Source organism: Rhinolophus sinicus, chromosome X (assembly GCF_036562045.2).
Source record: "Rhinolophus sinicus isolate RSC01 chromosome X, ASM3656204v1, whole genome shotgun sequence".
NCBI classification, from domain to species: domain Eukaryota; kingdom Metazoa; phylum Chordata; class Mammalia; order Chiroptera; family Rhinolophidae; genus Rhinolophus; species Rhinolophus sinicus.
The window spans coordinates 63141838-63213926 of record NC_133768.1 but is presented as its reverse complement, the minus strand read 5'-3'; positions in this window follow the sequence as shown (position 1 = coordinate 63213926).

Sequence of the window (72089 nt, the reverse complement as noted above, 5' to 3'; positions counted from 1 at the left end):
CCAATCCATAGCCACAGTGTATCTCAGTTTATTTAAATGTTTAAGCTATTTTTCTAAAATTTTATTATTATCTCCATAAAATTTTTGCAATTTACTTGGCAATTTATTTGTTTATTCCTGATACTGTTGTTTAAGGTATTTATTCTTACATCTTCTAACAATTTGTTACTGGAATTGTGGGGACAGAGCCAGGAGTGCATTTTCCAGGCTCTCAGCCTCACATGGAAAGGTGTTCACTGGGGTAGTAAATGGCCATCAACTGTGATTGGATGGCCATCAGCTGTGGCTAGTTGGCCGTCAGCTCTAACCAGTGACCCATTGGCCACTAATATAACTGCCGTGGCTACACTAGCAGAAAATTGGGTCTAGCAAGAAGATGGTGGCTGAGCTAGCAAGCGTGGATTGCAGAGAGGCATGGAGTGGTATGACTCCCCTATCTATGGCTCCATGGGTGTTCCTTTTTGGCCTCACCATATTCTGCATTATGTGGGGAGCGGGAGCTGAGATCCCGCGTGACACCATGCATGACAGGGATATAGAAATACAATTGGTATGGGGATTTGATTTTATATTGAGTAGTCTTGCTAAATTGCCTTATTCTAAATACAGACAGTATCAAAAAAATGTATACACATTTTAAGAAAGGAAAACTGTACTAAAATTGTAGTACTCAATATATACCAGTAACAAAAGATGAATACAACCCACGTTTGACTTCTGCAATTACAAGAAGTGTTCAGAGTGGTTACCATCAGTGTCCAGACACTTGTGATTATGGCGAACTACTGCTTGAGTAACGTTGACCAAAGTGTCCACTTGTATACATTTTTTTGGCACCCCTGGTACTTAGCTGTAGATTACATTGGATTTCTGTAAATATAATCTCATCACTTGAAATAAAGATAATATTTTCTTATTTCTATTTTTTTTTACCTTTTTTTTTAAATTAAATTTATTGGGGTGACAATTGTTAGCAAAATTACATAGATTTCAGGTGTACAATTCTGCATTACATCATCTATAAATCCCATTGTGTGTTCACCACCCAGAGTCAGTTCTCCTTCCATCACCATATATTTGATCCCCTTTACCCTCATCTCCCACCCCCCTCCCCCATTATCCTCTGGTAACCACTAAACTATTGTCTGTGTCTATGAGTTTTTGTTTCTCATTTGTTTGTCTTGTTCTTTTGTTGTTTTTGGTTTATATACCTCATATCAGTGAAATCATATGGTTCTCTGCTTTTTCTGTCTGACTTATTTTGCTTAGCATCATATTCTCAAGATCCATCCATGTTGTCACAAATGTTCCTATATCATCTTTTCTTACTGCCGAATAGTATTCCATTGTGTATATATACCACAACTTCTTTATCCATTCATCTATCGAAGGATATTTTGGTTGTTTCCATGTCTTGGCCACCATAAACAAAGCTGCAATGAACATTGGAGCACACGTGTCTTTATGTATAAATGTTTTCAGATTTTTTGGGTAGATACCCAGGAGAGGGATTGCTGGATCATATGGTAATTCTATTCGTAATTTTTTGAGGAACCTCCACACTGCCTTCCATAACGGCTGCACCAGTCTGCATTCCCACCAACAGTGTATGAGGGTTCCTTTTTCTCCACAGCCTCTCCAACACTTGTTACTATTTGTCTTGTTGATGATAGCCATTCTGACTGGGGTGAGGTGATATCTCATTGTGGTTTTGATTTGCATTTCTCTGATGATTAGTGATGTTGAGCAATTTTTCATATGTCTATTTGCCATTTGTATGTCCTCTTTGGAGAAATGTCTCTTCAGGTCCTCTGCCCATTTTTCAATTGGGTTGTTTGTTTTTTGTTGTTGAGTTGCATGAGTTCCTTGTATATTTTGGATATTAGCCCCTTATCGGAGGCACTGTTTGCAAAAATCTTCTCCCATTCAGTTGGTTGCCTCTTTATTTTGTCGATGGTTTCTTTTGCTGTGCAGAAGCTTTTAAGTTTCATATAGTCCCATTCGTTTATTTTAGCTTTTACTTCCATTGCCTTTGGAGTCAAATTCATAAAATGCTCTTTGAACCCAAGGTCCATAAGTTTAGTACCTATGTTTTCTTCTATGCAGTTTATTGTGTCAGGTCTTATGCTTAAGTCTTTGATCCATTTTGAATTAACTTTGGTACATGGTGACAAATAGCAGTCCAGTTTCATTCTTTTGCATGTGGCTATCCAATTCTCCCAGCACCATTTATTGAAGAGGCTGTCTTTCCTCCATTGTATGTTTTTAGCTTCTTTGTCAAAAATTATCTGTCCATATTTATGTGGTTTTATTTCTGGGTTCTCAATTCTATTCCATTGGTCTATGTGTCTGTTTTTCTGCCAATACCATGCTGTTTTGATTATTGTAGCCCTGTAGTACAAGCTAAAGTCAGGGAGTGTGATACCTCCAGTATTGTTCTTTTTCTTAAGATTGCTTTGGCTATTCGGGGTCTTTTGTGGTTCCAAACAAATCTGATGATTTTTTGTTCTATTTCTTTAAAAAATGCCATTGGGATTTTGATGGGGATTGCATTAAATCTGTATATTGCTTTGGGTAATATGACCACTTTAACGATGTTGATTCTTCCAATCCATGAGCACAGAATGTCTTTCCATTTCTTTGTGTCTTCTTCAACTTCTTTCAAAGATGTCTTATAGTTTTCAGCATATAGGTCCTTCACATCCTTGGTTAAGTTTATTCCTAGGTATTTTATTCTTTTTGCTGCAATTGCAAAAGGAATTGCTTTTTGTATTTCTTTTTCTGAGATTTCATTGTAAGGATATAGGAATGGAATGGACCTTTGTACGTTGATTTTGTAGCCAACAACTTTAGTGTATTTGTTGATTGTTTCTAATTGCTTTTTGGTGGAGTCTTTAGGGTTTTCTATATATAGTGTCATGTCATCTGCAAAGAGTGATAATTTAACTTCTTCATTCCCGATTTGGATGCCTTTTATTTCTTTCTCTTCCCTGATTGCTCTGGCAAGGACTTCCAACACTATGTTGAAAAGCAGAGGTGATAGGGGACAGCCCTGTCGTGTTCCTGAACGTAGAGCAAAGGGCTTCAGTTTTTCACTGTTAATTATGACATTGGCTGAGGGTTTGTCATTTATGGCCTTTATTATCTTAAGGTATTTTCCTTCTGTACCTATTTTATTAAGTGTTTTAATCATAAACAGATGTTGTATCTTGTCAAATGCTTTCTCTGCATCAATTGATATAATCATGTGATTTTTGTCCTTTATTTGTTTGTTTCTGTGATGTATCACATTGATGGATTTGCAGATGTTGAACCATCCTTGTGCCCTGGGGATGAACCTGACTTGGTCGTGATGAATAATCTTTTTAATGCATTGTTGTATTCGATTTGCTAGAATTTTGTTTAGGATTTTTGCATCTGTATTCATCAGAGATATTGGTCTGTAGTTTTCTTTTTTTGTGTTGTCCTTACCAGGTTTTGGTATCAGGGTAATGTTGGCCTCAAAAAATGAGTTAGGGAGTACTTTCTCTTCTTCAATTTTTTGCAAGAGTTTGAGCAGGACAGGTATTAGATCCTTTTTGAAGGTTTTGTAGAATTCACTAGTGAAGCCATCTGGTCCCGGACTTTTGCTTTTGGGAAGGTTTTGAATGACCGATTCAATTTCATTACTGGTGATCGGTCTGTTTAGATTTTCAAGTTTTTCATGGTTCAGCCTTGGAAGGCTATATGTTTCTAAGAACTTGTCCATTTCTTCTAGGTTATTGATCCTTTGTATTTCGTTGGTGTCTGTGATAACTTCCCCTTTTTTATTTCTGATTTTGTTAATTAGTGTCTTCTCTCTGTTTATCTTAGTGAGTCTAGCCAACGGTTTGTCAATTTGTTAACCTTTCCAAAGAACCAGCTCTTTGTCACATTAATTTTTTCTATTGTCTTTTTGTTTTCTATTTCATTTAGTTCTGCTCTGATTTTTGTTATTTCCTTTCTTTGGCTGACCTTGGGTTTCACTCGTTCTTCTTTTACTAATTCTTTAAGGTGTAACATGAGATTGCTTATTTGGGATTTTTCTTTTTTCTTGAGATAGGCCTGTAATGATATAAATTTCCCTCTTAAAACTGCTTTCGCTGCATCCCAAAAATTTTGGTAGGATGTATTTTCATTGTCATTTGTTCCTATGTATTTTTTTATCTCTCCTCTAATTTCTTCTTTGACCTATCCGTTCCCCTCTGTTTCTTCTTTTATTACAGTATACATTTCAGTTCTGGATATTTTTGAGTGGTTACCCTTAAGTTTATATAAAAGAAAGTTTGATATTTAGAGAATTCTATTTTCTTCAGCACACTTACTTTCTCCATTCCCATATTCTGGTTCAGGCCTTTACTGTCCCGCTTTTTATGTTTGGGTTGCCCTAAATTGTCCCTGTTAATGGTGGTCTATAGCCTCCTTTAGTATTTCTTGTAGTGCAGGTCGTGTATTAGAAAATTCCCTCAGCTTCTGTATGTCTGGAAAGGTCCTTATTCCTCCTTCATATCTAAAGGATATCTTTGCTGGATGTATTATTCTTGGCTCATAATTTCTGTTTCAATAGTTTGAATATTTGGTTCCACTCCCTCCTGGCTTGTAGAGTTTCTGCTGAAAAATCTGGTGATAATCTAATGGGCTTTCCTTTGTAGGCTACTGTCTTCTTTTCCCTGGCTGCCTTGAGGATTCTTTCTTTGTCGTAGATTTTTGACAGCTTCAATACAATGTGCCTTGGAGAAGGCCTGTTGGGATTGATGTAATTAGGTGTTCTATTTGCTTATTGGATTCGAGGATCCACAAGTTTGGTAAGTTCTCATCAACAGTTTGTTTGAATATATTTTCTGTTCCCTTCTCTCTTTCTTCTCCTACTGGTATGCCCATTATTCTTATATTGCTCTTTCTGATGGAGTCAGAAAGTTCTTGTAGAGTTCTTTCATTTCTTTTAAGTCTCAGGTCTCTTTCTTCTTCCATCTGTGTAATTTCCAGGTTTCTATCTTCGATGTCACTGATTCTTTCCTCCATCTGGTCAACTCTACTACCTAAGCTGGCTATTTCATTCTTAATTTCTTCTATTGAGTTCTTAATCTCCAGAAATTCTATTTGGTTCTTTTTCAAAATTTCAATCTCTTTGGTAAAATGCTCATGTTGTTCTTTGATTGTGTTTCTGAGTTCATTCAACTGCCTTTCTGTGTTTCCTTGCATCTCGTTGAGTTTTTTCAGAACTGCAGTCATGAATTCTCTATAATTTAAGTCACATATTTCCATATCTTTAAGTTCCTTTCCTGGTGACTTTTCACTTTCTTTCTGAGCTGTCTTGTTGCAATGGTTATTCATGGCAATTACTGATTTATTGTTTCTCTTCCTAGACATCTACAGGAGTGGGTTCTGCAACAAGTTGATAGGAAGAGGACTTTCTTTTGTTTTCCAGTACTTGTTGGTAGAATGTTTTATTTTCTCTCCTACTACAGCCTTTTTTTTCTCTCTCACATGGTAGTGTTATGTTTTCTCTACACTATTTCAGCTTCTCTCGCAATGGGGTGATTCCCTGGGAGATGGCCTTCTCCTCTGTTAATAGTTTGCCTGGGTCACCAGGCGCAGTATCCGTGTGGGTATGTGGAGAGCTTTTGAAGTTCCAAAGCTCTTCCTTCACCAGATTCAGAGCACATATGTTTCAGCAGTTCTGTTTACTCCTGCTGGGATCTGCCCAGATAGGTGGGGCCAGGGGCGGGGTGAGTTGTGAGAGGTGGCCCAGAGCAATCGTGGCAAACACCACAGCCCGTCCTGCTTCCACAGCTCCCTCCCCTTTGCCAGAACTAGTTGGACTGCGAATCTATGTCTGTGGTCCACAGTTCTCAGAAGAGCAAATATTCTGTTCTTTTGATCTGACACTGCCACTGTTCTGCTTCTAGCACTGGGCAGGTGGGGGCGGGGCAAGCTCTGGGAGGGTAGGGAGGGGGCGGCTAGTCTCAGTGCCTAAGGCTTCCGTTCTCTGCTCAGCAGTGAGGGCTTAAACCACCGTTTTCATTCTTCTTCCCTCAGTCTTTTCTCTGAGGTCTGTGCTGTGAGCCTTGGGTTCAGCCGTGTTATATGCTGCCCCCTCAGCCCTGTGGGCCATAAGCGGAGCCCTAGCAGTCCGAGTTCTTCCCTCTCCCGCAGCTGCGGTAGTTCCGGGAAGCAGCGAGCTCTGAGCACTGAGCTGGGTCTGAGTCCTGTGCCCGCGCAGCTCCATCTACTCACTTCTCCTTTCCCTCCTGCCCCACTCACGCGATTCGCCCACCTTTAGGTAATTCAGTAGTGGGCATCTTTGTCTTGCCTGTCTGCTGTGCAGGCAATCCTTTGTGGAGTTATTGTTGTTCGATTAGTTGTAAATTCCAGGGGAGTTTTACAGAGGCTCACCTCACGCCGCCATTTTGATTTTATTTCTAATTTTTTTCCCAACCACTTCTTTTTGCTTGCCTTATGTGCTGGCAATGACTTCCTGTAAAATGTTGGATAGAATGCCTTGTTCCTGGTTTTAAAAGGAATAATTTTAATATCATTGAGTACCATATTTGTACAAGGAGTTCTTTTGAATAACCTTTATTAGGTTAAGGAGGTTTCCTTCTGTTTTAGATTGCTGAGTTTTATCTTGAATGGATATTGAATTGTATCACACTTTTTTTTTTTTTGTCTGCAGCTCTAGAGATGATTTTTTTCCCTTTAAATTGTTAATTTGTTGAATTATCATATCAGATGTCACTTGGTCACACCTTTGTATCTTTCACTTTTACTCTACTTGTGGTGACTTGTGCAGCAACCAGCTTTGTGCAGTGTCACCTGACAGCAGGTACCTTGACTGTACTTCTTATAGCTTACCCTCTGACCCAAGGACTTCTGTGATGCTAGTGTTTAGAAAGCCCTGGGTACCTGCTTGGAGGTTATGGATAGACTGGAAATGAGAAAGAGTTAATGCCCCTCAGGGCAACTCAAGCCATTAAAAAAATATGTTAATCTTTTGTGCTTGGAATGGATAATTCTGAGGTGTTTTCGTAGATGACTTCACAGTGGTTGAAGCCAAGTTGCCCACAATTGAGAATGCAACGTTATACTGGATTTCCTTCTTTTTCAGAAAGTTTCACTTTCCCCAAATAATTACCGGCATGCAAACCCTTACAGATGGGTAGAGGACGGGGTAGAGGGAAGGACTCAGTTAAGACAATTATGCTGTGTATCAAGTGTCATGAACTTTATATTGCAGGTAAGTCCAGCTTGGTCATGGTGCCTAGATTTTGTACACTGGATTTGACTTACTGATAATTTGTTTATTATTTCGCATCAATTTCATGAGACATATTCGCTTAAAAACTCCCTTTTCCTTGTAAGGATCTCACATCATGGTTGTGCTAGTCTCAGGGAAACAAGCCTGGAGTGTTCCCTCTTTTTCTACACTCTGGAATGGTTCCTGTAAAATTGAAATTATTTATTTCTTGATTGCTTGATAGATCTCACTAATACAACCATCTGGTCCTGAAATTTTCATTGTTAGAATATTTTAAACTACTCACTGTATTTCTTTAATATTTGGATGTTATCTTTATTCCTGAGACTCTTTTATTAATTCCTTTTATCTCAATTTTTGAATTTATGTGGATAATGTTATTTCTCATATCCTATTTCTATCTTTTTCATTCCAAATATTATTTGTGTCGTTTCTTTTTGGACTGCCTCCTTTTTTCCCCTCTTTTGCCATTTTAGTTTTTATTTTTATTTATTTTTTTATCAATTTTATTATCTCTTCAAAAGAACATTTTGCCTTATTTTTCTTCCTTATTCTGAATTTGCTTTCTAGTTCATTTCTGCTCTTATATATATATTTTTTCAGGTTTATTTTTTCTATTCTTTTTCATTTCTTAAACTGGATGCTCAGACCATTCGTGTTCAGACTTTATTCATTTCCAATGTAATCATTGAGGAGAATAAATTTCCTTCGAAGTAGTGCTTTTGATGTTCTCTCTCTTTCTCTCTCTGTCTCCCCTTCTTCCTCTCCCTCTCTCTTGCTCCCTCCCTATTTCTCCACACTGTCTTTCAAACTGCCTTCTGCTGGGGCCTTCACAATGTAAAGTAGCATTAGGGTACTTGGACTTCTTACATGGCTGCTCTGGGGTTCAACATACTGGAGCAGTGCTGGTGAAATTTAGGCCTGGAACTGACAGCTTCACTCCTACACTGTTGGCCAAAGCAATTTCAGTCCATCTCGGATTCTAAAGGAGGAGAAAACATGGGCAAATAGACCCCATATCTCAATGGGAGGAGTGTCAAAGAATTTGAAACCAACTTTAATGTGATAAAAGTGGTATCCCTGAAATTTTAATAAATAGTGTTTTGTTATTGTTTAACTTAACACATTTTCTGACTTTAACTGTGATTTCTTTGACCTAAGAGGTACTTAGAAGTATGTTTCTTACTTTCTTAATAAATATATGGGTATTTCCTCGTATATCTTCATGTCACTGATATGTGCTTTAACTGTGTTATTGTCAGTAAGTTTGCTCTATATAATGCTGATATATGTTTATTGAGACTTAGATTTTTACTTAGAATGTAAATTTTTTTCCTAGATCTGTTTTAAATGATGGTTAATCTAAGGTGTTCTATATGTATCCATTAAATCAGATTTGCTAATTAGATTGTTCAAATATTCTGAATTCTTTGTCTTTTTACTTTTCCAAACAATGAGAAAGAGATTAGTTAAAAATCTCCAACTATAATTGTGGATTTTAAAATTTCTCTTGTAAGGCTGTCAGTTTTAGCTTTATATAACTTGAGACTATGTTATTGGTACATACATATTTAAAATTGCTATAACTTTTGGTGAAATGACCTTTTGTCATTATGTATTTGCCCTCTTATTACTTTACCATAAAGTATATTTTGATATCAATAAAGATAAACTAGTTTTATTTAAAATAGTAGTTGTTATACTGTTTTCTTATGATTTTACTTCACTATTTTTTACCCCTATGTTTCAGTTGTATTTCTTATGAACAGCTCATAGTTATATGGGGGGAAAAGTCTGATTATCTTTCAAGAGGAATATTTAATCCATTTACATTTATTATAAACACTGGTACATTTGGATAGTTCTCTGCCATCTTGTTTTATGCCTTCTATTTGGCTCAACTTTTTTATGTGTGTTTTAATGTTCTTTCTTGACTGTTTTTTTTTTCTCCACCATTTTAGAATGTGTATAACTGTGCCTATTTGTTAAATGAGAACCACAAGAAATTTAACATGATTACTTAATTTATAAATGCCTAAATTAATCAATTTGAAAATCTTAGAGTATATTAACTACAGTCTTCCCTTCCCACTCATATGTTGTTGTGTATTTTATTTCTGTATAACTCCATGAAATATTTTTTATGTTCCTAGAATCAATATTTACCACTATCTTTTATATTCTTTCTTTCCAGTATCTCAGACCTTTTATCGGGGATAATTTTTTTTCTGCTTGAAGTACTTTCTCTGGAATTTGTTTTAATGATGGTCTGGTAGTATAATCCTCGATTTTTTGGTTAGCCCTTAAAGTGTCCTTAGTTCATCCTCGTTCTTAAAATGTATTTCTCCTGGGAATAGATTTCTAGGTTGACATCTCTTTTTTCTCAGAACAAAGAAGATACGACTCCACTATCTTCTGGTTTCTACTGTTGTTTTTGAATAGTCATCCCTCAGTATAACTATTTTTTTTGTATGTGATTTATCTTGTCTTTTCTTTTCCAGCTGCTTTTAAAGTTTTGTCTTTATAGTATTCTTTACTTTCACTATGATGTGTATAAAAGTGGGTTTCTTTTTATGTAAACTCTTTGAGATGTATTGTGCTTCTTAAACTTGTGGATTATTGTCTCTTTTATGTTTTGGAAAATCTTAGCCATTAAATCTTCAAATAGAACCTCTGCCCCTTTCTCTCCCTCATCTCCTTTTGGGACTCCAATTATATGGGTGGCAAAACTTTACTCCATATTCCATATCACTTAAATCCTTTTTGAGTAGTGTATATCTCAGTGTCTCTCCATGAGGTATGCCAGTGATTTCTTTAGGTCTGTCTTCTAGTTGTCTATGTTAGCTGCATTTAATGATTTCCCCCATAATTAAAATTTTAAAAATTATTAAATTATAAATTAAATACCATGAAATTCTATTTTTTATTTTTTACATATACTTTCCATTACTTATATTTTCAAACCTCACCTTTATTTTTTGAGACATTCAACATAATTATTTAATATGTGTCTTATAGTTCCAGTTCCTGAAGTCTTGATGAGTTAATAATCTGTTGTCTGTTTCTTTTGGTTCTTAGTCATGGTAATTTGTTTTCTGTTTTGTTTTTGTTTGTTTTTTTAATGGTCATAGTACCTGGATGGTCATACTGGTAGAAATGGACATCCTGTAAAGTCTTTTGATATTTTACAGGCATTTATTAGCATGTGAAGAGAATAGGACTCATTAATAAATAATGAATACCTGCCTATATAAAAATGTACCTCTAGTCAATGATATGATTTGTTATTCTCCTGGGATTTATTGATTAAGGGATGATAAGCAGAATTATTCAATAACATTAGCAATAATAATACTCAATTGATTTTTAAATCTCTTAGAAATTGGTACACCATATATGAAATTGGAATGTTCATTAGGTTTAAAATTTGGGTGTTAAAAAAAAAAAAAACCCTAAAATTTTGAGGAGCAAATTAGGTTTCCAGCTTTTGATTTTTCCCCGAAAGTATACTGTTTAAAACACATGCTATATCATATACTATTATCATCATTTCATGTATAATAGGACATGTTAACATCAAAACAAAAATAGAAAAGATAAAGAGTAATCCTTCTCAAAATGGGACAGTGAGTGTTTAAACTGACTATACAAAATTGTGGTTTTTGTAGAGTCACATAGACCAGTAAAATCAGAAACCTTAACCAGTACCATGATCCATGGATTAACATTTAGGAATCATTATGTTAGAAGTGAAACCTGGAAATTTCCAATTTAGGAATACAGTCTCCATAGAAATCAGTTACCTTTCTCTGTGCAAATAACATAGACTCTGTCCTTAACTTTATCTACCTGTCTCCAAATGCATGTTACTGGTTGCAAGATTACTGGCTGCGAGACAAAATGTGACTAGATCAGGGATAATCTATTCCTTCTAATTAAAAAAAATAAGAACAATCACTTAAAATTCACACCTTAATACATACAGATCATCAGTATCCTTTCCTCTCTGAAAAGAAGCCTCTTATTTAGTGAGTATCATCAATTTTCTTTTTACTTTTTGTTTTGGGTACTCAAAAGTCTGAGATTGCTGATTATAACGTAAATGTATTGTCTTTATTGCATAATGCAAGCTCTGGGAAAAAGGGCCTTCTAACATTTCCTCACCATCCCTTGTAAAAACAGAATATCTGAAATCTAAAACAGAATATCTAAAATCCTTTCTGTAGTTGTGCCAATTGGAGCCTTAAAGTGGAAAAACATCATTCCTTTCTTTCTTTCACCGTCTTTCCTTCCTTCTGCACCAACAGATAGTTGAAACCCTTTATCACTGCTTTATCTTGTCTCTCTTTCAAACACCTCTCTCCTGAGATGCTGGAACTGCTCAGCTTTCTTATTTGTGGGATGGAAAATAGGCCAATTGCTCATTTTTTGTCTCTTATTTTCCAATAGTCTGAGAAAGAGTTTGCTAAGTGTTATAATAGTGATTGTCTCCTTATTCTCACTACCCATAGCCCTCTGGCCCTGCCACCCTCACCTCCACTCATCCTCACTCCAGGCAGTTCGAAGGAAATTTATTATGTCCTAGACTTTGAAGGGAACCTTCGCTTCATTACTTTTGCCTTTGTAATAAGATAAAAAGTACCCTTCTACTTCCTGGTGAGTAAAGACCTCATTAACTGTATTCTAATTTTGCAAGTTTACTTCACATACACTGACATGAATGGAAACAAGAGCAGATCCAGCTAGCCTGCAAATCTTATTTGAGACCACAGTTTTATTACTCAAACTCTTCTAAAAGTTAATCAAACTTTTCTAGGTGTGAATTTAAAAAATTATCTCAACACAATAGGAAAGTAAAAAGGGATAATATTTATATGTTAGAGACAAAAGTTTGAAATTATAAGGAAAAACTGAGTCATGTTGTTTCACCCTCCTTTCACCGTCCTATTTAACCAAGTTAACTAATTAACTGAGCCATCTCGCTTAGTTTTTGCATTAGGTAACTTAATCATTACGTACTTCATTGCATTAATACAATTAGAATATGTTTGCCTAATGTAACCTCTGCCTCCTTTTGTGATTGCTTCTTTTTAAGCATAGAAAATCTAACTTAATCTATCCTTTGATCAGTCTGATAAGTTCAAAGACTCTGAAAGTAATTAAAATAATGTTTTTATATACATTAAGCATATTAGTTGGAGTATCTAATAGTCTTTCTTTTCTCCTCAATTACAACACTGACATGAGGGGTTTAGCAGTTCTTCAGTTGTTTTAGATATTCCACCAACCAGATTTGCAAATCTTATTTGGTTTCATTCTTTTTAAACCTCTGGTACTGTTTTCCTTTTCAGACTATATTAGCCTGGATCAGAATTTCTGAAAGGTGCTCTGTAGAACATTAGTTCCTTAAGGTATTAATATGTACTACATGAAGGCAGGATACCATAATCAAACAATTTTGGGAATACTTGGTTAAGCACATGTAAACAGGATCATTTATTCATTTGCTTATTCATTCATTCATCAAATATTTGTGCTGTTGGTACTGTTTAATTGGTATTCATGAAGGCAGAACAGGGCCTTGTCATCATGGCATTTAGACTTTAGGGAAGGACATAGATGAACAGCAAAAATATAACATGAATATCAGATAGATAACACCGCTGGGAAGGGTATATTCAAGTAGGATAGATGATGAAGACTGCTAGGGGTGGAGTTCATTTTAGATAGGAGGTAAAGGAAGGCCTCTCAGAGCAGGTGTTATATGAGCAGAAACGTGAATGAATTGAGGGAACCAACCATGCTATGGTGGGGGAGGGGGATAGAGTTTTAAAACAAGAAAGAGCAAATTGAAAGGCCCTGATGTGGGAATAAGCTTGATGTATTTGAGGACCAGCATGCAGGCTGGAGTGTGATAGTGAAGTGAACAGTAGTGGAGAACTGAGGTCCAAGATGCAGTGAAGGTCTAGATTATGTAGAGATGTTAAGCCATCGTAAGGAGTTTAGGTTTCATTACTAGGAGACTTCTCAGGATTTTGGAGGCTTTAATATGCTGTTGTACACTGTGAAGCAAGAGTAGGTTATTATATACACAACCCCAAAGTTATGTGATCATGGATCCCTTTTTTAATGGAATGTCTCTCAGGATCAGGTAGTCAGTGTGATCTTTGAAACACACCTTGAGAACTATTGGACTAGATGCCTCTGAATCACTGGTTTTAGGCAGCATATGTGAATCAGTATGATTGACTAAAGTGTAAAGTACAAGGAACTCAATTCCCATTTATATTTATATTCTATATTCTCACATTCCAGCATTAGTATGGGTTCCATTTCAGTCCACTTTTCAAACTTAATTCACTTTAAATTTCCTTTGAAACAAATGAGCCAATTCATCTTAATGAGTTTTTGGAGGAAGAGAAACTTTGGGAAGGCAGTCTATTTAAATATTGAAAAACTTTCTATTTGTATTGAAATGCCTTTTGCCTTGCTCTTTCCACAGGCATTTTACATTCATAAATCATGTAACATCTTGTTATTTTTATATTAAGAATTCTTTTGGTGCTCTTAGAACAACAACTTCTTCTTCCTCCTTTCCTCCTCCTCCTCCTCCTCCTCCTCCTCCTCCTCCTCCTCCTCCTCCTCCTCCTCCTCCTCCTCCTCATTCCTGGTTCTTGTAAAACTTTTATCCATGGCATGAATGAGATTTACACATTCAAATAACTGTCTCTCTTATTCTTCCATGTCTCTTATCCACCTGTGCCTAAAGTCGTGATTTGATGTATTTATTCAGTACTTTCACGTATATGGTGCTGTATAAGATATTATAGAGTACAGCTCAATAAGTCATAGGTCCTTTTATCTATGAGTTTCTTCTTGAAGATAGGCTATACTGGATGTGATCATACAACATTTATTATATACTTAGTATGTGAAAGGTAGTCTCTTAGAAGTGTACAGTTATAGGGAACAGATACCAACAGAAGTAAAGCGATTTGGATGCCTATGTATTTTATTTTTGATCAAAGATGTTAACCTCCTCCCTATTTGTGAGAAAGTAGTAAATTACTATCTAGCTGGTTGGGAAAAGCTAGTAGGAAGGAGAAGGGATCAATTCGTCTCACTTAAATCCACGTCCACAGGAGCCTCTAGAAACCAGGAATTCAGGGGCTAAAGTCTATTTGCAGATTTTGTAGAAGTTTGGTAGTTTAATTTCAGCCATGTAAAGTCTGGTCACTGTGGGAAAAGCTGTAGTGTTTGAGTTCTGGCTTGAGGCAGCCACAACTTCTGCATAGTATAAATAAAAACTGGTCTCCCTGCTAGAAAAGGAGGTGAAAGACTTCATCCAGGTAGTGATCTTGGCCTCTTCTCTGAGCTGCACATGCACGTATTGAGTTATTTACTCAACATTGCTACTTGAATGGCTCAAAGATACTACCATAAACTCAACATGCCCAAAATAGAATACACAGGACTCTCCAACGTGTCCCAAATATGGTCCTCTTCGCATGTTTCCCTAGTTTTCTCTATGACACCACCATGCCTATAGTTGCATAAGCCATAAAGATGGAGTTACCCTTGATTCCTCCATCACCTTTACCTGTACATCCAATCTATTACCAAATCCCATTTATTTTATCTCTTACTTAAATATCCCTTGAAACCACCCATTTGCTTCTATCTCCAATTAAACCATTCTAGCTATCATAAATTTTCCCTTGTACTGCATAAATTAATAACCTTCTAAAAGGATACACTTTAGTTGAGTCTCACTTTCTTTTTCATTCATTCTTAATATTCAATCATCAGTAGAATGGATAAAATGATACGCACAATAATATATGTGAGACATAACACAAGTACGTTATGCTGAGTGAAAGAAGCTAACTTGAAAATTGCATATTACATGATTCCACTTATATGAAGTGCCAGAGTAAGCAAAAGTAGCTTTAGCTAATAGAAATCAGATCAGTAGTTGCTTCTGGAAGTTAAGGATTTACTGCGAAGGGACACAAAGGAATTTTCTGGCATGATGGAAATGTTCTGTGACTTCATTCATCAGAACGCTTAAGATTTGAGCATTTCATTGTTTGTAAATTATACTTCAATAAAAATAATGCCGCCTATATGATCATTTACCACCCTGCCCCTTATTCCCAAATTTAACAGTTTCTTTTGTTATTAAAATATAACTAAAATCTTCAACATAGTCTGTAGTCTTTGGCGCTTGCTTTCCTCTCCAACCTCAACTCCCACATACTTCTTATTTTCCAGACATTCTAATTGTTTTTTTCAGTTTCTCAAAATGTGCCAGTGCTTCCGGGCTCCAGGTCCTCGTGTAGTCTTTTCTTTCTGCTTAGAATTCCCTCCTCCCCCTGTGCTTTGCTTAGTTCACTGATACTCATTCATCATATTTCAGCTCCAATATCACTTCTACAGAGAAGCCTTCCCTGACCTCCCTAACTAGGAAAACTCCTTCTATTAAATGCTACTCAATGCTCCCCTCCTCTATACCCTTAACATTCTTGCTGTTTTTTTTGCTTAAATATTAACATTTTAACAGTCTGTCTTGATCACTGTATTATGATCTTCATTCTGACAAAGTCCATGTCTGGTTTTGTTTACCACGTTGTCCCCAGAGCCCAACACAGTGTTTGGCACGTGATAGGTACTCCATCTTTTTTGAATGAATGGGTGGATTGATGAGCTTAAAAATGAGTTCCTGATCTCACGTATATTTGATAGGATGAAGTAGCCTTGTAGTGAATGAAATAAACATCATCATGAAATGCATGGGGAAAATCATCCTAACAAGGTAGGGAGCTGAAATTGGTATCAGGATGCTGTAGTGAGTTTGGTGTGACTCAAAGGAGAAAATGGAGCAGAAGTTCAGCAGCACAGGGCTTATGCCACACATCTGTGATTCTTCCTTTTGATGAAGCAACAGAATTCCTCATGACAGGAACAATAACCAAAAAAAAGAAAAATTTAGGAAACACAAGCTACCAGTTAGAAAAGTAAGACTATGTAGAAGTCATGGAGGATATGTTTTGTCACACTAGCTGGAAGAACTTTTCCATCATTAAACGTTTCTATCCATTCTGTAGGCTGTCTCATAAGGCAGGGAACTCTCTCACAGAAACGATTTAAGAATTGTCTGGATTTCTATCTGTGAGTGATACTACAGAACATTTCCTGCATTAGATGAGAAATAGTACAAGATGAGTTCTCTTTTATATCAAAATCCCACGTTTTTAAGACACAATGTTTTATTCTTCAGGTACTAATTATCTAGTGAGAAGAACAAATGAAAATACAAAGAAATGTATGGTGAATGACCAAAAGGGATAAATGAAATACTACCGGACTTGTAAAGAACAAAGATCTCTTCTGGCTGGGGAGACGAAACATTTTTATTGGAGAAGGCAGCATTTGAGCAGGGCCTTGAGAGTGGATGGAGTATTCAGTAGCCTGGGAAAGAGAGGAATTCCTGGTTAATTGTATAGTCATGACAATGATATGGTGGTGGGAATGCTTACATTCAAGGAATAGTAATTGTTTAGAATGGTTGAAGTATAGAGTACACGCTATAAGGTTCCTAATACATAAGCTTGGAAAATAGAACCACAGTGATACACATTTAAAATTTCGAAGGATCCCTTAGAAATCTTCTAATGCGAAACCCCTCGTTTTATGTAAACAAATTGAGATCCCAAAACATTAATTGACTTGGCCAACACTACCTCGCTATTGTGTGGCTGAGCATAGCCTCGAAACCCAGCCTGTTTGATTCTTAAACCATTGTTTTTTCATTCTATATTCTCTCTACACTATACCTCACTGTTAGACTTGGAATGGCTGTAAGAGTCAGACGAAGGCATTTGGCTTTTTCCTTGACACGGATGGGGAGTTACAGAACGATTTTAAGCAAGGAGTAAGTAATATGATTAAACGTGTGTTTTAGAAAGTTTATGGTTGTAGAAGAAAATAAGGAATACCAAAGGATCAACATAGATTTGTAGGGGAAGCTATGTTCAACATGACTTTCTATAAAAAATACATTATTGTTCAACTTACATAGCAGGCAAAATGAAATAAAGATCAGGACAGTTGTTAGGTCTGGAGACAGGGATCTGGGAGTCATTCAAATAGAAGTGATAGAAAGTTTAAGGCATGGAGTAAATGGCCTTTAACAAGAAAAGTATGATCAACAAAAAGTAGAAAAGCCAAAGGATACAAACTTAAGTAGTAGTCACATTTCTGTATGGGAAAGGGAAAAGAAACCAGTGATGGAGATAGAGAAAGTAGGGTAAAGAGAGAGGAAAGAAGAGGAGTATAACTTGTCACACAAAGCCAAGTTTTAAGAAAGATGGACTTGTAGAACAGTATTCTACAGTGCAAAGAGATGGAGGAAGATTATGTTAAGTAAAGGCTGTTGATGAGATATTCACAAACACTTCTGACAGTGCTTCTGTGTTATTCACATAGTAATACTCTGACCCAGGCAAAGGGAGAAAGCCTTTCCTTCTTCCTACTTCAATGGGACTTGTGCGTTTTTATGTAGAGAATTGCTCAGCTATCATTAGGAGCAACCAGCTAATATAAGATTCTAAGTATCTCCAAAAGCTGCTTAGGGAACTGTCGTATCTGAAGCTTAGTGGCAGCTGCTGCATGTTTCACAAGGGAAAGTGTATGTTTCATTTTATTGCATTGACTGTTCCAGTCCCTATGTAAAGGGCAATTGAATGATATGCTACTGTGAGGCACTCTGGCTTTCTGGATTGGATTTCTCTGACAGCTATCCTACTCTTTATTCAATTGTATGAATTGTCTGGGCATAGAATTCAAAATCTTCAAAGGCCCCGTTTGCTATTTTCCTCTTTCTTGCCCGTTCTGCCATTTCTTTAATTTTTTAATAAAACGATGAAGGCAGTACTGTCATTTACACTGTAACTCACTGTACGATTATGAGAAGACTTAATGTGATTATGATTAATCCTTTCATTTTATTTTATTTGGTTAGCATTAAGCTTCTTCCCACCCCTCTGAATTGTTATATTTTATATACCCCTTATGAAAACTTGACATTTATTAAAGATACATAATTATTATAATGGAAATAAAGTACCTTTCTTCCACTCTAGTGGCCCCACTCTTGAACTGATCCTTTAACTCTCTTATCTGGGTGAATCAAAATGCAACTTCTGTAAGTCATGCACCTTGAAATTGTTTTCAAGTGGGATTTGTATGTGTATAGATTTCCACCAAATCATTTATGTGACGGTATTTGTAAAATAGCTATCTAGATGAAGAGTATGGCTGAAAGAGAACAGAACAGAGTTGTGTGGTTTGGAATTACCATTTCTTTTTAGGATTAGGAGTTAATTTTCTAGTTTTAAAAACCCCCACTTAATTTCATTAACTACACTCTTTCAAGATAATTTTGCAGTCATTAAATCATATGCATACATAGGTATTTGATTGAGTCCTGAATTTGGAGAAATCAGGGTCTGGGCCCACACATCCAGTTGGCTAATTAATCAATGGCACTTATGACGTGGCAGTCTCTCCCCCTGTATTAGTTTAAGCCAGTGGTTAAATCATAGGGGGTTTTGCCCTGCAGGGAGCATTCGGTAATGCCTGGAGACAATTTTGGTTGTCACAACTGGAACATGAGTGGGTGCTACTACTGGCATCTAGTGGGTAGAGACTAGAGATGCTGCCAGACATCCTCCATAACAAAGAATTATCCGGCCCAAAATGTCAATAATGCCAAGGGTGAGAAACCTTGGCTAAAGCCCTGCTTTTTAGACAGAACACTATAGCCAATCTTTTCATGAATATATGATCTAAATTACTAGGAGGCCTGAAGATGTCAGTGCAAATATCTCCTTGTAAGTCTTTCCCACTAGAGGAAGTAGTGAGGGTTTGGGAAGGCAATGTTAGAAAAGGTGACACTTCTGTTGAGCTCCCGCTCTACACCAGACGCACTCTATTGGGTGCTTTGCACATATTATTTAACTTAATCTTCATGCAGAAGCCTTATGAGGCAGGCCATTTTTACAGATGGATATTCTAAGTGAGGCTCAGAGAAGTAAGGATAACTTTCCAAGGGGTCATATGGTGTATCAGTAGAATTGCAATTGGCTACACCACAGTGAATATTCTTTCACTAAACTGGAAAGACCGTGCATAGAACTTAAGATAGATAGTGCAGCACTGGCTTGAGCTTCCTGTATGAAGGCCCTCTCATTACTATTCAGTAAAAGTACTGAAACACTGAAAAAATTTCACTGGCAAAAACTGATTCAAGAACATATCAAATTCTGTTCCATCTTTGACAAAAAATAAAGAGAGGCTGACAATCTTGCTGTTATAACAGAAAATTCATTGTTGAGTGAAAGTGAAGGTCTTTTGAAAGCACCATTTGTTTCATCTTATTAGATGTGAACAAATCAGATGATCTCCGTGGATCTTTTCTAGTCTTAAGAGGATATGATCACCCAAACTTTCTTTATTTCCCCAGTTTCTGTTACTTATATCCTAAACTGATATTTCATAAGCAAGCAAATATTCAGGAGTAGGCACTAAAATTGAGACAGAGGGAGAGACACAGATGGAAGGAGAAAGCATACGTGTGTCTAAGAGTGTGTTTTTATCATACCTCAGTACCAAGGTATGGCTGTATCGGACATGTTATAGTGAAAATTAATTTACTGCAATGTTTTTTAAATAATGTTCAGAGCCAATCCACATGATAAGGCTAGCTGAATTAAAATTCCTCTGTCCTACTATCTTGGAGACTGATAACAAGAACAACAATAAAAAACTAGTGGTTGAAAAGAAACAGTTTGTGCTGTAATATGTCCAGGTATCCAGTGTTTAACAAGTATGCACATGACAATATGAATATGTCTCCATGTTTAATACAAAGACTTTCGTCTGAAAATGTATATGTACTGTTCTTATGACAAAAAACATCATTAAATCAATTTGCCAAGTATTGTATGGGAGAAGGGACTTGTTCACAACTAGGGTTTCCAGCTGGGAATTCCCACCTGTTCTCAGGAGTATTTTTCACTTTTCAGTTCCCGAATCACAAGAAAAGTTGGTTGGGAAATTGGGAAAATCGACTCCTTGAACCCAGGTGGTTGGTAGTATCGGCCATCACTTTGTGGAAATGATTCATCATGGAGAACAGAAAACAGTTTATATCTCGGGATTCGGGAACGGGAAAGCAAAAAAAATTCCTGAGAATGGACAGGAATTCCCACCTGGAAACCCTATTCACAACCCTGCCCTGACCTTACATAGGAAGGGGCTACTTCCCTCCCTCCCTCAAGGACTCGGCTCATATTTCTAAGATTAGTGACTAATGACAGTTTTTGACAAACAGATATTCTACCACATCCATAATTTTATGACCTATACCCTGGCCTTAATTTTGTAAACAAATTGTATACCTCATACTGTTACCGTGCAAAAGGTCCAGCTGTTTGCCGGACGAAAGCCAAAACACAAGAGGCGAGGTTGGTGGAAAGAAAAGAAGTTTTATTCCAAAATGCCAGCAGTAAGGGAAGACAGTGGACTCCCTGTCTCTAAGACTGCCTTCTTTCCCTTAATATTGCCAAAAGCTTTTATAGACACACAAGGAGGGGCAGGACAAAGGAAGAAGTTGGCCAGGCAGTTTCAGGAAAAGGAGCTTCCTAGAGGCTGATCTGCCCCAGGGTCAGGAGTGAATTCCATACAGATGCAAAAAACCCATCCAGAATTACCTGGCCAGGAGTGCACACTGGTCCAAAGTAAACAGAACCATTGAAACTGGTATGCATAGTAAATGTATGGCAAACAGAGTTATTAAGGTTTGGCTGGAGGGGAAGGAAGCAAGGAAAAACATTTTCAAGAAGTCCCAAGCCTGTCAAATTGAATCACATCAGAGGTTTCAATTTCAAAAATAAAAGATATAGGGTCACTGTTACAATACATCATAATTAGAAAATGCTTAAATTGGAAGGCTCTCAGACTGAAAAGTGGAGTGATTGAAATGAGGGCAATGTATGCAGTAGAACATTATTTCCTCTATTGTTCCAGAGGACAAAACAGAGATGTATGGGGTGGTTTTTCTCTATTGTTTTATAGGGGAACATTTGCAAAGAAGATTTTGGGGGGAGGTACTTTTGGCAGCATGTTCTTACACCAGATATTTTAAGTCCACCAGGGCTTCGAAACTGAGAAGTTTTAATCCATAGACTGCTTTTAACCAGAATGTCCTAGGAAACAAAGCACCCTTGGATGCAGAATGCTAGTGAGGCCGAAGAAAGGAACATTCAAGCAATGCTGGCATTTTGGTTCTTGAAATGACTTTTTCATCTAGCTCTAACTTCATGCCATGATAAAGGAAAAATAAAAACAGTATTGAAATTGGAATTGAAGAGATTGCATGGAGACTGCTGTTTATATTTTAGAGTTAATCTAATCGAGAGTCAGGGAGAGGAAAAGCAACTCTTTATCACTGCAATACCCTAAAGTCAAACAAAAAAAATCAAATATTTGAGTTCAATTTTAAACACAGGAACAAAAAATATATAGATTCAAGAAATGTGGTATTTCACTGTCCTGGGTAGCACTGCACTGAACACATACAGCCATAAGGTCGGTTAGTTAAAGGTGCAAATGCAGAGCCCATTAGGATCTTATTTAAGTCCTTTATAGTCTCTCATTCCATTTGCATCTAGTTTTACAGTTTTAAATTTGCCGTATAGATTGGTGACTTGAATTTGAAATGCAGTAGAAGTATTTTAAATTTTATTGGAATGAGATTTTATTAAAGGTAGGCATCAGAAGGTTTGTATTCTTCATATTGACCTCTAAAATCTAGGTAAGTTATAGTGAGGGAAAGATGGAAAGAAATGACTCATTCCAAATATTTACAAGATGAAAAAAGATAATCATGAAATTCACTGATGCAAAATGCAGAAACGTCTTTGCATTTTGTATTAATGTCATCTCCTCCTCCTTTCCAGTGTGTCTCTATTGCTCTCAAGAGACCCATCTTTAAGTAAGGCTACACTGTGTCTGCAGAGGAATCTACAGCAGGCTGACAGCCTGTTGAGGAAATCCTGCGCAATGAATATTTATAACACCTCTGATTATTTAAAAATGTATTGACTTTTAACTTTTATTGTGATCCATGGAATGCAGGCTATGTATGTGCATATGAATGGTTGGACATATATATGTCCTTGTATATCATGTCACTTGTCTTAGAGATAGAAACAGAAAGTTCCATCTTTATTAAGAACACTGTAGTAGATTATTTCTTGAAGCTCACCAGCAGTGTTTTTGTGAAATGGAAATTATCATCCAAATGACTAAAACTCCCACAGAGATGATGTAAGATATTTGTTATGCATTTGACAGGTTAATTATAAAGATGAGGATGATAGTGACTCAATTTGTCAATTGAAAATACAGGTATTAAACAAATAGAGAGCTTATAATTAAAATTTGAAAAAATAGGCAATTAATGACCACTAATGGTAATCAAAACAGGTAGGACGTTAAGTGCTACATGCTACAAAATTAGACCTGTCGATTGATTTTTGAATATTCTTTCTGATACTCAGTGTTCAAGAAGCTGCTCAAGTGAAAACAGGCACAAACAGAATTCGTAAGGTTGAAATGCATAATATGCATGCAGAATGCTTGGCTAATAAAGAAAATTGACTGCACAAAGGACTTGAACATAAGGATTCAAATGGTCCTTTAAAAAGTAGCCTAGTACATAATCATATGTGACTATGAGGACAACTTGAGTTGCTCATGTTACCATAAAAATATTACCATACAGGCATTTGAAAGTGTTCTTTTTTCCAGATGAGACAATTCTCAAAAGTCTGAATTCCCACCGATCAAATTCACATCAAAGGAAATAGAGGTGTTTAAAGAAGCAGGTCTGCGGTCCCTCCGGCAGCATAATCCTGTGACAGAGAGTGCAGCAATTCCGGCAGCATCCAGACAGCTGCACAGAGGCCCAATCTGCCTAATGGTCTGTCAGCTCCCAGTGCTGCAAAGCTCTTACACGTTTTGGCACACAGCTTTAGCAAGGCCTGTCCAGGCTGCATGATCACCAGGCCCAGTCTGTGCTTTCGGAGCTAAGAGAAATGGAATCTAAAACCGCAGGGAAGAATATGTGCCTTATGTAAAAAGAAGTATTTTACACTACTTCTGCTTTTGACTAATTTGACAACTTATTACATGATTGCCTTTGAGGCACAGAGTACTTCAGCATTCTAGTAAGGAGGCTGAATATTAAGGTATTCAGTGCTTTTCTCTTTATGGCTCTAAGTGCACTGAGGCATAATCCTCTACGGTCTGACACAGATGTGTATTTTGTAATGATAATGGTCAATCTTTGCTGAGATAGAGGATGCTGTCTGAAATACTGATGAACCATTTTAATTGATTCTCTGGTAGATTGTGGAATAGGTTGTGGAGTACAAATGGGGGACAAAAGAGACCAAATAGTATGAACCTAGATACTGAAAATGAAATCTGCCTTTAAAAAAAAATGTCAAGTGTTTGGTTACTATTAGAATATCAAGAAAATCTTAATGCTGAAGGTGCTTTGCTAAAATAGGTAAAATTGACAGAAATGTTTTTTCAATAGATTTTTTTGGTTTAGAGTATGTTCTATCCACAGTACTCAGGAGATGGGCATAAGTGTGCCTATTTCAATAATCTATATCTTTCCTAAATTCAGGCAAACACTAGAATATGTAAAGCCTAAATCAATGCTACTAAGCCCCTCAAAAACTACAAGTGAGCTATTCTAATAATTTAGACCCCTGATCTGCTTTCATCTGAATTATCTATAAATCAACCTCGTTCTCCAAATCCTTGACGGAGAAACCTGCAATAGGGATTATGCATAAGTATATTTTGTCATAATGTGCTATCTATTTAATTTTATATATACAAGTATGAGTGTGTGTGTGTGTGTGTGTGTATAGTTTTCTAATTTGACATTCTTCTTACTTGCATTTTGATCTTGTCCCTATTATTAGATTACATGTATTTACATGTAAATATATGCATACATGCCTGCTTTAAAGGACCAGCACTTGAAGCTCACCTTAGAGGGTTTGGAGATCTCTCCACTTCTAGATGAGACTGTCAAATAAAAATACTATGCCCTGCAGTTGGGTAGGGGCCTCTTAGGATTATAGCTATAATTTTTCATTCCCTTTTCCCTTTTCTGGTTGTAAGCTCACTTCTTGTTTTAGATACTGAGTATGTTCTCAAGTATTTTACATCCATGCCTCATTGACGATGTCAATTTAGAGGATAAGTGCTTGGAGCATGGGAACTATGTTTTACCCTTCTTTGAGCATTTGTATGACTTTGTGCTGTACAATAATGAGTGCTTAATATTTGTAGAGTGGTCAACATGTATTGAATATTAATGCGCCCCCACTAAGAACCAGATACTATGCTAGAAACTGGGACTAGATTGGTAAATAGATAAGATCCCAGCTTTAATGTGTTCTGTATTACAGAGTGATTGGCAGACAGTAAACTAGTAACACTTTGTGATAAGTGAAATGAAGATGGCAAAGTAGGGCAATGTGATCAAGAATGGCTGCGCCAGAAGGAGGGGCGAGTAATTTTAGAAAGGTCTCTCTGTGTAGGTAATGTTTAAACTAAAACCAATTTTTCTCGTTTGTCACATTCTTCTTACTTGCATTTTGAGCTTGTCCTTATAACTTGATTTCTAAGTAAAACATATTTGCTTCTTTTTTCTAACTGTAACATTAATTGTGGTCTATAATTTTGCTTTAGGTCAACTAGGAAATAAGCAAATCTGGTCTTTCTGGAGAGTTGGGGAAATTGCAAAAAATACGAAAAAGAAAAATGATCATGTCGTAAAGGTAAGCAAACTTATATGAACTACATTTTTTTAAAAAATGCCTGGATCCAGGCTTGGATGAAGGTTCATGGCAGGTCTTATTTTATTTGAACGAGTTTGTCACCTTTAATCACATTCCTACAATACCCTATGCATACCAATAAAGTATATTTGATGATCTTTCTGAATGTTCCATATCTAGACAGTACTATATATCTCTTTCTGGATCTCTGGAAAACTTTTTGACTGAATGTGCAGCCAGCTTGGATTTTTTTCAGGAAGATGTTACATTTTACATTAAAATTATATCTCTCAATAAACTTGAAAATTCTCTTAAGTCCTAAAATGATATCACTTTCCTGATTAAAATCTACCAATGAATCCTCACTGTCATTAGAATTAAATCTTAAATCCTTCCTGTGGTTTACAAGTTTCTACAAGTCCTGGCACCGTCCTGCCTGTCTGGCCTCATGTCGTCCACCCCCCTCACTCATTCCCTTTGATAGAGTCACCCTGGCCTGCTTTGTCCTTGAACAGGCTAAACATTTCCTGCTTCAGTGTATTTGCATGTGGTACCTTTCGGTCTCAGTACAAATGTCACCCATCTTCTCTCTGTAAAGCTGTATACCCACAGTCACCCTTGATCATATTGTGATGTTTTAATTTCCTATTATTAATGCTTACCAATGTGTGGCATTATATCATAGATCTTTGTATATTGTTTGTCTTCTCCTTCTAGAGGTCAGTACCATGGGGTAGGAACCTTGTCTTTCTTACTGATGTGGTACCTTTTGTACCCAGAACAGTATCTTTTGTATAATACACACTCAACAAATGTTTCTTGATTGAATGCAAGGATGTACAGGCTTGCTTGTTGCTTTGGATCAGTGTATTGTTACACCACCAAATTTCATCTGTCTCTGTCCTCAAGACGACAAGCCTTCATAGTTTTTTCACTTTCAATTTCATGAAAATCTGCCATGAGAAATCAACTCCAGGTAGACCGTAGGTAAACTTCCTTTATAATACAAGAATTATATTGTGAAAAGTGTTTTAATATAGATTGTTCATTGCCCTACTATCAAAGTGTCTTCATGAACATATCTATTCAGGTGGTCTTTTGACTGATTTCCTGTGAAAATGGCATTTTCAACATTGCATTTGCTTATTCGGTTGCCTCAGTGGCATTAATTCAGCAAGCATTTATATGTCGAATATCTTCTTAGATCTGTGATTCAAACATGAATAAGAAATGCTCTTTACTCTTGAAGATCTCACAGTCGAGTGTAACTGAGATTAGTATAAAACAACATTTCAATATTACTGTATGATAGCTTTTCTGGCACTTTCCTCACAAAAATCCTCAAATAACTTGAATTATTTTCAGCACTGGTATGAAATTAGCACTGTATTGTCTCTGGAGAAGGACTGCCTGATATTTCAAATATACCTCTGCCCGTTGCTAGCTGTGACCTCAGGCAAGTTGCTAAACTTCCATATGTTGTATTTTCCTCATCTGTAAAATTGGGGCTAATAATAGTGCCTACCTCATAGGATTTTTGTGAAGTAATTTAATGAGATAATACATGTGAAACACTTAAATTCGCACAGTGCCTAACACATAATATGTTCTTAATAAGTGATCACTATTATTATTATTACTATTTTAAAGTTCTGTTACGCAGATGGTCTGATTCATTTGAATGGAAAAAAAGGTTCAGGAATTAGGTTAAAAGTCTTCAGTATGTCAGTTCAGCTTGTAACACTATTGAACAGCCTTAGAAACACAGTTAAGTTTAATTCCAGAAACACAGTTAAGTTTAATTCCATCAAGACAAACAACTTGGAAACAGAAAATAAGAAAAGTAATTTCAAAAAGCTAATAAACAAACATCACTTCAATGTCCCTTTCTTCTTGATGAAACACGATACTGGAGATGCTGAGGAAAACAGAACAAGCAAAATCCTGCTGATTGTGATCAGTACAAGCTGTATCATGTGTTTAGATGAAGGCATAGCCTTTAGTTTGCCTGTGCTTGTCAGCTGTGTAGTTTGCAAAAGCTCCGTGAGGCAGAGATCTGGAACATTTAACAATACTGAGTTTTCACTGTGTTTGTTTCTGTTTGCTTTAATATGATCCAATATATATTTTTAAATAGTAAGAAAAGGGGGATATCAGAGTTTGATATAGAATTTTATAAAACATTTTAAGGATTTGTGAATATAGTTACTCATAAAATTCTTTCCTTTTATTCAGCTTAGGGTGGGAGGTTGGGGGCAGAAATCTAAAATACAGAAAAAAGAAGGAAGTGAGTGGAAGGAATTATTTATAACTCTACTCTACTGGGGGGATAGTGAGGGCATTTGGTACTTTCTGATATAAGATCATTTTGCCATTTTGCAATAGTCATAAATAATTAAATGACCCTTACTTGACCAAATGTCACATTTTCTCAAGCACTGGGATCAACAAATGTTTCAATTTGTATCAATTTCAACACCAATATTTTATATTTTTAATATTATATACTTAGTATATTTTAGTATTTTTATATGCTATATATTTTAATATTATGTATTTAGTTTTGAATTAACTGAAAATGTTTTGATGCAGTGGTGTTGTGTGTATGTGTGTTAAGCTTTATTAAAAGCAAAAGGATAATACTCGAAGTTTGAAGAGTGGATAACCAAGATTACATATAGATAGATAATTTTTTTTCACAAAAATATACCAAGAAAGTCAGTTTTCTCATCTTCAAGACTATTGACTATTGGCTATAATCAGGGAGGAAAAAAATACTAGATGTAGGGGAGAATCAGCTGAGAACACCTCGAAATCATCTATTGAAAGTGTTTACTTATTCTGGAAATAAGCCACAAAAAGAGAATTGCCATCTTGTCTAAGGAACAAAAAATAATAATAATTCATGTCTATGTTTGCCCTAAGCAAAGAAGACAATTACAAGTGGTGTAGAGACTCCCTTTGGAAGCGAGTGATAGAGATTTCTCTATGACAAAGTGATGCACAAGTGGCTTATTATTTTTCAAAAATACAAATTTATGAACCTCACCAGAATCAAGGATATTGATCGACTGTTTAACATTCTTAAATGGTCGGCTAATCTCTGTGTATCTCATACTTGGAACCGTAGCTCTGTTCCTTCTGACACATCACTCAATCAATGTAATTTATAGGACAAGAGCAGCAACCAGCTGCTGCTATAGTTGGAGAAGTGGATATTTCAGATGGAAATCCTTAAGTACAGGTGACTTTTAAAATTTTATCTCGAATTTGATTTGGATTGAAAATTGCAAATCTCATTAAACAAAATAAAAAACGGTTAAGTCTTTTACTTAACTGCAGAGCGTTTTGAATACCATGCTGAATTCCTCCCCATTCACTTCCTAGCTAGATGCATTTTTTATTTTCTTCCTAATGGAAAATAGAGCCCTCCGTTGTTACTTTTGTATTTTAACTTTTTGTTAATTCACAAATATATATAAGGAAGACCATTTTTATATCAACATACCTCTCCTCTAGCAATCTTTTCATTATTGGAGAGAACTCTGTGTTGTTTCTAATCACATTTTCCAGAAACAAAACTGCATTAGGAAATGTGAATTTCCAGAATTTCGTTAGGGAAACAATGTTACTTAGTTTTCTAAGACATTTTTTGATGTACAAGATAGTATTTTATTGATACCAATAAAAATTTTACGCTGATCTTGCTGCTAACAGAACATATTGCATTAATAAAATTCCATGGACTGTCATTTTTAATGAGAGTTATTAGGGCAGAACTATTCTGTAGTATCTGATTATTATATAATTCATTATTTAGAAAGTGAGTGTAATAATTTTGATTATATATTTCAGATTTGTTAATGACTATTTTTATTGAAAGGATATTACATTAAATTCAATGTCAAGTATTTTAAATACACATATAATACTAACATAAAATGATACTTTTCATTGTGCATTTTACAATTATATATTTTCTACACAGCTGTAGTTATACTAACTATAGCATTGCTCATTTGCCTCTTGTAATACTGTATCATGAATAGTATTCAGCGTTTCTACAGATTTTAAAAACGCTTATAATTTTAATGCATACTTAGTAGCTTATAGTGATGACATGCCATAATTTATTAAGCTGTTTTCCTAAATTTGGTCATGTATGTTGCATCATAATTTTTACTGATTTAAATAACACTAGAGAGGATTTTGGTGCCTCTTGTTTTTTGCTTTTAAGAATTTTGTCTCTCTTTAAGAAGAAACAACAGTGACTCTATAATTCTTTCATCTGTAAGAAATTATGTTTAAATACATTGAAAAACTATAAAACATCTGATTGGCAAAATTACAGACAATACCACTTAAGAGTTTTAATTTTATAACCTGTATCTCACTTTGTGCTTTTACTAGCACTCTTCCTTTTACCCTTCCTTGGAAGTAGCTAAAGTTATAGATTATACCATCTTATACAAATACCTTCTATTTGGAATATTCAAAATTTATTTTTTGTTTCTTAAAGCAGAGTTCATGTATAAACATGGTACATAGTATAGTCTTCTATGGCAGCTGTTGGTCTGGCAGTTTAACTTTCCCCACAGGATTTATCTGCAGGGCTAATGCCTCACAAATCTACTCTCTTTGCATTCTGTAACAAGTGAACTTGATTCCTTTTTGTTACCTCCTGTCTCTGCTTCCAAGTCCTGTTCTGCTTCTTGTAGTTCATGTTCATATTCAGGTGTGTGAACCTCAAAAAAGTGCACCATCATCCAGATCGCCTTCACTCATCCTACCCAATAGGAGATTCTCGGGGGAGATGCCATCATCCATGAGGGGTTGTGCTTTCTTCTTTCTCTTTTTCATTTGTGTCATGAACTCAGTCCACTACCCATGCTCTTGTTTTGGATACACTGCGCTCAAAGTTCTTTCTCTTTCTTCTTTTTTTGTATTTCATTATTTGCTTGTTGATTGCCTCCTGACTGATTCTATACAGATTTGAGAGCAAGGCAGATACCATGGCATCAGGCCATGATGGACTATCCAGTCTTAAGTTTCATGAAATAATTTTGTATAAAGTACCTTTTCTAATCAGGGGATCTAAAAGCAGCAATTGCCATAACTGATCAATCACTGCTAGACCTACATTTTATTTGCCTTGAACAAATATTATAGGTGCTACATCCCAAGTTTATTGCAGCATTATTCGCAATAGCCAAGACATGGAAACAACCCAAATGCCTATAACAGATGAATGGATAAAAAAGATGTGGTTCATATACATAAGGGTATATTATTCAGCCATGATAGAGGAGGATATCGTTTTACTTGCAACAACATGACTGGACCTTGAGCACATTGTGTTAAGTGAACTAAGTCAGATAAAGACAAGTACTGTATGATATTATTTACCTGTGGAGTCTGAAAAAAGCTATAAAAAGCAGTAACATGGTGGCTGCCCGGGAATGATGCTGGGGGGATAAGATTGATGGTGTTTAAGGGTACAAACTTGTAATGAGTAGTAAATAAGCCGTAGGAATGTAATGCACAGTATAGTGAATATACACAATAATGTTGTACTGTAATTCTATGTGACAAATAACACTATCAGCAACTATATTACACTATATAAGTGTATTAAAGTAATGCACTGTGTACCTTAAACATATACAATGTTACATGTCAAATTTATTCAATTAAAAATAGATGCCTCATGTGTAGTGTATTCCTATAAAATGGCTTCTGTGTGCTCCTTCTGTTCAGCAGAAAGAGTTGACTTTTAGTATACTCAGCATACTGAGAATTCTTGAAAAGCTCCATGTTCAGGTCCTAGATCTTAGTTCGCTTCAGAGGTGTACAGCAAATCTGTTGGTGCTTTATAAGGAGGCCATTCAGTGCACTTCGGTGTACATGATTTTCCTTCTTGGTTTTCATTGAGGCATTCTTCATTAGAAGTTCCAATTCAGGTGGTTTATAAGTAAAGTGTGATCCCAAGAAAGTATCTTCATACCAATTTTCTTTTCCTCGAGGGAAATTTCTTGAGCAGGTTCTTGTGGCAGCCTCCCGGCAGCGCCCACAGCCCTGCTCAGGGGCCCGATAGCAGTGCGGGTAGGTGCCCACACGGCCACCTAGCATGCCACTTCCTCACTGCTATCTCCATGCTGCTTGAGCTAGGGCCAGGATGCTGGGGCATCGGTAGGAATGTGGGTTAGGATGTGGGTGAGACATACAGGGGATGTGGAGTGGATGAAGCATAGGTAGAATAATTTCTTGAGAATAAAGTCCTAGAAGTAGAATTACTAAGTCAATTTTAATATAATTATGGCACTTCCCAGAAAGGTTTTACCAATTAAATTAGGCAACAGAAATAAATTGCTATCAGCTTCATTTCATTCTTGTCAAAATTGGGTATTGTTACTTTTCTAGTTGTTGCTACTTTAGTTTTGTAGTTCACTCAATATAAATTTACTGTGCTTCTTTTATATGCCAGTCACTGTGCTAAGTGGTGGGACTAGAAATCTGAATAAGACTGTATGTCTTTCCTGAAATAAGTTATGGCTTTCGGAAAAAGACAGTTATGAAAACAGATTTACAAAATTTACTCTTATGGGAGTATGAAGAAAATGCTATGTGACCACCATAGATAAAGCAATTAACTTCACTTACAGTAGGTAGGGAAGATTTCACATTAAGAAACACTATTTGATTTGGGTCTTGAAGGCAGAATGATGCCAGCAAAGAATGGGAACTTCATTAATAACTATCAGAGAAATATTAAATCAAAGGCATAGAGTTAACAAGAAATTATACAATAGGTATGTAGGGTACATATGGGAGAGTATCAGTACATTATTGAGCGATTGTTTGAAGACACATGGTGAAAGGCTGTGATAAGTTAAAGAGATTTATTTCAATCTGTGGAAAATGGAAGAACCACAAAGGTTTTAATCAAGGATGCAAAGATAATATTATTTAATTATAAAGATGTAGTGTTCTCAATATGAAGGGTGAGCTAGAGTGGAGAAAGACTGGTTTAAGGAACATGATAAGTGCCCCCAAATGAGTAATCACTGATGATTGAGAGCAAATACCGGAGTGGAGATTTTGGTCATGTAGATTTTGTGATCAATTGTATTTGGGAGTGGAAGCAGATTTTACTCCATTTTCTGGCTTGGAAGCCTGAGCAAATAGGGATTCCATTTACTGAGACCAATAAAAGGGTAGACAGGGGGCTTATCATTCCAAATATCATGGAGTAGCTTGTAGCAGTCTAATATTCCTGCTCTGAAAAAATGGAAAACTGGATACAATACAAAATCATCTGTTTGAAAGCATCAGAGAGCTGCTGAGGGAACTTGGGGTGAGAAAAGGAATATCAGAGAGGTAAGCAAGCATTTTGTGAGATACTTTTTGCTCAGGGCAGTTTTCAGATCTTGCTATAAAGAAAGATACAGCTACGAGGTAGAGAAGCTAAAAAAAGTTTCAGGCAATCTTACAGGGCTGGAAGAGAAAAATTAGAGTCCAAGGATGCCAAGTCAGCCAGAACTTTAGAGGGGCCCAGAATGCTGAGAGAAGGCTAACAACAGAAATGCGAGCTGGGTGGTGAACACACAATATGATATATAGGTGATGTATTACAGAATTGTATACCTGAAACCTATGTAACTTTACTAACCACTGTCATCCCAATAAACTAATTAGCAAAAGAGAAAGAAAGAAAAAAAGAAAGAGTAAAAAAAGAAAGAATTGTGAATCTGACACTCTCCGATTTCTCTTTGAGGTATTTGTGAATTCTTAAGATATGCAAGGTCAGAGGCTAAGAAACTAAACTGAAAACCTCTGAAAAACAGGATGATTTTTTTGGTATTCTTAGAGAACTGAAATAGCCAAAAATCGTTCAGGACTTGCCAAGGAGGAAGGATCCTAGTGAACACTGAAGACTTGGGACCCCTGGAGGACCATTTCCTAGGGATGGAAATAAAACAGAGCTAGTCTCAACTTTATAAAAACAGCCACCCAATTTCAAGCCAGCTCAGTCCCTAATTTGATCAACATGATTTACCCCCACTTTATTTGCCTATTATATAATGTGAATTTTCTCTAGAAAAATAAACAGGATCCAGAGCCTCTGTAATTCCTCATTCACACTATCTGGCATTTGACCAAAAATTGCTAGGTATGCCAAGAAACAGGATAAAGAGAAAAAAATAATTCATGAGTGTCCCCATTTTTGGAGTTGTCAGACATGGACATGAAAATAATGATAGTTAATATATATAAGAATATAGATTACAAGATAGAGACTTTTACCAGAAAGAAGGAATCATAAAAATAATAAAATGGTATTTATAGAACTGAATACCACGTTTCCCCGAAAATAAGACCTAGCCGGACCATCAGCTCTAATGTGTCTTTTGGAGCAAAAATTAATATAAGACCCACTATGTTATGTTATGTTATGTTATGTTATGTTATGTTATGTTATGTTATGTTATGTTATGTAATGTTATGTTATGTTATGTTATATTAAAGACTCGGTCTTACAGTAAAATAAGACTGGGTCTTATGTTAATTTTTGCTCCAAAAGACGCATTAGGGCTGATTGTCCATCTAGGTCTTATTTTCTGGGAAACACGGTAATGCAATTATTAAAGTAAATAACTAAATAGATAGGTTTAATAGGAGATTAGAGTCAATAGAATATAGAATTAATGAAATAGAAAATAGATTCTTAAGAAATTTACAGACTGAAACAGCAAAAGAGATAAAACATAGAAATTAGCATAAGAGATGTATGTGACATGGTGAAAAAAACACTTGCAATTGAAATCCTGGAAGGGAAAGAGAACAGATCAGAAGTAATATCTGAAGAAATAATGGCTAAGAATTTTCCAAAATTAACAGAAGATAACAAGGCACAGATTTAATAAGCTCTACAACCCCTAACAAGATGAATTAGAAAGAAAACCACACTTAGATACCACAGTGAAATCGTTAAAAATAAGAGCAAAGAGCAAAACATCAAAACATCCAGGAAAAAATTCTCCTCAAATGAGAAACCATAATACTGACAACTGACTTAAAAGAAATAATGAAAGCAAGAATACAGTAAAGTGACATAATTAAAGTATTAAAATAAAATAATGGCCAAGCTAGTATCCTATATTCAGCAAATATATCCTTAAAATATGAGATCAAACTGCATTTTTAGACAAAAAAGAAGTCAGATCATTCATTGTCAAATGACTTTCACTGAAAGAAATAGCAGAGACTTTTTCAGGTAAAATGAAAATGATCCCAGATAAAAATAGGGAATGCAGTTTTTTAAAAAAAGAGTAACAAAAAGTATAAGTAGGTGGGTAAATATAAATGAATATTGATGATAGAGAAAATAATGTTTTGTAAAAAAATAATAAGAATTATGCACATTGGCAGGGAACTGAAAAACACCACTCAGAGATAAGCAGGAACTCTGCTTGGTGCATTCAATAAAGAAGAGTTGTTTGCGAGCCTAGTAAAGAGGAGAACTTGTGAATAGGTCGCTGGAGGCCCTCAGTATTCCCTAGATGTCAAGGCAGTACGGTGATATTGGTCACTCGTTTTGGGCCTTATGCTATAACGAATCTGTTGATGTCTTCATATCAATTTAAACTTTGGTGATGAATAAGAATTTGCAGAGTAGGATAAGTGCCTCACTAGGAAGTTAAGTAGGCAATCAACAAGGGGGGAAGGGCCACATGTAAAGTGGTCACAAAAAAAATGAACTTTATGGTCAATAAAAACATTGAGGGCGAGGTTTGGCATTGATATAGGCAGTGCATGTCCCATCCCAGGGGATGTAAAATTATCTATCTATCTATCTATTTATTTATCTTTTTCTTTTTTCTTTTAATTAAAATTTATTGGGCTGACAATGGTTAGTAAAGTTACATAGGTTTCAAGTGTACAATTCTGTAGTACATCAGCTATATATCACATTGTGTGTTCACCACCCAGAGTCAGTTCCATCACCATATATTTGATCCCCTTTTCCCTGATCTACCACCTCCTCCCCCTTTACCCTCTGGTAACCACTAAACTATTGCCTGTGTCTATGAGTTTTTGTTTCTTTATTTGTCTTGTTCTTTTGTTGCTTTCAGTTTTATATGCCACATACCAGTGAAATCATATGGTTCTTGACTTTTCCTGACTTATTTCACTTAGCATAATAATCTCAAGATCCATCGAGGTTGTCACAAATGGCAGTATTTCATCTTTTTATGGCAGAGTAGTATTCCATTGTGTATATATACCACATCTTCTTTATCTAGTCATCTATCTAAGGATACTTCGGTTCTTTCCATGTCTTGGCCATTGTAAATAAAGCTGCAGTGAACATCAGAGCACATATATATTTACGAATAAATGTTTTCAGATTTTTGGGTAGATTCCCAGGAGAAGGATTGCTGGGTCATATGATAATTCTATTCTTAATTTTTTGAGGAACCTCCACACTGCCTTCCATAACGGCTGCACCAGTCTGCATTCCCACCAACAGTGTATGAGGGTTCCTTTTTCTCCACAGCCTCTCCAACACTTGTTACTATTTGTCTTGATGGTAGCCATTCTGACTGGTGTGAGGTGATATCTCATTGTGGTTTTTATTTGTATTTCTCTGATGATTAGTGATGTAAATTTAGAGGAATCAATGCTTCTGGCAATAATGACACCCAGCTAAGGGTCCATTTGCAACTTTGTAACTTAAATAGAAGTCCTTGGAGGAGCTGATTATGCCTCTCAATTAAACCAGCTGCTATGGTAGGTGGAAGTTCCATTGAATGCCTTCTTCAAGAGCACAGCATTGTGTGCTCTGAGAATTGAAATGAGTGCCTTGGTCATTATGAGTAATTGCTGGAACTTTGTTGGAAATAAGGAGTATTCTGGTGGATCTTGTATTATGGCCTTAGTGTTTGTTACCTTAGGCAGAAAGAAGAGGGCCCTGGTGGAGAGGAAGGGAAGGGGGAAGTGCAGGGAAGAAGGAAATGAGATAATTCTTAAGAAAAAGTGCAGCTACAGATAATTATAATGGATTATAATACTATTAGCATTGGGAGCAGGGAAAAATCTCCACCCCCTGTGTCGCCATGACAGTTCCAACAAGGGACAAATAAAAACAAGAGAAGTGGTCAGTGAGGACAGCAAGGACCACCTGGGCACCCCTATAATGCCACCCCTAAAACTTGAATATGTCATGCTCTCATTCTAATAAACTCCTATGCTTCTTTGTTCTTTGGCACAGTTGCCCTCCTCGTGGCCTGCCCACTCCCATTATTTTGGGAGTGTGTTCTTTTCCTTTATTTTAATAAATCCACTGCTTGTTTGGCTTTGTTCGTATGACTTATTTGGTATGTTCTTGAATTCCTCCCTGTGACGAAACCAAGAACCCTTTTCTTCTGGCATCATTGATATTTGTAGAGACATCTTACCTTGATTTATATTTTGAATATCTGTAGGGCAAGAAATTTCCAGAGTTCTTTAGCCCAAACAGGCTGTGTTAATTTCCTAGGGGTGCCATAACAAAGTATCACAAGCTTGATGGCTTAAAAATCAAATTTGTTTCTACACAGATCTGGAGGTTAGAAGTCTGAAATTGAGGTGTCAGCTGGCTGTGCTCTTTCAGAAGCCTTCAGGGGAGGATCCTTCCTGGCCTTTTTCAACTCTGGTGGCCCCAGGTGTTCCTTGGCTTGTGGTGGCATAATTCCAGTTTCTGCCTCTATCTTCACATGGCATTCTCTCTGCATTTCTGTGTCTTTACCTGGCTGTATTCTTGTAAGGACACAGTCATATTGGATTAGAAGCCCACCCTACTCCACTAGGACCTCATCTTAACTAATTACATCGACATAGATTCTATTTCTAAATGAAGTCACATTCTGAAGTGCTGTAGTCCTATGGTTTGTGTGCTTGCCACATCAAGGATCTGCTATTCAATAGATCAGAATTTGTAATAAGGAAAGGTTTATTTATCGAGATGTCACTGAAATGAAGAGATAGGAGCTTTCTAATTTTCTCAAATCCATTTTACATGTGCCTTCAAGTTCGAGCATCTTTTATCACAAGGAAAGGGAGAAGGGGCAGGGAAAGAGGTGGAATCCAAGGATGAGCTGGAAATCGCCAAATCTCTGTTCCCAGTAGGGTCAGACCCCAATTCCTATAAATCTTTGAAAACAAGTCATTGCTTTGCATACATTTCCCCACGTCTTCAACAAAGGCGATGTCTTACAAGGGGCTGTTTTTGAGGAATAGTTAAGTCTCAGACTTAACCCCTCTAGTCAATTAACATATCTATAGCAGAAGCGATCAGCCTAAATGTCATGGGAGAAATGCAGGCTGGAGTTAAGATAAATTCAGAGAGAGAAGCATTTCACCCTGTTACAGAAGTACTAAGGGTTAGGATTTCAGCATAGCTTTTCTAAGGGACACAATTCAACCCATAGCAGAGCACAGCTCATTGGCAATGGCCAAGAGGTTTGTAAGAATGTACAGATGGGTCCAGTTGTTGGCAAGGGCATCCAGTGATAAGATGACTGCCTGAAATTCAATCAAGTGTGCTAACCTTTGGCTCCTATCTTTTATCAGCAACCTACTGGTTGAAAAATGAAAACTAACAATTCTCCACTGAGCTCCATCATGTATAATGATGGCCATGCCATCTGTAAAGTGTATTACCATTCACTCAGTTGATCGCAAGTGGCTTCTCAGGTAGCCAAGTAGTATGGAAGAGGGGTTAACTCCTATAGCACCATGGCAAGGGACTGAAGACGGGGGTGTGGCGGGGGGCCCACACCTCCTGCAGTTGGGCTATTCCAGAGGGCCCATGTTTGGCTTTATCCTATAGCAAAGAGGCCTCTGTAGCCATGCCAAACTTGCAGGTTGCTGCTTCCATGACCCAAAGCATAATGGACTACTAAACATGGAGAGTCACAGGGTCAGCGTCTATGATGTCCTCTATTTCTAGGAGAGCCAAGTTTGTGACGGGTAATTGCTACTGTAATGGTATGCAGTGCAGGGCTGAGGAGAACAGTTTCTGGCACCAGAAGCCCAGGAGCAACTCTTGAGGCACAACGGGAGGTTGCTGAAACCTCCACAGTGAGCCTCTGCAGTGCCTTCTGAGGGCACTAAAGGGAATGGCTATTATATTGCAGTTTGGGCAGATTCTAAAGCCTTTTGTTGGAGGAGGCACCATTTCAGCTGGGATGATTTGCAAGTAACATTAAAATGGGCTTAAGTAAAATTTGCAAATGGGGAATATGTTGTCTTCAGAGCCCCAAAAGACCTAAAAGATACTCACCTCGTATTAATATTGTGGGTGCTACAACGGTCTTAGGTTGTTTCTTGATGGTGGCAGGGATGGAGCAGCCCTTGGTTTATGAAATAATTTTTGGGAATTTAATGGATGGAGTCAGTAATTTCTCTAACATTGTATATGGAGGGCTTTAATAGATGTGACTATAGAATTAAGTTGCACAAAACAGAAACAGACTCATAGATAGAGCAAACTGATACTTGCCAGAGGGGACAGGGTGTGGGAAACTGGGTGAAAAAGGTGAAGGGATTAAGAAATATGAATTGGTAGTTATAAAATAACTACCAATGTAAAGGGATGTAAAGTATAGCATAGAGAATATAGTCAGTAATGTTGCAACAACTATGTATAGTGCTAGGTGGGTACTAGATTAATCAGGGGGGAAATCACTGTATAAATTATGTAAATGTCTAACCACTGTGCTGTACACCTGAAACTAATATAAAATAATATTGAATGTCAACTGTAACTGAACACAAAAAAGAAATATAAAAAAGAATTAGAAAACAATGAATTAAGTTGCGCAATCCACTGTGCAGTGCTGTTCAATCTTTCCAGATTTGTGAACCTTGAGGCTTCCTTGGTTTCTCAGTCTGTATCCCTCGCTGAGGCTACCTGACTCACTCCCTGTCTTCAGCTTTGTACTTCTCTTCAGCAGGACCTTTCTCCGGAGCTCTAGACCCATACTTTTCAAATGAACGTTGAGCGTCTCCAGTTGGAAGTTCAGACATCTCAAATTGAGAGAGTTCAAACCAGAATTCATGTCCTTCCCCTCCCAAAACTGGTTTTTCATGTTTTAAAAAACAGAAGGGGAGGAGAAATGTTAATACCCTTCCTTTTTTCTCTTGAATCCCAGATTGCATTCTATCCCCTACACTAACTACACTCCCTTCAGGGCCAGTCAGTTCACCTGGAATAGAAATGGGGGTGATTGGTAGGGATGATGAAGCAGAGGGAGGACTACTTTTTTCATTAACCTTGTAGGACTATTTGACTTTAGAAGTGTGTACTGCTATACCTTGATTAACATAATATATGGTTTCCTTTTTAAAGAATGAAATGAAATACAATGTGAAGAGTATTAGAGTTTCCTTTGAAGATGTAATCGGGACTTACTTAGCTCATGGAGGGTATTGCATAATATATTGAGTTGTGAAATTTATCCTGAAGCTCATAATGGAGTAAATTTAAGCTTTTAGGCTCAGGGTGATGATAGGGGAAGGTTGGTGATGCAGTCAGATTTACATCTTAGAAACATTACTCTGGTGACTTGGCAGGATTGTGCAAAGTGTCAGGCAAGACTAAAATCCTTAGCCTTGGGGGTTCCTGCAAAGTAGAGGGGAGAGATGTCGAGGGCCGGAACTGGAACAGAAGTAGTTGGGTTGAAGCAGAGGTGGAGTGCAGAATCTTTTCTTAAAAGTTTGAATTGGAATCAATAGAATTTGGAGATTGTTAGGATTGAAAGCAATTATTAATTTAAGGTTTGCCCTGTGTCTGTTACTCTTTGTATTCTTTTCCTGTGAATTGCCAGCCTATATTCATTTCCCTTTTAACTATTAGGAACTGAAAGTTTCTCTTATAATTATGGATTATCGTATTTTATATAATATTTTATATAATGTGAATATATTTAATGTATTTTGCATTACTGCTATGTTACATTTGGTGTAAATATTTCTCCACCTGGCTGTCCATTGATTTTTGTTTTGATTTTATGTTAATACAGACTTCTACATTTTAAGATTTAGATGATCAATTCTCATTTATTTTTATCTCCTATTATTTCAAACCAGAAAACTCAAATATCCACAGAGGTAATAAGCATTCTGTTCTAATTTTGCTAGTTTTCCTGCATTTGGACTTTTCCATATTTTAATTCTGTAATACATCCAGAATTTATTTTGTTGTGTAAGGATTAGTCTAATCCTTTTTTATTTCCTTCAGATTTCACATCTTTATTAGGGGCCACTGGGAGGGGTCCTCCTCCCTGTCAGTGTTGCTGCTCATGGTTTCTTCATCCACTCCAAGCTTGGGCCCTGGGGGTCCTGGGAATGGCTGAGCATGTCAGGCATGTTCCCATCATCTTGGACAGGCACTGGGTAGTTGTAGGGTGTGACCTGATTGATCGTGGTGGAGTACTTGGGGGGGCAGAATTATAGTGAGGCCCCCGGATGGTGAAGGATGTGACCGGCACTGGCTCCTTGGCCCAGGCATTCTTGAAGAAGGGAGTCTCCCGGACATCTTGGTCTTGGCAGCAGTGGCCCATTTGCTTTTTAAATTCATTATTCATTTATCTCAGCACCATGAATTAAGCAATCCTTAAACATACCTTATTTTCTAAAGCTTACTTTAGCATGTGATATTGTGATCTATAATAACAAATATATATTTGATCTTTGTCCCTGTTTCTGGCACAGAGCTCCTAAAACCCTTGGAATTTCCTAAATGATGAGAGCCCCCCCAAAAGATGTCATTTGTTATGTTAATGAGATGACTTTTGGAAAGTACCTGAGGGTGGCAGCTGGTTGTTAGGAGAACCAACTGTGTGATTAGAGGGTTGGAACTTTCAGTCCCACCTCCCTGACCTCCTGGAAGGAGATTGAGTCCAATCACCAGGGGCCAATGGTTTACTCAATCATGACTATGTAATGAAGTCTTGCATAGAACATATAAAATGCATTATGTGTGTTGGATTGAGGTATGCAAAACAAGTTGTTTACTAGTAGGGATAGGACTATGGCTGCACATGTGTGAGACTGACAAAAGTAAAGTGAAAGTAAAATGTTTATGTTTAGAGCATATACATGAAAGTAAACATATTTATGTTTTTGTGTGAAACTGAGCATAACAAAATTGAGTGATAAACATATTTACCAAGCAACTTCTGGTTATCACCTAAGAGGTAAAAAACTTCTAGAAAACCACTTCCGGTTATCATGTAAGAAGTAAACAAGTCCAAGGAAAAGAGGATAAAAGCAGAACTCCAGAGCAACTGCTGGGAGCAGTCTGACTGGGCGCTCAGCTAAGACCCTCCACGAGGCTCTGATCCCGACACTATCTGACGGAGTCATCTGCGAGTGGCAAGCCACGATACTCCGGAACTCTCCGAAGTTCTTCCTTGTAAGGCCAGCTTGCCTCAGACCCTTTGTGGGCCTAGTCACCTCTTCTGGACCAGGGACCTTCACCACCTCGATTGACTCTGGGACTTGGTTCATTATTAAATTCTATTCTATTCTGTATAACCTTCTGTGCTTACCAGAGCACTGGCCTCTGGAGGAACATTGGCTCCCAAATAAAGCAGTGTTACTCTATCTGAACCTGTGTGCTGGGACTTTGTTCCCCACTCATGTCAAGAGTACCATGCAGGGACATAGGGCCCTGCCGAGGGCTTAATGTCCCCTTGAGTTTCAGGAATAGACTGAAGTGTGACGACTGCCTTACAGGCGCTCTCAACAAGTCTCCATAGAAATCCAAAAGGATGGAGTTTCAGAGAGCCTCGGGATTGGTGAACAAGTCCAGATGTAGGGAGAGTGGTGCACTCAGAGGGGGGCCACAGAAGCTCCACACCCTTTCTCCATACTTTGCCCTATGCATCTCTTCCATGTGACTGTTCCTTAGTTACATCCTTTTATAATAAATTGGTAATCTGGTAAGTAAAATGTTTCTCTGAGTTCAGTGAGCCACTCTAGCAAGTTAATTAAGGGAACAAGTCTTGCAACCTGTACTTGTGACTGGAATATGAAGTGTATGTGGGGTGGGGACAGTGTTGTAGGACTGAGCCCTTAACTTGTGGTTATCTCCAGGTGGATAGTGTCAAAATTGAGTTGAACTTTAGCACACCCAGCTGGTGTGGGAAAATTGCTTGGAATTGGGCACAAAAACTTTAATCATATATTGCTTTTATATATATGATTATATCTATTTATAGGCTTTCAATTCTGTTCTACAGATCTGTATCTCTGTTGCTACCATAGGATGAATTCTGTTTCTCAATATTTTATAAATATGTAAACAATATTTTAAAATACAAAAGGGCTATAATTCCAATCCTTACTTCAACCACATTGCTTTTTATTTTCAATGTCTTTGTATATTCTTATCGCGTATTTTTCCAAATAAGTTTGGAAATCATTTCATAGAGTCATCTTCTCCCTGGATCTGACCCTGCTCTGATGTTTATGGTAATTATATTAAACATGGAAATTAATTTGGAGTATATATATATATATATATATATATATATATATATATATATATATATCTTCATCTTCTTGCTCAAAACTCTGTTTATGAAGTATAAAGTTTTATATTAAACATTTGAGGTTGCATTTTATAAATGTTCAATGCATATCTCTTTAAATTTATTCCTAAGAATTTTTGTCATTATTAATAAAGTCTCATGGTTCATTACACTTTTTTTTAATTAAAGTTTATTGGGGTGACAGTTGTTAGTGAAGTTACATAGATTTCAGGTGTACAATTCTGTAGTACATTTTATCTATCTATCTATCTATCGATCGATCGATCGATCGATCGATCGATTGATCTATCACGTTGTGTGTTCACCACCCAGAGTCGTTACACTTTTTAACTAGGTACTGCTGGTAGACGAGAATGCTCTGGACTTTTCAATATTTATTCCATGTGCAACCACATTTTTTTTTTAAAGACTATTTTTAAGAGCACTTTTAGATTTAGAATAAAATTGAGAAGAAAGAACAGAGATTTCCCATATATTCTCTGTCCCCACATATTCAAAGCCACCCCCATTATCAATATCACTCAACATCAATCAACATTCTTTTACTAAGGATTGATAATAATCACCTAAAGTCCATAGTTTACCTTAGGGTTCACTCTTGATGTTGTACTTTCTATGGGTTTTGACAAATGTGTAATGACATATAGCCATCATTATAATATCATACAGAATATTTTCATTGCCCTAAAAATCTTCTGTGTTCTATTTATTTATCCCCCACCCACCACTGGCAACCATTTATCTTTTTATTGTCTCCATGGTTTTGCTTTTTTTCAGAACGTCATAAGTTTGGATTCATGGAGTATGTAGTTTCTTCGGATTGGCTTCTTTCACTTAGTAATATGCATTTAAGATTTCTCCATGTCTTTTCATGGCTTGATAACTCATTTCCTTTTAGTGCTGCATAATATTCCATTGTCTGGATGTACTGTAGTTCATTTATCCATTTACCTACTGAAGAAACATCCTTGGGTAAGTTTTTCTTGTAGACATATGTTTTCAACTTCTTTGGGTAAATGCCAAGGAGCACAATTACTGAATCTATGGTAACAGTATATTTAGTTTTATAAGAAATTGCCAAGCTGTCCAAAATGGAGGCTGTATCATTGGGCATTTCCAGCAGCAATGAATGAGAGTTTCTGTTGCTCCACATCCTCACCAGCATTTGGTGTTGTCAGTGTTCTGGAGTTTTGCCATTCTAATAGGTATGTAGTGGTATCACATTGTTATTTTAATTTATATTTCCTTGATGACATATGATGTGACATCTTTTCATATGCTTAGTTGCCATCTGTATATCTTCTTCAATGACATGTCTCTTAAGGTCTTTGGCCCATTTTTTAATCAGGTTGTTTGTTTTCTTATTGTTTGTTTTTAAATGTTCTTTGTATATTTTGAGCAACAATATCTCATCAGATGTGTCTTTTGCAAGTATTTTCTCCCAATCTATGGCTTGCCTTCTAATTCTCTTGACATTGTTTTTTGCAGAGCAGAACTTTTTAATTTTAATTAAGTCCACCTTATCAATTATTCTTTTCATGAATCATGTCTTTGGTGTTGTATCTAAAAAGGCATTACTATACTTAAGGTCATTTAGGTTTTCTCTTATGTTATCTTCTAGGGTTTTATAGTTTTGCATTTTACATTTAGGTATATGATTAATTTTGAGTTCATTTTTGTAAAGGGTACATGTGCAGTTGTTGCAGTACCATTTATTGAAGAGACTATCTTTGCTCTATTGTATTACCTTTGCTTCTTTGTCAAAGATTAGTTGACTCTATTTATGGAGTCTAGTTCTGGTCCTTTTCTGTTCCATTGATTTGTCTATTCTTTCACCATACCACACAGCCTTGATTACTACAGATTTGTAGTAAGTCTTGAAGTTATATAGCATCAGTACTCTAACTTTGTTCTTCTCATTCAATATTGTGTTGGCTATTCTGAGCCTTTTGCCTCTCCATATAAACTTTAGAATCACTTTGTCATATCCTTAAAATAACTTGCTGGGATTTTAATTAGGATGGCATTGAATCTATAGATTAAGTGGGGAAGAGCTGACGTCTTGATAATATTGAGTCTTCCTATACATGAACATGGAACATCTCTCCATTTATTTAGTTATTCTTTGATTCTGTTCATTAGGGTTTTGTGGTTTTCCTCATATAGACTTTTTATCTATATTTGTTAGGTTTAATCCTAAGTATTTCTCTTTTTTGGGTGCTAATATAAATGTTACTATATTTTAATTTCAAACTTTACTTGTTCATTGTTGGTATACAGGAAGACAGTTGACTTTTCCATATTGGTCTTGCATCTTGCAACCTTGCCATAATTAATTAGTTCCAGGAGTTTTGGTCAATTTCCCACATAGATGATCATGTGATTAATGAACACAGACAGTTTTATGGCTTCCTTCCCATTCTATATACCTTTTGTTTCCTTTTCTTCCTTAATTGCATTAGCAAGCAAGGCCATTACAATGTTGAAAAGGAGTGGTGAGAGGGGACAGACAGTCTTGCCTTCTTTCTGATCTTAGTGGGGAAGCATTAAGTTTCTCATCATTACATATGATGTTAGCTGTAGAGTTTTGTAGTCTTTTATGAAATTGAGAAAGCTCCCCTCTATTCCTAATTTGCTGAGAGTTTTCATCACGAATATTTACTAGATTTTGTCTAATACTTTTTCTGCATCTATCATGTGGTTTCTCTTTTTTTGTCTGATGTTGTGATAGATTACATCAGTTAATTTTCAAATGTTGAACCAGCCTTCCATACCTGGGATAAATCCCACTTAGTCATGGTGCATAATTCCTCTTTTCTTTGGAGGGGGGGGGATTTGATTTGCTAATATTTTGTTGAGGATATTTGCATCTGTGTTTATGAGATATTGGTCTGTAATCCTCTTTTCTTGTAATGCCTTTGTCTAGTTTTGATAGTAGGGTAATACTGGCTATGTAGAATGAGTTAGGAATTATTCCCTCTGCTTTTATCCTCTGAAAGCAATTGTAGAGAACTGGTGTAATTCCTTCCTTAAATATTTGGTAGAATTCCTAATGAACCCATCTGGGTCTGGTACTTTCTCTCTTGGAAGGTTATTATTTATTGATTCAAGTTTATTAGTAGATATAGGCCTATTCAGATCATCTCTTCTTGTGTGAATTTTGGCAGATTGTTATTCAGAGACTTACTAAATTTTATCTAGGTTATCAAAGTTGTAGTCATACAATTGTTTGAACTATTCTTTTATTATCCTTTAATGTTCATGGGGTCTGTAGTGATGCCCTCTGTTTCATTTCTGATATTGGTAATTGGTGTCTTTTTATTTTTTTTTAAAGTTTTTTTATTGGGGAAGGGGAACAGGACTTTATTGGGGTACAGTATGTACTTCCAGGACTTTTTTTTCCAAGTCAAGTTGTTGTCCTTTCAATCTTATGTGGAGGGTGCTGTTCAGCTTCAAGTTGTTGTCCTTTCAGTCTTAGTTTTGAAGGGCACAGCTCAGCTCCAGGTCCAGTTGCCGTTGCTAGTTGTAGGGGACGCAGCCCACCATCCCTTGCGGGAGTCGAACTGGCAACCTTGTGGTTGAGAGGACGCGCTCCAACCAACTGAGCCATCTGGGAGGCAGCTCAGCTCAAGGTGCCATGTTCAATCATAATTGCAGGGGGTGCTGCCCACCATCCGTTGCGGGACTCGAGGAATGAAACTGGCAACCTTGTGGTTGAGAGCCCGCACTCCAACCAACGGAGCCATCTGGGAGGCAGCTCAGCTCAAGGTGCCGTGTTCAATCTTAGTTGCAGGGGGTGGAGCCCAACATCCCTTGTGGTTCTCCAGGAGTTGAACTGGCAATGAACTGGCAACCTTGTGGTTGAGAGCCCACTGGCCCATGTGGGAATCGAACCGGCAGCCTTCGGAGTTAGGAGCACGGAGCTCCATCTGCCTGAGCCACCTGGCCGGCCTGGTAATTGGTATCTTATCTCTTATTTTCTTAGTTATCCTGGCTAGAGGCTTATTGATTTATTGATCTTTTCAAATAACAGTTTTTGGTTTCGTTGGTTTTTCTCTATTGTTTTTCTGTTTTCAATTTCATTGATTTCTGCTGTAATTCTTAGTATTTCTTTTGTTCTGCTTGCTTTGATTTAATTTACTTATCTTCTAGTTGTTTCCTAAGGTGGAAACTTAGATTTTGATTTTAGATCTTTCTTCTTTTATAATGTATGCATTCAATGCTATCAACTTCCCTCTAAGCACTGCTTCCACTGCATCCCACAAACTTTCATAAGTTGTGTTTTCATTTTCATTTAGTTCAAAATATTTTTAAATTTCCATGTGTTATTTCTTCTTTGACCCATGTGTTATTTCAAACTGTATTATTTCATCTCAACAAATTTGAGGATTTTCAGTTATCTTTTTGTTAATGATTTCTGGTTCAATTCCATTGTGGTGTGAGGGCAAACATCATATGATTTCTTTCAAATTTGTTAAGGTGTGTTTTATGATGTGGAATGTGGTCTATCCTGATGAATATCCCATATAAGCTTGAGAAAAATGTATACTCTGCTGTTGTTAGATGAAGTAGACTGTAGATGTCGATTATATCCAGTTGGTTGATGGTGTTGTTGAGTTCCACTATATACTTATTGATTTTCTGCCTGCTGAATCTGTCCATTTTTGAGAGGGGTGATGAATTGCCAACTATGATAGTGGTCTCATGTATTTCTCCTTGCCATTCTATCAGTTTTTATCTCATGTACGGTGTTTCCCCCAAAATAAGACCTAGTCAGACCATCAGCTCTAATATGTCTTTTGGAGCACATATTATATTATGTTACATAAGACCCGGTCTTATTTTAACATAAGACCGGGTCTTATGTAACATAATATAATATAATGTAATGTAATACAATGGTATAATATAATACCAGGTATAATATAATACCAGGTATAATATAATATAATGTAATATAATATAATATAATACCAGGTCTTATATATTAATTTTTGCTTCAAAAGATGCCTTAGAGCTGATGGTTCGGCTAGGTCTTATTTTCGGGGAAACATGGTAGTTTGATGCTCTGTTGTAAGGCACATACACATTAAGAATCATTATGTCTTATTAGAGAATTGACCCCTTTATGATTATGTAATGACCTTCATTATTCCTGATAACTTTCCTTGCATTGAAATCTGCTCTGTCTGAAATTAATATAGCTACTCCTCCTTTTTTTTTTTTTTTGATTGGTGTTAGTATGGTAAATTTTTCCCTATCCATTTCTTTTCGATGTATGTCTTTATATTTAAAGTGGGTTGCTTATAGACAATGTGTTTTTCATTCTGATTTTTTAAATCTACTCTTCCAGTCTTGTCATTTAATTTGTGCATTTAGAGCACTGATATTCAGAGATTATTGATATAGTTGGACTAATGTCTATCATATTCGTTGCCCTTATTCTTTGTTCCTAATTTAATATTCTACTATTTTTGTGCCTTTTGTGGTATTAATTGAGCTTTTCATATAATGTATTTTTTCTCCTTTCTTAGTATATCATTTATACTTTTTTTTTAAAGTGGTTGCCCTAGAGTTTGCAATATATATTTACAACTAATCCAAGTCCACTTTCATGGGTACTATGAGTACCTTATATTCATAAAACAATCCTAATTTCTTCCTCCCAATTCCTGTACCATTGCTGTCATTCATTTCCATATATATGAAATACGTATATGAAAAACATACATAATGAAATACACTATTGCTGTTATCTTGAATGAACTATTATCTGTTAGGTCAATTAAGAATAAGAAAATTGAGATTTTTATTTTACTTCCACTTAGTCCTTCTTTGATGGGCTTACATTCTTTTTGTAGATCTGAGTTTCTGACCTGTATTATTTTCCTTTTCTCTGAAGAACTTCTTTTAACATTTCTTGCAAGGCAGGTCGGCTGGCAACAAATTCCCTTAATATTTGTTTGTTTGAGAGAGTCTTTATTTCTCCCTCACTTTTGAAGGATAACTTCACAGGGCACAATATTCTAGGTTGGTGGGATTTCTTCCTCTCAGTACTTTAAATATTTCACTTACTTCTTGCTTTCATGGTTTCTGAGAAGTCAGATATAATTCTTATCTGAGAAGTGAGATATAATTCTTATCTTTGTTCCTTTATATGTCAGCTGTTTTTTTCTGCTCTGGTTTCTTCAGTATTTTTTTTTTTTTCATTATCTTGATTTTTAGTCATTTGAAAATGGTATGCCTAAATGCATTCATTTATTTATTTACTTTTTTTGCATGTATCCCACTTGGTGTTCAGTGAGATTCCAGGATCTGGTTTGTTGGCTGACATAAATTTTGGGGAAATTCTCAGTCATCATTGCTTCAAATATTTCTTCTGTTCCTTTTTCTATTCTTTTTCTAGTATTCCCATTATGTATATGTTACACCTTTTGTAGTGGTCCCACAATCCTTCGATATTCCATTGTTTTCAGTTTTTGTTCGTTTTCCATTTTCTAGAATTCTGTTGCTATATCTTCTAGCTCAGAGATAATTTCTTCAGCTGTGTCCCGTCTACCTAATAAGCCCATAAAGTGTATTCTTCATTTCTGTTACAATGTTTTTGTCTCTGGCATTTCCTTTTGGTTCTTTCTTAGGATTTTCATCTCTGCTTACATTGCCTGTTCTTTCCTACTGTCTACTTTATCTATTAGGGCCCTTAGCATAGTTGTGTCAAATTCGTGGTCTGATAAGTCCAGCATCCCTGCAATGTCTGGTTCTCATGCTTGTTCTCAAAAAAATTTTTTTTTTGCCTTTTGGTTCATCTTGTAATTTTTTCTTTATAATCAGACATAATGTACAGGTTAAAAGGAACTACTGTGAATAGGACTTTAGTAATGTGGTAGTGTGGGGTTGGAGAGGGAGAGTGTTCTATAGTCCTATGATTAGTTCTCAGTGTTTTAGTGAGCCTATGTCTCTGGACTGTGAACGTCACAAATGTTTCTGTTTTTTCCTCCCCCTGTGTCATGCAGGGTCTCTGGTCCTGCTCCCCGCACCAGAATGCAAGATATGGTGAGGCCAAAATGGAACACCAACAGAGCCATATATAGGGGAGTTATACCACTATATTCTCGATGGCGGCTGGTTGAGACACAAAAGCAAACATCCGCTAGTACCCCAATGGGGGGTCTTCCTGCCACCCCAATCTTGCTGGTGGCCGGGCAAGACACAGGGAGTAGGATCCACATAATCTGCAATCTGCCATCCGCACTTGCTAACCCCACTTGTTAGCCGCAATCCGCCATGCGCTTCTCTGCCTGCCAATCAACCAACCAACCAACCAACCAACCAACCAACCAACCAACCAACCCACCCCTTAGCGTAGCCACCGCAGTTATGTTAGTGGCTAATGGCTAACTGGTAAGAACTGATGGCCAACTAATTACAGCTGATGGCCATCTGATTACAGCTGATGGCCATCTAATTACAGCTGATGGCCATCTAATAACTGAGCCATCACCTTTCCATGTGAGGCTGACAGCCTGGAAACTGCTCTCTGGGACTCTGTCCCCACATCCTGTAATTGAGAGAGAATGGCTAGAGTGGGCTAGAATTAGGTATTTTCCTTTTATGTGGGAGGGTAGAGCCAGCTGGAGTTGGGTGTTTCCTTTCCCCCAGGTTAGGTAGGTTCTGATAATACTCCAGGAGGTTAGGCTCTGGTAAACTAGTTTCTCCTGAGGGCAGGCCTTTTTAAAAAGGACAGAGTGTTCTAAAGTATTTAAAAATGGTTTCTTTTCCACTCCCCCTGCTGAAAGCCTGGGGGATTTTTCTCTGATATTTACTATGCTATGGTCGATCTCACAATATTGTGCTGCCCCTTATGACTGGGTCCCTCAGGAGTTTTAAAGTCTGAGTTGTCTGCACTGAACCTCCAGCAATTTATCAGTTACGTTTCAGGTTTTCCTACATGGGTACTAGTTCCCAAAGTAGTTTCCACAGGTGAGTCTCTGCTCTGGTAAACTGAGATTCCCTGTATTTGCATATCTCCAATTTTGAGGGCAGTGGTTTGCCCTGTGTCTTCCCATCTCTTATGGATACAAGAAGAATTATTGATCTTTCAGTCTGTTCAGGTCTTTATTTATTAGGACATAGTGGTGACTTCCAGCCTCCTTACTTGCAGAACCAGGAACTTGACCACCTGTAGGGACTGAGTCCCAGAGAGCAGTTTCCAGGCTCTTGGCCTCACGTGGAAAGATCGTGGCTCAGTTATTAGATGGCCATCAGCTGTAACCAGTTGGCCATTAGCTGTGACCAGTTGGCCATTAGCCACTATTGTTTTGTATATAACTGCCGTGGCTACGCTAGCAAGTGCAGATAGCGTGGATTGTGCAGATTGCAGTTAGCAGGCACCAATTGTGGATGGTGGGGATCATGCGGATCCTACTTCCTGTGTCTCTCCCGGCCACCAGAGAGATTGTGGTGCAGGAAGACCCCTTGTTGGCTTATTGGCGGATGTTTGCTTCTTGTGTCTCCACCGGCCGCCATCGATAATATAGTGGTATGAACCCCTTACCTGTGGTTGGTGTTCCTTTTCGGCCACACCATATCCTGCATTCACCTGCCGGGAGCAGGAGCTGAGACCCTGCATTACACCACCTTTTAAAATTATTGCATTTGTGGGGGCAGAGCCACAGAAAGTAGTTTCCAGGCTCTCGGCCTCAGGTGGAGGAGTGCTGGCTCGGGTAGTAGATGGCCGTCAGCTGTGGCTGATTGGGCGTCAGCTGTAGCCAGTTAGCCAGTTAGCCGCCAATATAACTGCTGTGGCTATGCTAGCAGAAGGAGAGAGAGAAAGAATGGGGGCTAGCAAGAAGATGGCGGCTGGGCTGGCAAGCGTGGATTGCAGTTAGGATGGCTGGTTGCGGACAGTGTGGATCCAGCCTCCAGTGAGAGTATAGTGCTGCCAGAGAGAATATAGTGGTATGACTCCCCTACCTATGGCTCCGTGGGTGTTCCTTTTTGGCCTCACCATATCCTGCGTTATGTGGGGAGCGGGAGCAGAGACCCCGCAGGCTTCCCCGCACGACAGCATTATTTCTGATACTTTTGAAAAACTATTCTACTTGGTTTTCAAGGTATACTGTATCATTTTCAAATGATATACTCTTTTCTTTCTTGCCAGCACTTATCCCCCTTATTTTCTTTCATTTCTTATTACTTTACCAACAAATTCCAAAATGATATTTAAATTAGTAGACAGGTATTCTTGTCTGTTTCTAATCTTAGAGTGCCTAAAGTATTATTTGTGAATTTTTGTTTTGTTTTGTAACAGAGAAGTTATTTTTTACAATAAACCCCATTAGTTTTATGACACACTAAATTTATACAACAACAATTTTTTTTTCTGTGTAAAATGATGTCATGCGGGAGATCCTGCGGGGTCTCTGCTCCCGCTCCCCACACAAGAACGCAGGATATGGTGAGGCCAAAAAGGAACACCCACGGAGCCATAGGTAGGGGAGTCATACCACTACGGTCTCACTGGAGGCTGGGTTCACTGGACGTGCGACCTGCTGTCCGTTTTGTCTGCAACCCACCGACGACTCTCTTTCAGTCTCCTCCACTCTCCTCGGCTCTCCTTCGTAGCCGCAGCAGTTATATTAGTGGCTAATGGCTCAATGGCTACAGCTGACGGCCAACCGGCCACAGCCGACGGCCATCTACTACCCGAGCCAGCACTCCTCCACGTGAGGCCGAGAGCCTGTAAACTACTTTCTGGGGCTCTGCCCCCACACTCCACCCCTACAGGTTCTCGCCTCACAATGTACGCGACAAGCGTCTTCATGAGGTCCCTGTGTCATATTAGCCTACTGACACCTATGGACGAAAAGAAACGGTAGTCTTAGGAACCAACAATGGCAAATCACTTCCATCTGGGAGGATACATGCCAGCTTCTTGTCCTGGGAAAGGAGGGTTGCTGCCACTGGCACCTTTCCCGGTTTGTGGTACCAAACCTTTATGGCAGTGCTTGGGGTCCCTTGCATAGTTTCAACATGTAACAGAACAGGGGACCCCATAATAGGCCATAGTGAGAGCACATAGTTTCCTCGCAAAATCATCCCGGTATCGGGACCTCTGTATACTACAGTCACTTGAGGTGGCCACTCAGCCACCACCCCTGGAGTCACTTGCAAATCATGAGTCAAACCGGCCCCCCATGGGGCTATCAGACCCAACCACCGACAGTGGGGGCTTTTGACCTGCCAGGGCCAAGTCCATTGCTGCCGTTCCCCTGCTTTCAAGCATGTGGGTGCTGGCAGCAAAATGTTCCCATTTCTGCCGTAGCCTGGCTTTAACAGAGTCTCACTGGTGGTAACTTGTAATTGAATGGGAGCGGCCGTTCGATGTAGCAGAGCTTCTACTGGTGCGGGCCCTCCCTTCCGTGGTCTCTCATTCAGGACTCTCAGGACGTCCCATAGACGCGAGGCCCAGTCACGCATCGTGGGAGGGTGTTTTGACACCCGGAGACCTTGCTTCAAAAGACCATTATAACGTTCAATCATGCCAGCTGCTTGTGGATTGTACGGGGTGTGAAACAACCATTGCACGTCCATCCTGGCAGCCCAGCGCTGCACTTCTTGCCCCGTAAAATGGGTACCCCTGTCACTTTCAATGACTTGGGGGCGCCCATAGAGGGCACACAGCCGTGTAAGGGCGACTACTGTATGCCGCTGATCCGCAGCCGGACAGGGCCAAGCAAACATCAACCCCGTAGCAGTGTCCACTGCTGTAAATGCATATATCGCATTGCGGGCCTTAGGCAGGGGTCCAATGTAATCCACTTGCCAGCGAGTGAGGGGTACCCTCCCTCGCGTAATCTGCTGTGTCTCCCAGGGGAGCCTCCGCCTTTGGGGGCTGTCCTGGGCACAGACAGCACAGTCATAGCAGGCATCTGCTATCTCCTGCCATTTCAAAGGCAGGCCCCAGCGTCTGCTTACCTGCCACATGGTTCGGCTTCCAGCGTGCTGCAATTTCCTATGCAGCCAATGGGCCACATCAGTGGCAGGAGCCCGCTCTAACCATCGTACCCGTGCTAGGGCGTCTGCTTCATCATTACCTGGGGACACTAAGGGGGAGTGACCTGTGACATGCATTAAGGTCACCTCCTTTTTCTGCCCTAGGTCCCAGAGGTCCTGCCACATGGCTTGACCCCACAGTGGACGGTGTCCCACCAACCAGTTTTGGTGTTTCCATGTAGGCAGCCACAGCGTTAGGCCCCGGAACACCGCCCAGCTGTCAGTGCAAATAACTAGGGGCCCAGGCTCGTGGCTGATCACCATCCACACAGCCCGTAATTCAGCCCACTGGCTACTCTGGCCCATCCCAGTATCAAACCAAATGGTGTCTGTTTTGGGCTGCACACCAATAGCCGTCCAAACAGCTGCAGCCCCTCGGCTAGAACCATCGGTAAACCAGGCATCCTCAGGTACTGGGGACTGTCCTTCTTTGTAGGGCGAGGGCTCCAAGTCCTCCCCTTTAGGCAGAGCACTTGGCTCAGCCTGGGCTACAAGCTCCACAGGCCCCAGGACCTGTTGTAGCTCTGTGCTCAAAGGGCTTGAACTAAGGGTGCTACGTTGCTCCAAGTAGGCACCCCACTTGGCGAGGGTGGTGGTCTGTGCCACCCCCGTTTTGGGTCCCTGGGTCCACGTACGGACCCACCCCTGGACAGGATACGTTGTTCTAACCAACACGCGTGCCGTTCCTGTGATGGCTTCTGTGGCCACTAGGGCTGCATACACAGCAGCCAGCTGTTTCTCTATTAGAGAGTAGCGGACCTCCGCTCCTTTCCATAATTGGGACCAAAATCCCACTGGCAACCGGAGACGCTCCTGCCGTTGCCAGAGGCCCCATCCATACCCCTCTTGGGTCACATGAACATCAAGTTCAAATGGGCGGCCGGGGTCCACTACTTGCAGAGCCTGTGCCTGCTGCACTGCCCGTTTTGTGGCAATGAAGGCTTGCTCTATAGCCTCTGTCCAATCCCATGAGGCCCCCTTTTTTATCATATTGTACAAGGGCCTTGCCATTTGTGCTAAATGGGGTACAAATGCCCGCCAATATCCTAGCAGACCCAAATACGTCTGCAGTTGGGAGACCTTGGTCGGCCGGGAAAGGCTTGTATTTTGTCAATGATTGCCTCAGGTATAACCTTTGTCTTACCCGACCACACAACACCCAAAAACTTGACGGATAAGCCAGGGCCTTGGACCTTTTCCTCATTCACCGCCCAGCCAGCGTGACTTCAGGTGGCGGAGAAGAGGGAGCTGCTTGCTCTAAATCAGAAAGAGAATCTGAGGTTAACAGAATGTCATCAACATAATGAAACAAGGCCACAGAGGATGGATGATCCCACTGTGCCAAATCCTGGGCCACAAGCCCGTGGCAGATAGTGGGGCTGTGCAAGTATCCTTGCGGAAGGACTTGAAAAGTCCACTGACGCCCATCCCACGTAAAAGCAAACTGCTCTTGACACTCGGGTGCAATGTCAATGGAGAAAAAAGCATTGGCCAAGTCCACTACATAGTGATATGTCCCCAGGCGGACAGTCAGACGATCCATTAAATCATGAATTGAAGGCACTGCAGAGTGCAAGGGTGGCGTCACCTTATTTAACTCCCTATAGTCCACAGTCATTCGCCAGGTCCCATCTGGCTTCTTGACAGGCCATACTGGGGAGTTAAAGGGACTGTGCGTTGGCCTCACAATATGTGCCTTCTCCAATTCCAATATTGTACGACCGATCTCCTCCTGTCCTCCTGGCAGGCGGTACTGTCGCACTGTAACCACGCGCCAGGGCTGTGGCAACGCTTGAGGAGGGTGGTGAGCATGCCCGCGTGTCACTGCTTTCACCACCCGGATCCGGAGACGGAACTCTCCTACCGACGTCTGTAAGCTGAGGCCATGTAGCACGTCCACCCCTAGAATATATTCCGAACGGGGGAGACATAAACCTTGTAGGTACGAGGAGGGAGCCTTCCTATACCCAGTGGTAAGGAAACGGCTTTCACAGTCACAGTTTTTCCCCCGTAGCCATCAATGCAGATTGCTGGTCCAGGGAACAGTTCTGGGTTCCCGTAAACGAGACTGCAGTCAGCACCAGTGTCAACTAGAGCCAAAACCCTCTGTACATTCGAAGGGGACCAATGTATGGACAGTTCCACGTGGGGCCTCCGGTCCCTGCTCGTCCCCTCTGACCGGGTACCTTGGCCCCACCCCTAATCAAGCTGAAAGGAGTCGGCCTCAAGCGGCTGCATGAAGTCCTGGAGGGACACGGGTCGTGCTTTCCCAGACTCCTCCTTTATGTTTCTCTGGAATTGTTGTTCCGGACGCAACTGTTTCCAAAGTTCAAGCAGGAGTGCATTGGGTTGCTGGTCTATTTTTTCCTGATCAACCCCTGCTGCCACGAGATCACGCCACATCTGTGCGCGTGTTACTCTCTGAGGCCCGCGACCTCGCCCCTTTACCTTTGGTTTGGGCTTCCAGGTCTCAACTGTGCGGACCTCCTGTCTTAACTTCCTTCGCCTCCGGCTTTCAACATCCCCTAGGCTGGCCATGGCAGTTGTAACTTCATGGATCCGTCGCCCTACATAGGGTGTAAGAATAGCAACCAAGGATCCAAAAGCACTCGCAGGTGCAGTGTCCAAAACCAGATCTCTCATGCTGGCAGTAAAAAGCTCGTCATCTGGGCCCTGCATATTGAGGTTAAAAATAGCATGTCTCATACCCATTTCACGGATTATTTGCGTAAGTTCTGTATATGACTGCCATTGACTCACAGTGTCTGGCAGCTCGCCAGCCTGTTCCCATACGGTGCGTACCGCAGCCGTGAGCCACGCCATTAGAGAATGGTTGCCTTGGTTGTTGGCCAACCTATGGCAGTTTTGTAACCTTTGTCGCAGGGATGGATGCACGGTCACAAAGGCTAGCTTTTCCATCTCGCCTGGGGAGCAGAGAATGCTGTCTGCTCCCTCATCCCATAAACGTAACAGCCAAGCCGAGATTGGCTCTCCAGGGCGCTGTCTGTACCGCCTCCCCAGCTCCTGCAACTCAGTGGGAGTGTATGGGGTGTAGGTAGTGAACTCAGTCACATCTGGGTTGCCGGCAGCAACGCCCCCGGGGCCCAAAGGTTGCTCATGCTTTACCTTGTGCTTCATGATGGGCCGGGCTTGGGGGGTTGGGAGGTACATTTTCTCCACTTGCTTCCTCTGCCTCAGAGTCTCCACCTTGGGGCCCCTGTTCTAACAGGCGGACCCGGGCTTCCAGCGCGTCCAACCGGGACACCTGGTCAGGCACCTGGGCCCTTTCATTAAGCACATTTTCCGTGTTGAGACTCAAAGCCGTGAGGAACATCCAGCCCACGCGGCCGGCTGTAGCCTTCTCCTCCTCCGGCAACTGCTCAGCCAGAGCCTGTAGGGCCCTCTCCACGCTGTCTGGAGAGCCGTCCATCTCCTCCCACCCCTCCTTGGGGGTCCAACTCTTGAGAACAGTGGCCACCGAACACCATATACTGTGTGGGGGCCATACATCCTCCTGCTCAGAGTCAGACGCCATTCCTACCTGGTCGGAATCTTGCTCACCGGGGCAGGTGTCTGAGTGGGTGGAGGCCTCCTTGTAAGCTATCCACATGCTTCGGATCCTAAGGCCGCAACAGATCAACAAAAGGAGGACACCACCTTCTATGCCCAAGAAGGTGGTGTGCCAGCTGGAGGCTCGAGTCTCCCAGGCAAACCGCGCCTCCCGTTCCCGGTGTCGCTCCTCATGGGCCTCCCGAAGCTGGGCTCTCACACGAACAAACCGCTCCACCATGCTTTGGTAGGTTTTGGCCGGCACCGCACTCTGCTTACGAAGCTGAGCTTTTATACGTGTAAACTGCTCCAGTACATTCCGGAGAGTTTCAGCCGACACCATACCCTGCTCGCTGCGCCATTTGTCATGCAGGGCGTCCGGCGGGGTCTCAGCTCCCGCTCCCCACACAAGAACGCAGGATATGGTGAGGCCAAAAAGGAACACCCACTGAGCCATAGGTAGGGGAGTCATACCACTACGGTCTCACTGGAGGCTGGGTTCACTGGACGTGCGACCTGCTGTCCGTTTTGTCTGCAACCCACCGACGACTCTCTTTCAGTCTCCTCCACTCTCCTCGGCTCTCCTTCGTAGCCGCAGCAGTTATATTAGTGGCTAATGGCTCAATGGCTACAGCTGACGGCCAACCGGCCACAGCCGACGGCCATCTACTACCCGAGCCAGCACCCCTCCACGTGAGGCCGAGAGCCTGTAAACTACTTTCTGGGGCTCTGCCCCCACAAATGAACACATGTATTTTGGACCACAATCATCTTTATATAAGAATCAATCCAAGTTTTTTCTTTTTAATTAAAGTTTATTGTGGTGACAATGGTTAGTAAAATTACATAGGTTTCAAGTGTACAATTCTGTAATACATCATCCATATATCACATTGTGTGTTCACCACCCAGAGTCAGTACTGCTCTATCACGGTATATTTGACCCTGTTCACCCTCATCTACCCTCGCCCCCATTACCCTCTGTAACCACTAAACTATTGTCTGTGTCTATGACTTTTTGTTTCTTTGTTCATCTTGTTCCTTTGTTGCTTTCAGTTTTATATCCCACACATGAGTGAAGTCATATGGTTCTTGACTTTTTGTGTGTGACATTTCACTTAGCATAATAACCTCAAGATCCATCCATGTTGCTGCAAATGGCACTATTTTATCTTTTCTTATGGCAGAATAGTATTCCATTGTGTATATGTACCACGTCTTGTTTATCCAATCACTATCGAAGGGCACTTTGGTTGTTTCCATGTCTTGGCCACCTTAAATAAAGCTGCAATGAACATCAGAGCACATACATCTTTACGGGTAAGTGTTTTCAGTTGTTTTTGGTAAATACCCAGGTGAGGGATTGCTGGGTCATATGGTAATTCTGTTCTTAAATTTTTGAGGAACCTCCACGCTGCCTTCCATAGCAGCTGCACAAATCTGCATTCCCACCAACAGTGTATGAGGGTTCCTTTTTATCCACAGCCTCTCTAATACTTGTTATTATTTGTCTTGTTGATGATATCCATCCTAACTGGTGTGAGGTGATATCTCATTGTGGTTTTTTATTTGGTTGGTGCAAAAGTAATTGCAGTTTAAAAGGTCAAAAATAATTGCAAAAACCGCAGTTACTTTTGCACCAACCTAATAAATGAGCATAGCCACCATTGTTAGTTTCTGTGTTGGCAAATATAGTTTCTAAGCTGCTAAGTATATTTTCCTGTTATTGATCTAAAATAATTGCAAGTGAAAGATGAAGAAAAGTTTTTGGATGGAGTTACATAAAGCTTGTGGATTTAGTTTATCGCTAATTTTTTTTGTAGGTTACTGTATTTGATCCCATATCAGTTGAACTTTCTATGTGTTTCCCATATAATTAGATTATGGAATAGTGCTCATGCATTTTCCCCTTCCAACACATTCAGAAATACTTGAAAGTGTTAGCATACTTACCCCAAAGTGATTGGTACAATACTGTTACTAGAACATCACTTCTGGAGGCAAAATTCACTTGTGTGTGTCCTTCAATTTCACCCACAATAATTATAGCTTCCATTTCTTGATCTGTTACTACCATGTTTCCCCGAAAATAAGACCGGGTCTTATATTAATTTTTGCTCCAAAAGACACATCAAGGCTTCTGTTTAAGGGATGTCATCCTGAAAAATCATACTAGGGCTTATTTTCTGGTTAGGTCTTGTTTTTCGGGGAAACACAGCATGGATGAGGTAGTGTGTAAAATAGATACCATTATTTTACTGATGAAGAAACTGAGACTTTACCTAATCCAAGGTCATAGAACTAATGAATGGAAAAGTTTGAATACCTACTTATGCTTGTTTAATTCTAAGCCTTCTGCTCAGAAGTAGGTGTCATACAGTAATTCCTTTTCAGTGGCTGAAGGACATTCTTTTTCTCCAGTAGCCTCCTTCACGTGCCCTTTATCTTGGAAGTCAGATTTGGATATCACCTCCAGTCTTTCCCAATACTGCTAGCTACTCTACCATTTCTAATATTTCCTCAGCTGTCTTCTTCTCTTTCTAAGCCATGATGACATATTTAGCTGACATTCCATGTCATAATAGAAACAGGAGAAAGTATTGTTGTATGTGTTTGTTTGTGTGCATATGTGTACTTGTCCATACATTTTTTTATTCCATCTGCTTCCATCTTTCCTCTTTGTGTTGTGCAGTTTTGGTGATGTTGGTAGTTGTGTTTAACCCTTTTCTTTCCCTTTACTTGGTAAGTAACTTCTGGTTCCCCCTGTATTCACTTCCTAATCAATCTGACACACGACTCCCATCCCCTTCTTCATTAAATTCCTGTTGAAAAGCAGTTGCTTTTGTCTGCTGGCAGTCATAAGTCATATTGCATGTTAGATGACCTTTTAGTTATTGATAGTAAATTTATGCCAATACATATTTAGATGGACAGTAAAAAGGTAATAGTTCCAAGAATTGAAAGATTTTTCATTAATCAAAAATCATTCAACATTTAACTATTTCATTATTAAAACAGTTGAGGCAAACTCTTTTTTGATTTTATTGGGGAAGGGGAACAGGACTTTATTGGGGAACAGTGTGTACTTCCAGGACTTTTTTTCAAGTCAAGTTATTGTCTTTTCAATCTTAGTTGTGGAGGGCACAGCTCAGCTCCAGGTCCAGTTGCCATTGTTTGTTGCAGGGGATGCAGCCCACCATCCCTTGCGGGAGTCGAGGAGTTGGACTGGCAACCTTGTGGTTCAGAGCCCACTGGCCCATGTGGGAATCGAACCGGCAGCCTTCGCCATTAGGAGCACAGCACTCCAACTGCCTGAGCCACCGGGCCAGAGGCAAACTCTTGATAGCAGAACAACAAACTTAAAGAAATGATTCTTCTCCTCTTCAAAGCTTGGTAGCCACATTATATTATGTGAAATGCAGGTTAATTAAATATAATATGCACAAGTATATAACCCCACATATAGATCACCACATGTATGATTGAGAATTTAATCATAGATGTGTAGAAATTAAAGTGAATGCCAAATTGTGGGGACAGAGCCAGGAGTGCAGTTTCCAGGCTCTTGGCCTCACACGGAAAGGTGCTGGCTCATGTAGTAAATGGCCATCAACTGTGATTGGATGGCCATCAGCTGTGGCTAGTTGGCCTTCAGCTGAACCAGTGAGCCATTGGCGACTACTATAACTCCTGTGACTACGCTAGCAGAAAAATGGGGGCTAGCAAGAAGATGGTGGCTGAGCTAGCAAGTGCGGATTGCAGAGGCAGATTGCAGCTAGCAAATGGGCAGTCAAGGAAAGTAGGTCGGTTGGCAGAAAAGCGGACAGTGGGTTGCGGATAATGTGGCTCCTGCTTCCTGTATCTCCAACCCAGCCGCCAGCGAGAATACAGTGGTATGACTCCCCTATCTAAGGCTCCGTGGGTTTTCCTGTTTGTCCTCACCATATCCTGCGTTCTTATGTGGGGAGCGGGAGCTGAGACCCCACATGCCACCCTGCATGACACAAATGTCAGCAGTGTTGGTAAATCAAAACATATTAGTTATCAAGCCTAATATATTACTGTTTAACGTGGCTTCTACATTAATGCTATTTGTGATTTCCTTGTAAGCAGAACATTCTCATCTTCTAGAATTAGAAATACGTTAGGCTTTAAATCAGTCAGCCAAGGAACTTAAAATTAAAATCACACTATTCTGTGGAATTTTATTTTCTTTGAGAATGTTTACCATAAAATACTGGGATTTTTAAATATAAACTTGGCACTTTACTGATTAGAATTTAACAGCTGAAATCTGTTACCCTCTTAGATTTCAAGCTACCACATGTCTAATTGGCATATAGAGTACTGAATGCCACTGAGGATTTCTAGCATCCTCTGCCTCCAGTTTCAGCAGTGTAGAAAGTGACATATTTAGCTGTACATTGCTGTAACATTTTCCTGTCTTGATTAGATGGGATAGTGAAGCCATCATTTGGGTAGTTGGCCATTTTAGATAGTGTCCCACTGATAAACGCCAAAGACTTATAATTACATGTGCTACTAAGGCTTTATAGTGCTGTTAGGGGTTTAATTTAATGGTGCTTGAAGAATCAAATGAGTGTCGTGTTGATGCGTTAAGTGCTTGAAAACGAATTATCCTTAGTTTACAGTACTATATTAACCAGATCAAGAAATCCCCTAGCTTAGCAGAAAGCAGGTGGAAATGGACAGTATACAAACATTTTGTAGAGTAGGGCAAGGAGGAAGTCAGTCTTTAAAATGTGTCTATTTATAATTTACCAAACTCTTGAATAAGGCAATCAGAATAACCTGTAGTACTGCACTGAAATATTACTGTATATTTGAAATCACATACTTTCACCTTCTTCAAATTGTATCTCTTTTACTACTGAGGCTTGAAGAGAAATAAATGGCTTTTATCTGGAGATGGAGCATTTTAACGAAAACATTTTAAAAATATAATCTAAATTCCTTAGCCTGATATTCAAAACTCTCACAAACTAGCCTTTACCAATCTTTCCAGCTTTTTCATCTATACTTATATATGAACCTTCCATTTTGACAGAAATGATTTACTCTACTCCATGTATACTTGTGGAATTTTATATTTGCACCTTTGTACAGAATAATAACAACTACCATTTATTAAGCACTTATCACGTGCCATGCATGTGCAAGGTGCTTTTCATGCATTATCCCATTTAATCTTCACAACAACTCCACAAGGTAAGTGCCCTTTATATCCCCGTTTTACTCATGAAAGCAGTGAGATTCAAGGAGGTTCAGAATTTGCCACAAAACTAGTAAGTGGTAGAACCAGTCTTACCCAGTTCCCTCTGATCCCAAAGATCCTATTCTTAGTGTGATACATTATAGTTCACACCATTCATTCTACATGGAAAAGTTCTGAAAATCAGGCTCGCCTATATAATCAATTCAAACCTACTCAAACTTTAAGATCCAAGGTATGTGAAAACTCCTACAAGAAGCCTTCCATTAATGACTCACAGTATTGTCCTGTTCTGAAACTATCGTAGCCCACATTGATCTTTTTTTTTAAGATTTTATTGGGGAAGGAACAGGACTTTACTGGGGAACAATGTGTACTTCCAGGACTTTGTTCCAAGTCAAGTTGTTGTCCTTTTCAGTCTTAGTTGTGGAGGGTGCAGCTCAGCTCCAGGTCCAGTTGCCGTTACTAGTTGCAGGGGGCGCAGCCCACCATCCCTTGTGGGAGTCGAACTGGCAACCTTGTGGTTGAGAGGATGCCCTCCAACCAACTGAGCCATTCGGGAGGCAGCTCAGCTCAAGGTGCCGTGTTCAATCTTAGTTGTAGGGGGCGCTGCCCACCATCCCTTGCGGAACCCGAAGAATTGAACTGACAGCCTTGTGGTTGAGAGCCCACTGGCCCATGTGGGAATCGAACCGGCAGCCTTTGGAGTTAGGAGCATGTAGCTCTAACCACCTGAGCCACCAGGCCGGTCCCCACATTGATCTTATCACACACAGATCACTTCCTACAGACTCCCTTGAATTACACTTAGTTATCTGTTAACCACGTCATATTTCTCTGACATAAGTGAAAATGCTGACATTTGCATCTCTGTATCCTCAGAATGTAACATTTCATCATGTATGTTAGTAGATGCTGAATGAATCTGTGAATAAGTAATTTACCGATAGAGTCAAAGAATATATGGATTAAGCTATTAGAATGCAACAGATATCTTCTTGCCTGGAGAGTTTATAGGCAAAGAAAACACCAGTGTCTTTGATATAAGAATAGAACATTGCCAGGAAAGTAAGTTGGAAAAGCAGTTTTTGTAATTGAATATAGTAGTCACTCTCCAAAAAGTAATGTCCTCTGTTTCTAAACTGCCTAGAACTTATTGAAGACCTATTAGGCACTAAGCATATGCACCACTTAAGGGGCTTTATATACATTTTCCAAAACAGTGAGTAGTTGCTATTGGAAAGAAACATGTTAAAAGAGTCCTTAACCAACCATTAGGACTATAGCACTGACTCTATAAGAACTGACACTTGGCTTTGCATTGGAGAAAGTCTGGCGATTTTATTACGAATGGCACCACCCAGGAGAATGAGAAAGCTAATGCTCAAAAGCCGAAACTCCCCTATGGCTCACAGATAAGAGGTGTTTCCCCCACCGCACACACACTATTTATTTATTTATTTATTTATTTATTTATTTATTTATTTATTTATTCATTCATTCATTCATTCATTCATTTATTTGTTTTAGTTGTACAAAACTACATAGTGATTAGACATTTATACACCTCACAAAGTGATAACCCCAACAAGTCTACTGCCCATCTGACACCGTACATAGCTATTACAACACCATTGACATATACACTGTGTTGTACTTTATATCCCATGACTATATATTATTTTTAATTATAGTTCACATTCAATATTATTTTATATTAGTTTCAGGTGTACAGCGTACTTGTTAGGCATTTATATAAATTATGAAGTAGTCCCCCTGATAAGTCTAGTACCATAGTTTTTACAATGTCATTGATTATATTCACTATACTGTATTTCACATTCTAATGACTATTTTGTAATTACCAATTAGTACTTCCTAATCCCTTCACCTTGATCACCCAGCCCCCCAACGACCCTTCCAATTAGCAACCATTAGTTTGTTCTCTGCATCTATGAGTCTATTTCTGTTTTGTTTTTTAGTTTATTCTGTTCTTTAGATTCCACGTGTAAGTGAGATCATATAGTATTTGTCTGTCTCAGTCTGACTTATTTCACTTAGCATAATATCCTCTAGGTCCATCCATATTGTTGCAAATGGTAAGATTTCATTCTTTTCATGGCAGAGTAATACACCATTGTATAAATGTACCACCATTTCTTTATCCAATCATCTTTTGATGGGCATTTTTGTTGTTTCCATATCTTGGCTATTGTGAATAGTGCTGCAGTAAACATACGGGAACATATATCTTTTTGAATTATTGTTTTGGATTTTTTTTTGGATTAATACCCAGGAGTGGATTGCAGGGTCATAAGGTAGTTCTATTTTTAATTTTTGAAGAACATCCGTACTGTTTTCCATAGTGGCTGCACCAATCTGCAATCCCACCAACAGTGCACAAGGGTTCCCTTTTCTTCACACCCTCACCAACACTTGTTCTTTGTTGATTTATTGATAATAGACATTCTGACAGAAGTGAGATGGTATCTCATTGTGGTTTTTACTTGCATTTCTCTGATGATTAGTGACGTTGAACATCTCTTCATATGTATATTGGTCATTTGTATGTCCTGTTTGGAGAAATGTCTGTTCAGGTCCTCTGCCCATTTTTCAACAGGATTGGGTTTGTTTGTTTTGGTGTAGAGTTGTATGACTTCTTTATACATTTTGGGTATTAACCCCTTATCAGATGCATCATTGGCAATATCTTCTCCCATTCATTAGAATGTCTTTTCCTACTGTTGATGGTTTCCTTTGTTGTGCAAAAGTTTTTTGGTTAATGTAGTCCCATTTGTTTATTTTTTTCTTTTTTTTCCCTCTTTCTCAAGGATATATATCAGTAAAAATATTACCAAAGGTAATTTCTGAGAGTTTACATCCTATATTTTCTTCTAGGAGTCTTATGGTTTTGGGTCTTACCTCTGTTTTTAAACCATTTTGAGTTTATTCTTGTATATGACATAAGAAGGTGGTCCACTTTAGGTTTTTTTTCTTTTTTTGGTTTGCATGTGTCTGTCCAGTTTTCCCAGCACTATTTATTAAATAGACTGTGTTTACCTCAGTGTATATTCTTGCTTACTTTGTCATAGATTAAATGACCAGATAAGCATGGATTTATTTTTGGGCTCTCTATTCTGTTCCATTGATCTATGTGTCTGTTTTTATGCCAATACCATGCTATTTTGATTAATATGTCTTTGTAATATAGTTTGCTACCAGGTAGTATGATACCTCCAGCTTTGTTTTTCTTTCTCAAGATCACTGTGGATATGTGGGATCATTTATGGTCCCATATAAATTTTAGGAGTATTTTTTTCTAGTTCTGTGAAAAATTCCATTGGTAGTTTGATAGGGATTGCATTGAATCTATAGATTGCTTTGGGTTGTAAGGACATTTTAACTGTATTAATTCTTCCTGTCCATGAGCATGGTATGTTTCTATGTATTTGTACCTTTTAAAATTTCTCTCTTCAATGTCTAATAATTTTCTGAGTACAGGTCTTTTACTTCCTTGGTTAAATTTAATCCTAGGTATTTTATTTTATTTTTGATGCAATTGTAAATGGGCTTGTTTTCTTATTTTCTCTTTCTGATACTTCAATATTGGTATATAAAATGCAACTGACTTCTGTTTATTAATTTACATCCTGTTACTTTACTAAATTTATTTATCAGTTCTCATATTTTTTTTGGTGGAATCTTTGGGGTTCTCTATATATAGTATCATGTCATCTGCAAATAATGACAGTTTTACTTCTTCCTTTCCAATTTGGATGCCTTTTATTTTATTTCATTTTATTGATTGATTTATTTATTTAGTCTGATTGTTGTGGCTAGGACTTCCAGTACTCTTTTGTATAAAAGTGGTGAATGTTAACATCCCTGCCTTGTTCCTCCTTTTCAGGAGAATGCTTTTAGCTTTTACTCACTGAATATGATGTTAGCAGAGGTTTTGTCATATATGGCCTTTACTATATTGTGATATGTTCCCTCTATTCCCACTTGCTAAGTTTTTATTATAAATGGATGCTAGATTTTGTCGCACACTTTTTTCTGCATGTATTGATATAACCATGTGATTTTTATTTTTCATTTTGTTAATGTGATAAATCACGGTAATTGATTTGTGGATATTGAACCAATCTTGTATACCAGGCATGAATCACACTTGATTAGGATATATGATCTTTTTAATGTATTGCTGAATTTGGTTTGCTAATGTTTTGTTGAGGATTTTTGCACCTATGTTCACTAGGAATATCGGACTGTAATTTTCTTTTTTTGTAATGTCTTTGTCTGGTTTTGGAATCAGGGTAACTGAGGCTTCATAAAATGAGCATGAGAGCCTTCCCTCTTAAATTCATTGGAGAAGTCTGAGAATAGTTGTTGATTGTTTTTGAGTGTCTGGTATATTTCACCTGTGAAGCATCTAGTCCAGGACTTTTGTTTATTGGGAGCTTATTGATTATTGGTTTGATTTCATTAGTAGTAGTACCGTATATAGACCGGGTATAATACAATACAATACAATACAATACAGTACAGTACAGTACAGTACAATACAGTACAATACAATGTCTTATATAATATAAGACCAGGTCTTATATTAATTTTTGCTCCAAAAGATGCATTAGCGCTGATGGTCCAGCTAGGTCTTATTTTCAGGGAAACATGGTAATTGGTATGTTCAAGTTTTCTGTTTTTTTTAATTTTATTTTTTTTATTCAGACTTGGAAGATTGTATGGTTCTAGGAATTATCTATTTCTTCCAGATTTTCCAATTTGTTGGAATATAGTTGCTCGTAGTATTATCTTAAAATTTTTGTATTTCTGTGGTATCTGTTGTCACTTCTCTTTCCTTTCTGATTTTATTTATTTGAGTCCTCTCTCTTTTTTTCTTAATGAGCCTGGTTAAAGGTTTGTAATTTTGTTCATCTTTTTAAAAAAACAGTTCTTGGTTTCACTGATCTTTTATATTGTTCTTTTTAGCCTGTATTTTTTTTATTTTTAATTTCTGCTCTAATCTTTATTATTTACTTCCTTGTACTCACTTTGGGATTTGTTTGCTGTTCTTTTTCCAGTTCCCTTAGTTGTAAAGTTAGACTGCTTATTTGGGATTTTTCTTGTTTCTTTAGTTAGGCCTGCATTGCTATGAATTTCCCCCCAGACTGTTTTCTCTGTGTCCCATAGATTTTTGGTCACTGTGTTTTCATTTTCATTTGTCTCCAGGTATATGTTGATTTCTTCCTTGATCTCATTGTTGACCCTTTCATTATTTAGTAGCATGTTATTTAGCCTCCACGTGTTTGTGTGTGTGTTTTCAGTTTTTTTTTTTTCCTTGTAATTGATTTCTAGTATCATACCACTGTGTTCAGAGAAGACACTGATAAGATTTCAGTCTTCTTAAACTTACTGAGACTTGTTTTGTGCCTTAACATGTGGGCTATCTTGGAAAATGTTCCATGTGCACTTGAAAAAAATGTATATTCTGCTGCTTTGGGGTGAAATGCTCTAAAAATATGAAGTAAATCCATCTGGTGTAGTGTGTCATTTAAGGCCACTGTTTCCATGTTGATTTTCTATCTGGAAGATCTGTCCATTGATGTCAGTGGGGTAGTAAAGTCTTAAAGAAATCCTTTTAACATGTCTTGTAATCCTGGCTTGGTAGTAATGAATTCTTTTAGCTTTTTCTTGCGTGGAAAGCTGTTTATCTCTCCTTCAATTTTAAATGATAGCCTTGTTGGGTAGAAGAGCCTTGGTTGTAGGCCCTTGAGTTTCATCACTTTGAATATTTCCTGCTACTCCCTTCTGGCCTGCAAAGGTTCTGTTGAGAAATTACCTGACAAAGTTATGGGAGCTCCCCTATAAGTAATTAGTTGTCTTTCTCTTGCTGCTTTAAGGATTCTCTATTTGTCTTTAATTTTTGCCATTTTAATTATGATGTGTCTTGGTATGGGCCTGTTTGGGTTCATCTTGTTTGGAGCTCTGTGTACTTCCTGGGCTTATATGTCTATTTCCTTCAGTAGGTTGGGGAAGTTTTCCATTATTCTTTCTTCAAACAGGTTCTTGATCCCTTGCTCCCTCTCTTCTCCTTTTGGCACTCCTATGATGCACATATTTTTACACTTGTCCCAAAGGTCCCATAAACTGTGTTCATTTTTAAAAATTATTATTTTCTTTTTATTGTTCTAATTGGATGTTTTCTGCTACCTTGTCTTCTAAATCGTTGCTTCAATCCTCTGCTTCATCTAATCTAATGTTGATTCCTTTTAGAGTATACTTCATTTCAGTTATTGTATTCTTTATTTCTGACTGATTTTTTAAAATGTTTTCTATGTCCTTCTTTATGTTTAATATCTCTTTGTTGAAGTTCTCACTAAGTTCCTTAAGCATTCTTATCACCAGTGTTTTAAACTGTTTCTGGCAGATTGGTTGCCTTCATTTCCTTTAGTTCTTCTTCTAGAGGTTTCTTCTGTTTCATTTGGGACATATTTCTTTGTTTCCTCATACTGGCTGCTTTTCTGTGTTCGTTTCTATGTATTAGGTAGATCTCCTATATGTCTCAGTCTTTGCTGGGTTGCTTTAGTAGGTCCAATAATTAAGTTCGCAAACTCATACTAGAAAAAGTGCTACATACCTCATTGCTGAATATCACTATGGTCACCTTTGAAGTACTCCCCTTTAGAACCTATGCACCGATGCCAATGCCTAGTCCACCCTTCAAAGCAATTTTGGAACTTTTTCTGGAATGGCTTTCAGAACTGTCATCATATTACCCTTGATGTCCTGAATGTCATCAAAATGTCTTCCTTTCAACACTCTCTTTATCTTCGGGTAAAAAAAGAAGTCATTGGGGGCCAGATCAGGTGAGTAGAGAGGGTGTTCCAATCCAGTTATTTGTGTACTGGCTAAAAACTCCCTCACTGACAGTGCCATGTGAGGTGGTGCATTGTCATGATGCAGGAGTCATGAATTGTTGGCCAAAAGTTCAGGTCATCTTACTTTTTCACGCAGCCCTTACAGCACTTCCAAATAGTAAACTTGGTTAACTATCCAGGTGGTACAAATTTATAATGAATAATTCCCCTGATATCCCAAAAGGTTAGCCACATCGTTGCAACAAGTTTGGGAACTTAATTGTAAGACCTCGTATGTAGTACCATGTGTCCCCAAAAATAAGACCTAGCCAGACCATCAGCTCTAATGCATCCTCTGGAGCAAAAATTAATATAAGACAGGGTATTATATTATATTATATTATATTATATTATATCCAGTCTTATATAAGACCCAGTATTATATTATATTAAATTATATTATGTTATATTATATTACATTACATTATATTATATGATGTTATATGATATTATATGATATTAAATAATACGATACAATGCAATATGATATGATACGATATTATATTATAAAGACCTGGTCTTATATAGTATATTAAAATAAGACCGGGTCTTACATTAATTTTTGCTCCAAAACATACATTAGAGCTGATGGTCCGGTTAGGTCTTATTTCGGGGAAACACAGTATGTGTCCTATATGATGCAGTCTCCCTGATCACCTGTGCATGTGTTCCAGGTGTGTCCCTTATGTGTGTTGTGTGTATTCTCCTGTTGTAGTTGAGCCTCCATTGCTTTTGGCACATCAGTAGGTGTAATAGACTCCCAGGCTGACTGTCTGTGAGAATTGGCTACGCCCACAGTGCGTGACCGGTGGCGTGGGTGCTGACCTCTCAGAGTGGTGTTCACCCCAGTGGGCTTTTGTGCCTGTTGAGACCACCCTTTGGGTGTGCTGCTTGTGGGACTAACTGGGTAGTGCTCTGGTGTGGTCTGAAACTGACCTCTGGGTGTGTTGTTTCTGGTGTCTCTTGGGAAGGGCTCCCATGTAGGCCAATTTCAACCTTGCCTGTGACCACCCAGGGCTGCCTGGTAGGAGCTAGATGATTATATGTGGGTGGTTGCTGCCTGTGCTTGACCTGGAGGTGTGTGGGGTTGGCCTCACTGTGAACCAGGGCTGCCACAAGTATTGGGCCTGGGGCAACGTATCAAAAGACCCAGGGCCCCCTGTGCCTGTTGCCACCTGCCAGCTGCCCATAAGGCTCAGCCATTGAAAGAGCCTCCTTAGGTGTGTGGGCCAGGCTGGTTGACCCGGTGTTGAGAGTGCCTCAAGCGATGCAGCACTAGCTGGGCAGGGCAGGTTCCAGATCATCATCAAGGTGGTACACACGTGGGATTTTACCAGACCAGTGTAGCCTCAGATCTGGCCCTCTGATGGAGAGTTCAACATCTAAAAGATGGTGCCCTCCTCTAGACTAGACATGAGGTAGACTCCATGGATGGGCAATGGCAGCTGTTCCTCCAGCCCTCCTCTTAAGGCTACACAACTCACTTTTTCCCTATATGTCTCTGGCACCTCTCAAGTTGCCGCCCTTCCACCAAAGCCCAGGTGAATGTTTGGAAGCAGGTGAGTCTGTGTGCAGGCCCTTTAAGAGGACATCCGGGTTTCTAGCCACTTTCCGTCTCACCAGTATGGACGGACAGAGTCCTCACTGATTTTCACTTCCACATTTTCTAGGGACTCCTCTTCCTGGCACAGAACCCCTGGGCTGGGGAGCCCCGTGTGGGGCTGAGACCCCTCCCTCTTAAGGGGGGACCTCCATCACTGAGTTGTTCCTCTCAGTGTTCAACCACTACTTGTGGGTTTGGGGCAGCCTGTTTCGTGTCTCTCTACCTCCTACCATGTTTCCCCGAAAATAAGACCTAGCCAGAGCATCAGCTCTAATGCGTCTTTCTGAGCAAAAATTAATATAAGACCCGGTCCTATTTTAATATAATATAAGACCGGGTCTTTAATATAATATAATATGATAATATAATATAATATAATATAATATAATATAATATAATATAATATAATATAATATAATATAATATAATATAATTATAATATAATTATAATATAATATAATATAATATATACCGGGTCTTATATTAATTTTTTCTCCAAAAGACGCATTAGAGCTGATGCTCTGGCTAGGTCTTATTTTCGGGGAAACACAGTATCTGCCTCACTGTGGCCTCTTCTTTATAGTCTTAGTTATAGGGGTTTTGTTAAACTAGTCTTCAGATGGTTCTTGAGGTTGATTGTTCTATAATTTATTTGTAATTTTGATGTGAACCTGTGAGGCAGCAGGCAAAGCATTTACCTAATCTGCCACCTTGGACCTTCTCTGGGTAAGTGGTTTTATAGAGCAAAATTCGTAAGTAATCATGAACAAGGGGTTTGGAGTTATGGGTATTGCTGATTTGTCTTTGATTAGGTAAGCAGCTAATACTCATCTTCCAGTCATCTGCTTCCCTCTTGGTGTCATCTTGTCTGGTTTTGGGGAGATGGTGGGGTGGTCGTTGGCTTGTGGGCTAAAAGCATCTTA